Source organism: Hemiscyllium ocellatum, chromosome 32, assembly GCF_020745735.1.
Source record: "Hemiscyllium ocellatum isolate sHemOce1 chromosome 32, sHemOce1.pat.X.cur, whole genome shotgun sequence".
In the NCBI taxonomy this organism is placed as follows: domain Eukaryota; kingdom Metazoa; phylum Chordata; class Chondrichthyes; order Orectolobiformes; family Hemiscylliidae; genus Hemiscyllium; species Hemiscyllium ocellatum.
In genome coordinates, this window is record NC_083432.1 from 13,341,176 (window position 1) to 13,413,264 (window position 72,089).

Genomic DNA, 72,089 nt, shown 5'->3' on the forward strand with positions numbered 1-72,089 from the left:
GTTCCCTAAAGCGCTCTGCTAGGAGGCGCCCAGTCTCCCCAATGTAGAGGAGACCGCATCGGGAGCAGCGGATACAATAAATGATATTAGTGGATGTGCAGGTAAAACTTTGATGGATGTGGAAGGCTCCTTTAGGGCCTTGGATAGAGGTGAGGGAGGAGGTATGGGCACAGGTTTTACAGTTCCTGCGGTGGCAGGGGAAAATGCCAGGATGGGAGGGTGGGCCGTAGGGGGGCGTGGACCTGACCAGGTAGTCACGGAGGGAACGGTCTTTGCAGAAGGCGGAAAGGGGTGGGGAGGGAAATATATCCCTGGTCTTTTTGGAGGTGGCGGAAATGTCGGTGGATGATTTGGTTTATGGGGAGGTTGGTAGGGTGGAAGGTGAGCACCGGGGCGTTCTGTCCTTGTTACGGTTGGAGGGGTGTGGTCTGAGGGCGGAGGTGCGGGATGTGGACAAGATGCGTTGGAGGGCATCTTTAACCACGTGGGAAGGGAAATTGCGGTCTCTAAAGAAGGAGACCATCTGGTGTGTTCTATGGTGGAACTGGTCCTCCTGGGAGCAGATACGGCGGAGGCGGAGTAATTGGGAATACGGGATGGCATTTTTGCAAGAGAAAGGGTGGGAAGAGGTGTAATCCAGGTAGCTGTGGGAGTCGGTGGGTTTGTAAAAAATGTCCGTGTCAAGTCAGTCATCATTATTTGTGAAGCCTCATCCTCCAATGAGTTGTTTAATTGTTCACCATTATTCACAACAGGTTGTGGCATAACTGCAACTGATCAACAGATTAGATGAACAATCTCAATTTTCTCTCATTAGTGGCTTCTTCTGTTTTCACAAGCTACACCAATTTCTCTGAAAGACACCCATAAAATAATTTGCTGTTGGATTAGCTCTTCCTGCAAAAAAATTCACAATTGCCTGTGAATCACTATGACTCATTCACAAACAGGTCTAGACTTCCTTCTGGGACCTGCATGTGTCTGCCTTTAACACTAACAGTCAATCACAATACTCAGAGTAAATATCAAAGTGCTCATCAAAAGCCTTTAGTACTTGATGATATGCTGCTGAATCTTCAGTGATGACTTGTCTTGTCGATACAGCTTCACCACAATTTCCATTGAATATATAAACAGGTTGACCTGTTATCTCTCTGGCTTCTGTGATGACATTTTTATAAAATAATATTATTGCTTGAGAGCATAGGTTCTAAAGTGAAAAGCAGTGTATAGATTTAAGTGCAAATTAAAATTTTATTTCATGTGTTAAGAAAGGAAACACATGATTTTTAGTTTCATTTTTTTGCCCATGAGTTCTACTGAGTTGTCTGCAGTTTTTTTTACGTAAAATTTATATCAAGTTGTTAAATCCTTGAGGTGAATAATTCAGTACATTGGTAAATAAAGGGATCAGAGAGAAAAGAAAATACTGCTGCCAGTAATACAGAAATTCAGAATAATCCAGAGGTCAGGTAGTGTGCTGGTTCATGCAGACAGAAGAGGTCCTTAGCAGCAGAGGTTCTGAGTGGCTTAGAAGTCAGTGAGGAAAAAGCTTCCGAAATAAAAGAATGCTGTTGTATCAGAGAGACACCCTGCAAGAATTTTGAAGACATGAATAAGGAATGCATGTTAAGTAGTAAGTAATCTGAATTAGCAGCTTGTTTAAGCATCTCAGGAAGAGACATTAACTGAAGAAAATAACATTGAATGAATGCTAACTTGTGCTGAAAGTAATTACAGCTATTCCAAAAGAATAAGAAGTCTTAGTACAGGGACAGAATTGACCCTTTGCTGAGGTTTGAATGTCTGTAATGTTATTGTTGTGTTAAAAGAGGTGAATCTTTATTTCTGACATTTGTAATAAGACTGTTTCAAAGAATCTTATTAAGTGTAAGACAGTTTGTGTTTTTATTTTATTATGTAATTAAGCTGAATGTTCTTTTGTCAAAAGTGTATCGTCAGCTTCTTGTGAAAGTAAATAACAACCAACAAAAAAAAATTACAGGCTATCACACCAGATCATACGCTGTATCTGACTTAAGTCATAAAGACATAAAACATGGAAAAAGACACTTTGATCTAACTCATCCATGCTGACCAGACATCCTAAATTAGTCTAGTTCCATTTGTCAGCCTTTGGGCCATTTACCTTCAAACACTTCCCATTCACATATCCATCCAGATGCCTTTTAAACATTGTAATTGTGCCGGCCTCCGCCACTCCCTCTAGCAGTTTATCCAGTATTACCATCAGATGGGATCATGACACTTGTGAGAGAGACCTGAGGCAACACAAAAGTACTCAGTGCTACTTGTGGTTCTGTGTAGCCTGGCCAGGCCTCTCCATGTGGTGAGATGTCTTGGGGAGTAAAAGTGTCTCCTCCATCATGAGGTTATTTTGAAGGTCATTGTGGCAGGGGTCAGGGTAAACATCCCTTCTACTGCTTTATGTACTGTTTCTGCCAATTTCACTTGCTGCAGGTGTCTCCTTCTGTCAATGTTTATTCTCTGCTGTGAGTTCTTTTGGTTTTGTTTACCACTCGAATCGGGTTGGTTTGCACTTCACTTTATGCTGGGGTCCTTATGCGCCAAGTCAGCCAGTGCTGCACATCCCAGAAGTCTTTGTGGTCTGAACTCTGCCAGTCTCATGGGCTGCTCCATATTATTTAGCTATTTTTTTCTGTGTTTTGCCTATCTGGCCCATACCCTGAGACTGTCTCCTGTGATCTCTGCCGTGATCCTTTTCCCTTTAGGAGGCTGCTTTTTTGTTCCTGATCCACTTTGAAATCAGAAGATGGCTGCTGCTGTTGCTCACCATTGATTGAATGCCTGCACTAGTGTGAGATGTTACTGGGCGCCATTTCCATTATGCAGGGAGAAGGTTTTCTGATTTACTGCTGTCACCATATTGTAAATGTGCTCAAACACGGTCATCGAGCAGGTCTTGGTAGTCAGAACCTTCTCCTGAATTGACACGTGGCATAGAGCAGTTCCTGAAAGGCTATCTTGGAATAAGACCTGCTCACACATGACCTGATATAAAAACTGAAAGAACTGCAGATGCTGTAAATCAGAAACAAAAACAGAAGTTGTTGGAAAAGCTCAACAGGTCTAGCAGCAGCTGTGTAGAGAAATCAGAGTTAATGTTTTGGATCAAGTGACCCTTTCTCTGAGGAAGGGTCACTGGCCAGAAATATGAACTCTGATTTCTCTTGATGCTGCCAGGACCTAATGCCACTGCTATTAATGTCAGTAACTATTTGTTGATAACTATTTCTCTTACACCATATAGTGGAGTGATATTGGTATCAGTGCTGAGGTTTCAACCATTTACAAGCTTCATTAGATGAAGAAACAAGGTGTAAAGTCTCGAAGTTTGCTGATTTTATTGTTAGGTGGGAAGGTAAGCTGTCAAGAGTTCATAAAAATGCTGCAAAGAAATATGGAAATTAATTTGATTGTTCTGAACTTGATATTGCTGAAATAAGACATACATTGTCAAAGCCTTTTGAAATAATTGCATGGAGGACAGAATCCCATCACCAAGTCACCCTTCATTTACACATGCACAGTCCATGGACTCTGACTAGCCAGTCTCTAAATTGAGGAGAATTCTGATGAACAGCTTATGACAGAAATGTCGATTCTCCCACTCCTGGGATGCTGCCTGACCTGCTGTGCTTTTCCAGCGCCATACTTTACAACAGAATCCCTAAGAGTCCTGCTCATTTTTTTTTTCTTACCCCAGCACCCATGGTGTGTGTGTGCAGCTGTGAGACACAGTGAGAGACATAAAGTGCACAAATCTTTATTTAATTTCCACCACCAGGAAAAGTAGGAAAACACCCGAGTGGCCTGTGACGAGCAGTGCCCTTCACATCAAAGGGCAATGCTGTGTGATCAAAACAGTGAAGGGGAGGGCAGGGACTAAATCAAAATAGAGTTGGAGGGGGAAATGATGCACTCCACTCCCTGCGGCGCCCACCTCTCCCTAGAGTCCTGCTCATATCTGTCAGTCAGAGCTCCCTGATTGGGCCAGGTTAACAACCCCATGAGGGGACTTATATTCAAGAGACTCACTAGCTTACCTCATTCCAATCACTACACCTTTCCTCTCCAATTCACTTTGCAAAGTATCCTGTAGAGACACAACATGTCTTTATACAACATGTAGAGAAGCTATTTAGTGGACATGAAGGTGAAAAACTGAGTACACTCTGAAGAAGTCTGAAATTATTCAGATTTGTTCTAAGAATAGAACAAAGGTTTTTCTTAAAAGACTTTGAAAAGATGAAACTTGCAAATGTTAATGTTCTTAGTGAGTTGATGGTACTTGTAGAAGAAACAAAAATAATTAGCTTGCAGGTATAGCAAGCAAGAGGAAAGTGAATGACATGTTGGCCTTTAATGCAAGAGGTCGGAGTCCACATAAAAGGAAGCCTTGCTATAGCTGTACAAAGGTTTGGCAGGTTAAAAACAAGGACTGGAGATGCTGGAAACCAGAGTCGAGATTAGAGTGGTGCTGGAAATGCACAGCAGGTCAGGCAGCATCCGAGGAGCAGGAAATCGACGTTTCGGGCAAAAGCCCTTCATCAGGAATAGAGGCAGGGTGCCTGCAGAGTGGAGAGATAAATGAGGGGGGTGGGGTGGGGAGAAGGTAGCATAGAGTACAATAGGTGAATGAGGGTGGGGATGGAGGTGATGAGAGGAAATTCCTTCACTCAAAACGTAGTGAATCTTTTAAATTCTCTACCCTAGAGGATTTTGGGTACACCAATATTGAATATATTAAAGCCAAGGATAGACAGATATTTGGTCTCTCGCAGAATTGAGATATATGGGGAGTGAGCAGGAAAGTTGTATTGAAGCCTAAGACCAACTGCATTAGAAGGTCATTTTGGATTATGCATACAGGATAATGAAAGACACTTCCTGAGGATGTGACAGAAGGAGGTTAAATGAAGTTAGATCATTGTAATCATAAATATGATTATTTCCATACAATATGGAAACAGACCCTTCTTTTCAACCAGTCCAAGTCGACCAGCAAGTTAAGTTCATCTAGTCTTATTTGCCAGTACTTGGCCCATACCCTCTAAGTCCTTCCTATTCATGTATCCATCCAGATGCCTTTTAAATGTTGCAATTGCACCAGTCTCCACTATGACTTCTGGCAGCTCATTCCATACACAGACCACCCACTGTGTGGAAAGGTTGGATTTAAGTCCCTTTTACACCTTTCCCCTCTTACCTAAAGCTATGCCTTCTAGTTTTGGACTCCCCTATCCTGCAAAAAAGACCCTGGCTATTCACCCTATCCATGCCCCTCATGATTTTTTAACCTCTATAAGGTCAATGCTCAACCTCTGAGGCTCCAGGGAAAATAACCTCAGCCTATTCAGCCTCTGGATCAGTGGTGCTGGAAGAGCACAGCAGTTCAGGCAGCATCCAACGAGCAGCGAAAACGACGTTTCAGGCAAAAGCCCTTCATCAGGTATAAAGGCAGAGAGACTGAAGCGTGGAGAGATAAGCTAGGGAAGGGTGGGGGTGGAGAAAGAGTAGCATAGAGTACAATGGGTGAGTGGGGGAGGAGATGAAGGTGATAGGTCAGGGAGGAAAGGGTGGAGTGGAAAGGTGGAATGGGTCGGCCGGGGTGGTCAGACTTGTGGATCTTGGGAAGGAGGTAGAACCGGGCAGTGCAGGGTTCCCGGACGATGAGGTTGGAAGCTGTGGGTGGGAGATCTCCTGAGGTGATGAGGTTCTGTATGGTCTGGGAGATGATGGTTTGGTGATGGGGGGTGGGGTCATGGTCGGGGGGGCAGTAGGAAGAGGTGTCCTCGCCTGACCCCCCCCCAGCCGACCCATTGTGTCAGCATGCTCCTGCCCCACTGAACTTATCTCTACCTACTTCGACACTGTCCTATCCCCCCTAGTCCAGGAACTCCCCACATACATTCGAGACACCACCCACGCCCTCCACCTACTCCAAGACTTCCGTTTCCCCGGCCCCCAACTCCTCATCTTCACCATGGATATCCAATCCCTCTACACCTCCATTCGCCATGACCAGGGCCTCCAAGCCCTCTGTTTTTTCCTCTCCAGACGTCCCCAACAGTACTCTTCCACCGACACTCTCATTCGTTTGGCCGAACTGGTCCTCACCCTTAACAATTTCTCCTTTGAATCCTCCCACTTCCTCCAGACCAAAGGGGTAGCCATGGGCACACGTATGGGTTCCAGCTATGCCTGTCTCTTTGTTGGCTATGTAGAACAGTTGATCTTCTGTAACTACACCGGCACCACTCCCCACCTCTTCCTCCGCTACATTGATGACTGCATTGGCGCCACCTCGTGCTCCTGTGAGGAGGTTGAGAAATTCATCAACTTCACCAACACATTCCACCCTGACCTTAAATTTACCTGGACCATCTCTGACACCTCCCTCCCCTTCCTGGACCTCTCCATTTCCATTAATGACGACCGACTTGACACTGACATTTTTTACAAACCCACTGACTCCCACAGCTACCTGGATTACACCTCTTCCCACCCTATCTCTTGCAAAAATGTCATCCCGTATTCCCAATTCCTCTGCCTCTGCCGTATCTGCTCCCAGGAGGACCAGTTCCACCATAGAACACACCAGATGGCCTCCTTCTTTAGAGGCCGCAATTTCCCTTCCCACATGGTTAAAGATGCCGTCCAACGCATCTCATCCACATCCCGCAACTCCGCCCTCAGACCCCACACCTCCAACCATAACAAGGACAGAACGCCCTGGTGCTCACCTTCCACCCTACAAACCTTTGCATAAACCAAATCATCCGCCGACATTTCCGCCACCTCCAAAAAGACCCCACCACCAGGGATATACTTCCCTCCCCACCCCTTCCGCTTTCCGCAAAGACCGTTCCCTCCGTGCCTACCTGGTCAGGTCCACATCCCCCTATAACCCACCCTCCCATCCCGGCACTTCCCCTGCCACCGCAGGAACGTAAAACCTGTGCCCACACCTTCTCCCTCACCTCTATCCAAGGCCCTAAAGGAGCCTTCCACATCCATCAAAGTTTTACCTGCACATCCACTGATATCATTTATTGTATCCGTTGCTCCCGATGCAGTCTCCTCTACATTAGGGAGAGTGGATGCCTCGTAGCAGAGCGCTTTAGGGAACATCTCCGAGACACCCGCACCAATCAACCACACCGCCCCGTTGCCCAACATTTCAACTCCCCCTCCCACTCTGCCGAGGACATGGAGGTCCTGGGCCTCCTTCACCGCCGCTCCCTCACCACCAGATGCCTGGAGGAAGAACGCCTCATCTTCCGCCTCGGAACACTTCAACTCCAGGGCATCAATGTGGACTTCAACAGTTTCCTCATTTCTCCTTCCCTCACCTCATCCTAGTTTCAAACTTCCAGCTCAGCACTGTCCCCATGACTTGTCCGGACTTGCCCGACTATCTCCTTTTCCACCTTTCCACTCCACCCTCTCCTCCTTGACCTATCACCTTCATCTCCTCCCCCACTCACCCGTTGTACTCTATGCTACTCTTTCTCCACCCCCACCCTCCTCTAGCTTATCTCTCCACGCTGTGGTCTCTCTGCCTTTATTCCTGATGAAAGGCTTTTGCCTGAAACGTCGTTTTCGCTGCTCGTTGGATGCTGCCTGAACTGCTGTGCTCTTCCAGCACCACTGATCCAGAATCTGGTTTCCAGCATCTGCAGTCATTGTTTTTACCCTATTCAGCCTCTACCCATAGCTCAAACCATCCAACCCTAGTAACATGCATGTAAATCTTTTCTGAACCCTTTCAAACTTAACAACACCTTTCTTAATGCAGAGAGATCAGAATGAATGCAATATTTTAAAAGTGGCCTAACCAATATCCTGTACAGCCCAACTCCTACATTCAATGCACTATATAAAGGCAAGTGTACCAAACATTCTCTTCACTATTTTATCTCCTTGCAACTCCACTCTCAAGGAATGATGAATCCAAGGTTCCATTGTTCAGCAACACTCCCCAGAACCTTACCACAAAGTGTGTAGGCCCTGCCTGATTTGCCTTGTCAAAATGCAACACCTCCCATTTATCTAAATTAAACTCCATCTGTCACTCCTCAGACCATCTGATCAAGGTCCTATTGTACTCTGAGATAACCTACTTCACTGTCCATTGCACCACCAATTTTCGTGTCATCTGCAAATGTACTAACCATTCCTCCTTGAGCTAATTTGAGCTAATTTTATATCCAAATGACTAGCTCTCTTTGGATTCCATGTGATCTAAAAACCAAAATATGCCGTAAACCAGAAACAAAAAAATAGAAATTGCTGGAAAAGCTCAACAGGTCTGGCTGCATCCATAAAGAGAAATCAGGATATAGTTTCGGATTCATTCTGAGGAAAGGTCACTGGATCCGAAATATTAACTATGACTTATCTCCGGCTGCCTGATCTACTGAGCTTTTCTGGCAATTTCTGTTTTTTTGCCATGTGATCCAACCTTGCTAACCAGTCTACCATGCCAAAACTTGTCAAAAGCCTTGCTGAAGTCCATTACAGTAACGTCTACCGTCCTGCTTTCGTCAATCTTCTTTATCACTTCTTCAAAAAACTCGATCAAGTTAGTGAAACACTATTTTCCACACACACAAAACCATGTTAATTCTTCCTAATCAATCATAGAGTCATAAGCACAGAAACAGACCATTTGGTCCAACCAGTCTATGCCAAACATAATGCCATACTAAACTAGTTGCACCTGCCTGCTCCTGGCTGATAGGCCTCCAACCTTTCCTATTCATGCATCTATGTAAATGTCTTTTAAGCAATTAAATTGTATCCACATCCACCACTTCCTCAGGAAGTTCATTCTACACATGAACCACCCTCTGTGTAAAAAATATGCTTGGTTTTGCCCAAGGGAAATCGTGTTACACAAGCTTGACTAAGTTTTTTGAGAAAGTTATCAATAAGAGTAATGATGGCAATGTACTGGACATTGCTTACGTGAATTTTAGTTAAGCATTTGACTGGGTTCCACATGGTAGACTAATTAGTAAAGTTAAGTCACATGGGATTAAGGGTGAACTTGCCAGTTGGATACATAATTGGCTGAATGGCAGGAGACAGATAGTAATAGTGGAGGGTTGCTTTTCGGACAGGAGTACTGTGACCAGTGGTGTTCCACAGGAATTGGTTTTGGATCCTCTTTTCTTTGTCATTTATATAAATGATTTGGATTAGAATATACAAAGCATGGTTAGTATGTTTGCGATGACACCAAGATTAGTGGCATAGTAGACAGTGAAGATTACAAAGGGATTTTGATCAAAGGGGTCAATGGGCTGAAAGGTGGCAGATGGACTTCAATCTGGATAAATGCAAGATATTGCATTTTGGTACAACAAACAAGTGTAGGGCTTATGTAATTAATGGTAGGGCCTTGGGTAGTGTTGTAGAACAGAGGGACCAAGGGGATCAGGTACTTAACTTTTTGAAGTTTTTGTTATCAATAGACGGCATAATTAAAAAGGCATTTGGCACACTTGCCTTCATTGCTCAGTATAGGAGTTGGGACATCATGTTAAGGTTATACAGGACATTGGTGAGGCTTCTTCTGGAATATTGTGTCCAGTTCTGGTCACCCAACTATAGGAAGGATATTATCAATCTGGAGAGGGCTCAGAAGAAATTTAGCAGGCTGTTGCCAGGTATGGAAGTTTGAGATGTAAAGAAAGACTGGATAGGCCGGGGCTTTGTACACTGAGTGTAGAAGGTTAAGAGGCAACCGGATAGAGGTTTATAAAATAATGAGAGGTATGGATAGAGTTAATGGTAGTTGTCTTTTCCCTAAAATTGGGTATTTCAAGACTAGGGAGCACATTTTTAAGGTGAGAGGAGAGAGATTTTAAAAGTCCTTGTCTTTCCAAATATATGCAGATCCTGTCCCTCAGAATCTCCTCCAAACTCTTGTCCACCACTGATGTCAGGTTCACCAGTCTACAGTTCCCTGAGTTTTCCTTGCCATCTTTCTTAAGTAACGGCACAACATTAACCACCCTCCAGTCTTACAAATATATCAGCAAGAGGCCCAGCAATCACTTCCCTGGCTTCTCAGAAAGAATACAGCTGATCAAACCCCAGGGATTTATCCACCTTTATTAATTTTACAACATCCAGCACCTCCTCTTCTATGATATGGACTCTTTTCAAGATATCACAATTTATTTCCCCAAGTTCAAGTGTATCATTTGAAAAGGATGAATGTTCATGAATGTGGGAGAAGGTAGGAAGATGACACAAACTGAGATGTTCATTGGGAAAGCTGCTGCACAGACAACAAGCCAAATGGCTTCATTAAACACTGCAATAATTCTGTGGTTCTGCAACATTGGCTTTGAACTCATGACTTCCAGGCCCAGAGGTAAGAGAGTTGATGAAAAATTTGGTTAAAACATATAAAAACATTGCACATAAAATGCCATTTGACCTCTTAAATCTACATATCGAACAGACTGTATCAAATATAATCTGCTGTCTCATCTAACCTGTACAGGGTTTAGAATGTGGAACTGGCCAGTGCATGGAATAGTTACGCAACTCAAAAAAAAATGAAATTGGAATACAAGAAAAAATTGTAAGGAATATAAAGAAGAATAAACATTTTTACAAGTATATAAAAAGCAAAATTGTAGCTAAAATGCACTTTATACCTTTGGAAGGTATGCTCTGTGAACTGATGATGATAAACAAGAAAATGACACAGACCTTGAACATTTTCCTTGATTTGATCTTCCAGAAGAAATCACAAACAGCGTCCCAAACATAATAGAAAAGCAGAGGCAAAAGGGAGAAAGGAACTTAGAATAACCACGTACCAGAGAAAAAGAAAAGAGAACACTAATGGGACTAAACATTGGTAAGGCCTTGAATATGATGGCCAACATAGCAGGGTCATAAAATGAAGTTGTTGCAGTGATTGTGGGTGCATTGGTTGTAAACTTTCAAAATTACCTCGACTTTGAAAAGATCCCAAAGGATCATAAACATAAGACCTCTTTTAAATAAAAGAGGGAAATAGGAAGCAGGAAACTATAGGAATGTTGACCTTACAGCTGTCATTGGATAATTTTTCTCTCCTTATTTAAGAGGGATTTACTTGCATTGCTAGTCAATGAGGGAAGTTTCACCAGCCTGCCTAGTTGACAAGGTTATCAGGAGGTGGAGCAGGTTTGATCTATACTCATTGGAATTTAGAAGAATGAGATGTGATATGTTTGAAACATTTAAGATTCTGTGAGGGTTTAATAGGGTGGAAGTTTGGTGAATGTTTCCCATGTGGTGAAAACTAGAACTTAGAGTCATAGTGCTGTACAGCATGGAAACAGACCCTTCAGTCAAACTCGTCTATGCCGAACAGATATCCTAAATTAATCTAGACCCATTTGCCAGCATTTGGCCCACATCCCTCCAAACCTTTTTCTATTCATGCACCCCATCCAGATGCATTTTAAATGTTGCAATTGTACCAGCTCTGGCAGCTTGTTCCATATAGGAATCGCCCTCTGTGTGAAACAGTTGTCTTTTAGGGTAATTTTTTCTCTTTCCCCTCTCACCTTAATCCTATGCTCTCTAGTTTTGGACTCCCCTACACTGGGAAAAAGAGCTTAGCTATTGCCCCTCATGATTTGGAAACCATCCATAAGGTCACCCTTCAATCTCCTAATCTCCAGGGAAAACAGCGCCAGTCTATTCAGCCTCTCCCTATAGCTCAAACCTTCCAACACCAGCAACATCTTTGTAAATCTTTTCTACATTTTTTTAAGCTAAACAACAACGTACCTTTAGCATGGAGACCAGAATTGAACGCAATATTTCGAAAGAGCTCTAACCAATGTCCTGTACAGTCACAACATTACCTCCCAACTGCTATACATGGAGGCACAGTTTAAAAGTAAGGGGTTTTCAATTTAATGTGGAGATTGGGGGTAGGCAGTCATGTCATTACCAGACTTGTAATCCAGAACTCCAGGCTAAATTTGCAAGGGCATGACCCACATGATTTGTATTCAATAAAGTCTAGGATAAAAAAATTTACTAAATGGTGAGTATATAACCACAATCATTTGTCATGAACCCATATCTGACTCTTTAGGGAAAGGTACCTGCCATCCTTACCCATTTATGCAGATTAAACTCCATCTGCCATTTTTCAGCCCATTGACAAATTTGATCAGACTCACAGCAATGTGATTTTCTCTGAACTGCCCTCCGGGATGGACAATAAATGCTGACATCCTGTGGACAAATTAAAGTGAAAGGAAGATTTCTTTTCTCTCTCAAGAGGGATTTTAACTTCTAGAATTCTTTTTACTAGGGAGCATTGGAGAATTGGGCTAGTGGAAGTTCTTCGAGTCTGAATTAGGACATTGTTGAGACCACTTTTGGAATACTGCAAACATTTCTAATTGTCTTTCGATGGGAAGAATGGTGTCAAACTTGAGAGGGTGCAGAAAAAAAAATCTAGAAAGATGTTGCCAGTGTTGGAGGGTTTGACCTATAGGGAGAGGCTGAATAGGTTCAGGCGGTTTTCCCTGGAGTGTCAGGAATTGAGGGGTGACAATACATCTTAAAAAACCATGATGGGCATGAATAATGTGAATAACCAAGCTCTTTTTCCCACGATAGGGGAGTCAAAAACTAGCGGGCATAGGTGAGGGGGGAAAGATTTAAAAGGGACCCAAGCAGCAACTTTTCACACAGAGGATGATGCATGTATGGAACAAGCTGCCAGAGGAGGTGATGAAGGCTGGTACAATTACATTTTTTTAGATTAAAAACTGTACAGTGTGGAAACAGGCCCTTCGGCCCAACAAGTCTACACCGACCGTCCGAAGAGTAACCCACCCAGTGCCATTCCCCAACCCTATCTTTACCCCTGACTAATGCACCTAACACTATGGGCAATTTTGCATGGCCAATTCACCTCACCTGCGCATCTTTGGATTGTGGAAGGAAACTGGAGAACCCGGAGGAAACCCCCACAGACATGGGGAGAATATGCAAACTCCACACAAACAGTCACCCCAGGCTGGAATCGAAGCCAGTTCCCTGGTGCTGTGAGGCAGCAGTGCTAACCACTGTGCCGCCTTGCTGCCCCAAAGGGCATTTAAAAGGCATCTGGATGATTACATGAATAGGAAGGGTTTGAAAGGATATAGACAAGATGCTGGCAAATGGGACTAGATTAATTTTGGATATCTGGTTGAACTGAAGGGTCTGTTTCCATGCTGTATAGCTGTGTGACTCTAAGTGCTAGATTCCACCACATGGGAAACATTCTCTGAGTATTCATGTTATCAAACTCCCTCATAATTTTAAACATTTCAAACAGATCACATCTCATTCTTCTAAGTTCTGGTTGCCCTTCTACAGGAAGGTTGTTGTTAAATTTGAGAGGAAAAAGGAACCTGAAGGGCAATGTTTTTGCACAGAGGATGGTGTGTGGATAGACTAAGCTACCAAAGGAACCAACACTTAGAAGGCATCTGGATGGCAACATGAATAGGAAGGGCTTAGAGAGAGATGGGCCAAATGCTGGCAAATGGGGCTCAGTCAAATTGGTCAGTGCAGATGAGTTGTGCAGAAAGGTCTTTTTCTGTGCTGCATGACTGTATGACTCTGGTCAGCTTCTTTATCTAGAAGTGGGTTGGAATTTGGTATTGTATTAGGAAAATGAAGTTATGGCCACACTCATCAACTATGAACTTATTGACTGGTAGAGCAGACTCAATGAGCTGAATGGCGCTTTCCAAGCCTATTTCTTATGACCTTATGAACAGCATAGAAGCATTCTTGTGAAAGCTAAATTTACATAAGAAGGAATGAATGGAAAGATATATTAAAAGGGTTAGCTAGAATAAGGTAAGAGAGGCTTGTGTGGAGCATAAAAACTGACATGACCTGTTGGACCGAGTGGTCTCCTTGAATGCAATGCCATAAACAATCATACATAATGTATACTGTTGTGAACTCTTGACATAAGCAATGAGAACATTCTCTCCACAGATAAATCAAGCCAAGGTTTAGCCTCATACAGAACCCAGCCCTGAGCTGTTGCATTTCTAGGTGTGATATTTCAGTGGTCCCAGGAGTTCAGGAACTGTCATGTCTCATGTGACATTTGGCCATCTTTGGCTGTGCTTACTTTGTCACTTTCAAATCCTTTCCTAAACAGAATTCCTATCGGTTCTTCGTTTATTGGATTTGCAGAGAGTCTCTTCTCCATAATCCAAGTTCACCACAGGAGAAACAAAAAGCTCCTATTGTTAAATCTAATTTCACATTTATTGTACAAACAGAAGTTCTAGAAGTACTCAGCAGTCAATGTGGAGAGAGAATCAGAGTTAATTTTTCAGGATAATGATTTGATTCTCAAAACCGATGAAAGGTCTTTGACCTACAATGTTAACTCTATGTATTTCTCCATAGATATTGCCAAACTTGCAGCCTGCTTCCAGCAGTTCAGACCCCAGCATTTGTGCTTTTAATCTGAAGTTGCCCCCCCTACCCCGCCCCCCGCAATCTATATTATTCATTTGCTCAGAAGTTTAGAAACCTTCCTCTTATTCCAAAGGGAATTTGTACAAATGATTCCTCATTATTTACTCTGGCAACAAAGTGATAGCTCCAATAATGAAAGGGACCCATCAGATGTCCTCATCTCTCAGGAAAGCAATGCACCATGAGGGACTGAGAAATGGTGCTGCGAATTGAAGAGAAAATGAAGAGGATACACAGTAGAGAGTTGTAACTCTCTGGAATAATTTACAGACTGAAGGGTGGAATAATTCCAAAACTGAATTAATGAGAGTGAAAGCTGACTATAGCCATGAAATGCTTTAAACAGAACAGAGGCAATTGAAAATAACAAGGATTGTCTGAACGCAATAATACAGCGTGAGTATTTTTAAATGGTTTTGTCTCAGCTAGTGTTATAGTCATATATTAATCTGTGTCCAATTTAAAGATGTTCTTTTATCAAACAAGAAATAAAATTGTATCAATTAATGAATCAGTTTGAAATTAAGCCTGCACAGAGGATCGAGTTATGAGTTCGTTTATGCTGACTGCTCCCATATATATTACAGAGACATACAACACAGAAACAGACTCTTCAGGCTGAAGATTCCCAAATAGACTGGACCCACTTGCCTATGTTTGGGTCATATCCCTCTAAACATTTCTTATTCATGTATCTTACCAAATGTTTTTTAAATGTTGTAATTGTACCTGCACCTACCATTTCTTCTGGCAGATTATTCCACAAACGACCCATCCTCAGTGTGAAAAAAATTTTTTAATTCATTTTTCAAGAAAAAGCCCAGCTGATTTATTTTACTTCTATCAGGCACTACCACTTCAAGAGCAATGAAACACATCTCCACCATTTCCCAGCTTGCCTTGATTTCTCCTTGCTCAATTCCCAGAACCCGCTCCCTTAATGAGTTCCATTTTATTGTAATTTGGACTGAATACAAATCACATAAGTCGGCAGCTGGAATGAACAATTTAAGAATTGATTTTGTTATCATGAACATAAATCATTTTGATAAACATTGTGAATTAAATGGTGTTCACAAAACTAGCGCTGGATTAATACCAATTACACCAGGTTCCACCAAATCAGGAATGTTTTTAAATGTAGGGAATATTCCTCACTGCTGTTGTATAAGCTAATGGTTCTGAAAGTGTTAAATTTGGAGATGGCATTAAGCTCCACACAACCTGACAATGTCATAAGGCTTGGGTGGGGATAAGGCAGAATATATTTTGATCTCAGGGAGTGCAAACCTATATCCACAAATTGCAACACAATCTTAGTAGCAATGTTTAACAAATTACTCATGCTTGTACTTAATTGCTATCATGCAGTAGGTATTAGCTGGCTTGGATGGCTGGTCTGCAATTCATTGATGCCAACAGCATGGGTTCAACTTCTGCACTTGCTGAGGTTACCGTGATGGTCCCACCTCCTTAACCTCTCCCCTCACCTGAAGCATGGTGACTCTCGGGGTTAACTCTCTCTCTACTAAGAAAGTAGCCCTCTGGGACTATGGAGATTTTATCTGTTATTATCCAGTAAATTGCATCTTCTTGTTAAGATCACTGATGATTGTCCTCCTACCACGATATAATATGGAGGCCCTTCCACTCAGTTAAATGAAAGAGAAGTGGTGGCAACATACTGCAAACCACAAATAGCTCCATTGTTTATTTCCAGGCTGCTACAGAACTTCAAATTGCTTACTATTGTCCAAGCAACATAGTTCACTCACTTGGAAAAGTAATTACTGCTGGTAATAGTTTTTATTGATCTTCAGTTTAATGGGCTGATGTTTGTAAGCTGAGGTGTGAACACAATTAATTAAACAGCAGGAAATAAAAACATAAAACAGTCATTGGAAACGTGGAATAAATCCAGCGAGGGAACTATTTCTGCAACTCCCAGTCTTTTTGCAACTAAACTGGGTACAATGCATCTAGTTTTAGTCTATTCTTAGTATTAAGGTATTTCTGCAATTTAGGGATTGTGGAATTAATCAGCCAGCTTGCTAGCACAAATTGAGTGCCAATAAACTGACACTGGCAATGAAAATTTGAAAGAGGGTAAATTTAACTGCTGATTCAATATTACTGCTCAAGATGGATTTATACACTGAAACAGCATTGTTATCACACAACCAACACAGAAGCAGAGGTGTACCCGAAAGCAGCATTTCTGAAGTAAGATTACAGAAATACAAATGTTGGTAAAGTACTCAGCACCTTAGGCAGCATCTGAGGAAACAGAAACAAAGTTAATGTTCCAGGTCGATGAGCTTTCATCAGAACTGAAAAATGTCAAATTTTAAGCAGGTAAAGAGACACCTTTTCTTTCATTTGTGAGGCTCCACGCTCATCTCCATGACTGCTTAATGCAGGGCTTCCCAAATGTTTTCCCATTGTGAGTTTGAACTTGCAAACTTCACCAGTTCCGAGGGCATTAGTGAGTAGTGAGTGGCAGGGTTGGGATTTGGAGTGAAAGAGTTCTGAGACTGCGCAAGGCAGAGAACAGTATTCACAGTTGGGCAGGTCTGTGGGAGTTGAGAGATTGGAGGTGAGGCTGCTACTTTTGATTGTGGTGGGGGATAGTTGTGATAGTTGAGGGTGGGGGAAACAGTGGTGGAGGTGGGTGATCACGGTCACTCTCTTCTTTAACTACCCTAGTCACAGGCTCTTGCTGCCCTGAAAGGCTTGATACTGAAGATGACACAAGCACCACTGACTATGATGATGACATCTGGATGTGTTGGCAAGACTGTCTAGAATTTCAACGGGGTGACATAAAAATTGGGTCCTCCTCAGAATCTCAGTAACTGTGTCTATCCCATCACAGATCTTCAGTCAGAAAAACACCCTTCCGCCACGACTGTCCGTCATCTGTGACTATGCTAATTCTGTATCCATCTTACCAATTCATTACGGATCCTATGTGACTTCACCTTTTGTATCAGCCTGCCATGAGGGACATTGCCAAATGCCTTGCTAAACTCCATATACACATCTACCACTCTGTCATCATTAATCTTTGTCACTTCCTCAAAAGCTCAATCAAGTTTGTGAGAAATGACTTTCCCCACATAAAGCCTATGGCTAATAAATCCATATTTTTCCAAATGTGAGGAAATGCTGTTTCTAAGAATCCCTTCCAATAATTTTCCTACCATTGACGTAAGGCTCACCAGCCTGTAATTTCATGGAACATCCCCGTTGCCCTTCTTAAACAAAGGTACAGCATTGGTTATTCTCCAGTTCTCTGGGACATTGCCTGTGACTAAACAGGATACAAAGATTTTGTGCAAGGCCCCAGTACAATTTCCTCATCTGCCTCTCTCAGCATTTTGGGATAGTTTGTATCAGGTCCTGGGGACTTGTCTACCTTTTAATGTTTTTCAAAACTCCCAACATCTCCTCCATTTTATGTTGACATATCCTAGTATATCAACTTATGCCTCCCAAGACTCACCCCATGTCCTTCTCCTTTGTGAATACCAATGTAAAGTAGTCATTAAAGACTTCACTCACTTTCTCCTGCTTCATGCATAGATTCCTTTTTTTACCTTTTTGTGGGCCTACCCTTTCCCTCACTCACTACTTGCTCCTTATATATGTGCAAAATGCCTTGTGATTTTCCGTAACCCCGTTCACCAAAAAACATTTTGTGGTCCCTTTTAGATCTCCTAATTCCTTATTTGAGTATCTTTGTATTCTGTGAGCGGTCAGTCTGTCTTTGGTTGAAACATTACATATGCTTCCTTTTCCTTTTTGGTTAAGCTCTCGATTTCCCTCGTTCACACCTCCCCCTCACCTCCATCCAAGGTCCCAAAGGATCCTTCTACATCCATCAGATTTTCCTGCACCTCCATACACATCATCCACTGTTTCTGTTGCTCTCGATGGGGGGAGACAGGACATCAACTTGCAGAACAGTCAGAGAACATGTCTGGGACCCAAGCACTAAACAACCTCACCATCCAGTGGCCGAATACTTCAACTTCTCCTGCCACTCCATCAAGGACCTGCAAGTCCTGGGCATCCTCCACTGCCAAATACTAGCCACCCAACACCTGGAGGAAGAACGCCTGGAGGAAGAATACCTCATCTGATGCCTTGGGACCCTCCAACCATATGAGATCAATGTCGATTTCACCAGTTTCCACATTTCCCCTCCCACCACCTTATCCTAAATCCAACCTTCCAAATTGGCACTGCCCTCTTGAACTGTCCTACCTGTCCATCTTCCTTCCCACCTATCAACTCTACGTTCCGCTCCGACCTATCACTATCAAAACCCATCCATCACATTTCCAGCTACCTTTCCTCCAGCCCCACCCTCCTCCTATTTATCTCTCAGGTACCTTGCCCCCCCACTGCCCACATTCCCGATGAAGAGCTTATGCCTGAAACATCGACTCTCCTGCTCCTCGGATGTTGCCTGACCGGCTGTGCTATTCCAGCACCACACTTTTTGACTCTAATATCATGATAGTTAGCTTTTCCCCATTTTAATGCTTTTACTTACTTTTATCTTAATCCGTAAGTAACTTATAATTTACAGAATTATGGTTACAGTTCCCAAAATGCTCCCCCATTGCTTTCCCATATGTTTAAAAAAACTGTCCTGGAAACATTGATCAAATTCCACTCCCATCCTAGCCCCTGATGCTAAGCAAGTCTGGTCAATGTAGGAGAAGTTAAAATCACTTATCACAACAACCCTGTTGTTTTCATAATTTCCATAATCTGTCCACATATCTGTTCACCTATCTCCCACTGGCTATTGGGAGGCTTTTAACACAATCCCATCAGAATGATTGCAGCCTTCCTATTCCTGAGTTCTACTGGCCTCACTGAATGAATCCTCCAAAGTGTCCTCCCTCAGTACAGCTCTGATATTCTCTTACCAGTAACACAAATCCCCACCATTTTTACATCCTTCTCAGTCTTGTCTGAAACACCTAAATCTGGAACATTAAGCTGCCAGTTTTGTCCCAATCACTGGCATCACTGCTAACATTAAATAAAGAAAGACATCTTAAGGTACTTTTGTGAATAAACTTGGACACATTGGAGCCATAAGGCTTGCATTTATATAAAACCTTTCACTTCATGGTGCCTTCCCATAGTACTTCACAGCCGAAGATGTTCTGGCAGTGTAGTCACTGGAGAGTTTGGATTGTTACACAGTATGCAACGTGACAGAGGCAATTTCCCTAGCCCCTGAGAATCTTCTGCTCCAGGGGCTGGTGAATCAAGAAGGGAAAGAGTATTTAATTAGATAGGATGGTGGCAAATCCAAACCTCACCCCCTCCACTCGAATTAAGTGATTAACAGAAAGGCACATGGTCACACTTTGCTCCCCACCACCAATGGAGGCCTTTACGTGAGCAGTTAAAGACTATTTAAGGGCTTCAGGTCTCTGTCACTGGGATTTTAACTCAGGTGAACCTAACATCATGCTGCATTCATGATAGATGTTCCCCTTCAGGCTGCCTGTCATCTCAGTGAGGCATCCCTCAATCAAAGGTTCTCATTGCCTGACCGAGAGATGCCCTCTGCCCTTTTTTCGAATCTCCTGCCATTCTTTTCCCACTGAAGTAGGACCCCCTGCGGTCATTCCCCTCAAGAACAAGTATACCGTTTTGGATACTTGTGGGGGGGATGACTTACCAGGGGCAAGCAACGAGGTTCAGGCCTCTGGCACGGAGCCTGGCCCCGTTGCTCAGAAGGGTAGGGTGGAGAAAGGTAGAGCAATTGTTCTTGGGGACTCGATAGTGAGGGGTACAGACAGACGGTTTTGTGGGGGCGACAGGGACTCACGTTTGGTATGTTGCCTCCCAGGTGCAAGGGTACGTGATGTCGCTGATCGTGTTTTCCGGGTCCTTAAGGAGGAGGGGGAGCAGCCCCAGATCGTGGTCCACGTTGGCACCAACGATATAGGTAGGAAGAAGGGTGAGGATGTCAGACAGGCTTTCAGGGAGCTAGGTTGGAAGCTCCGAGTTAGAACGAACAGAGTTGTAGTCTCTGGTTTGTTACCCGTGCCACGTGATAGAGAGTCGAGGAATAGGGAGAGAGAGCAGTTAAATGCGTGGCTACAGGGATGGTGCAGGAGGGAGGGATTCCGGTTTCTGGACAACTGGGGTCCTTTCTGGGGAAGGTGGGACCTCTATAAAAAGGATGGGCTACACCTGAACCTGAGGGGCACCAGTATCCTTGGGGGGAGGTTTGCTCGTGCTCTTTGGGAGGGTTTAAACTAACTCCGCGGGGGCATGGGAACCAGGACTGTAGCTTTAGGGTACAGGACCTTGAGTGTAGGGAGGTTAGGAATAATGCAGCGATCTCTAAGGAGGGTGCCTGTAACCAGAAAGGTGGATTGAAGTGTGTATACTTCAATGCCAGAAGTATAAGGAATAAGGTAGGTGAACTTGCAGCGTGGGTTGGTACCTGGGACTTCGATGTTGTGGCCATTACAGAGACATGGGTAGAACAGGGACAAGAATGGCTGTTGCACGTTCCAGGGTTCAAATGTTTTAGTAGGATCAGACATGGGGGTAAAAAAGGGGGAGGCATGGCATTACTTGTCAAAGACAGTATCACAGCAGTGGAATGGACGATGGAAGAGGACTTGCCATCTGAGGTAGTTTGGGCTGAGGTTAGAAATAGGAAAGGTGAGGTCACCCTGTTAGGTGTTTTCTACAGGCCTCCTAATAGTCCTAGAGAAGTAGAGGATAATATTGCGGGATGATTCAGGAAAAGAGTGAAGGTAGCAGGGTGGTTGTTATAGGGGACTTTAACTTCCCAGATATTGACTGGGAGAGCTATAGCTCGAGTTCATTAGATGGGTCGGTGTTTGTACAATGTGTGCAGGAGGGTTTCCTGACACAATATGTCGACAGGCCAACAAGAGGGGAGGCTATATTGGATTTGGTTCTAGGTAATGAACCAGGCCAGGTGTTAGACTTGGAGGTAGGTGAGCACTTCGGGGACAGTGACCACAACTTTTACTTTAGTGATGGAGAGGGATAATCGTGCGCCGCAGGGCAAGAGCTATAGCTGGGGGCAGGGAAATTATGATGCAGTGAGGCATGACTTAGGATGTGTGGATTGGAAAAACAGGCTTCAAGGGAAGAACACTAATGAGATGTGGGGATTGTTCAAGGAGCAGCTACTGCGTGTCCTCGATAAGTATGTACCAGTCAGGCATGGTGTAAAGGGCCTTGTGAGGCAGCCGTGGTTTAGTAAGGAATTGGAGTCCCTAGTGAAAGGGAAGAAGGCGGCATATGTAAAGATGAGACGTGAAGGTTCAGTTGGGGCGATTGAGAGTTATAAGGTAGCCAGGAAGGAGCTAAAGAGGGAGCTAAGAGAAGCGAGAAGGGGACATGAAAAGTCTTTAGCTGGTAGGATTAGGGAAAACCCAAAGGCTTTCTATAGGTATGTCAAGAATAAAAGGATGACTAGGGTAGGTATCGGTCCAGTCAAGGATAGTAGTGGGAAGTTGTGTGTGGAGGCGGAGGAGATTGGAGAGACATTAAATCAGTACTTTTCATCAGTATTCACTCAGGAACAGGACACTGTTGCTGATGTGAATATGGAATCACAAATAATTAGAATGGATGCCCTGGAAATATGCAGGGAAGAGGTTTTGGGAATATTGGAAAGGATGAATATAGATAAGTCTCCTGGGCCTGATGGCATTTACCCCAGGATCCTATGGGAAGCTAGGGAGGAGATAGCAGAGCCATTGGCCTGGATTTTTATGTCGTCATTGTCAACGGGAATAGTACCAGAGGACTGGAGGATAGCGAATGTGGTCCCATTGTTCAAGAAAGGGAGTAGGGATAGCCCTAGTAACTATAGGCCAGTGAGTCTGACTTCAGTGGTGGGCAAAGTCTTAGAGAGAATGGTAAGGGATAAGATTTATGAACATCTGGGTAGGAATAACGTGATCAGGGATAGCCAGCATGGTTTTGTGAAGGGCAGGTCGTGCCTCACAAACCTTATTGAGTTCTTTGAGAAGGTGACTAAGGAAGTGGATGAGGGTAAAGCAGTAGATGTTGTGTATATGGATTTTAGTAAGGCGTTCGATAAGGTTCCCCATGGTAGGCTAATGCTAAAACTTCGGAGGTATGGCATTGAAGATACATTAGAGGTTTGGATTAGGAATTGGCTGGCTGGAAGGAGACAGAGGGTAGTAGTTGATGGATTATGTTCATCTTGGAGCGCAGTTACTAGCGGTGTACCACAAGGATCTGTTTTGGGACCATTGCTTTTTGTTATCTTTATAAATGATCTAGAGGAAGGACTTGAAAGCTGGGTAAGCAAGTTTGCGGATGACACAAAAGTCGGTGGAGTTGTGGATAGTGAGGAAGGAAGTGGTAGGTTACAGCGGGATATAGATAAGTTGCAGAGCTGGGCGGAAATGTGGCAAATGGAATTCAATGTAGCTAAGTGCGAAGTCGTTCACTTTGGTAGGAATAACAAGATGATGGATTACTGGGCTAATGGTAGGCTACTTGGTAGTGTGGATGAGCAGAGGGATCTTGGTGTCTATGTACACAGATCTCTGAAAGTTGCCACCCAGGTAAATAGTGCTGTGAGGAAGGCATATGGTGTACTGGGCTTTATTGGCAGAGGAATTGAGTTCCGGAGTCCTGAGGTCATGTTGCAGTTGTATAAGACTCTGGTGAGGCCTCATCTGGAGTATTGTGTGCAGTTTTGGTCGCCATACTATAGGAAGGATGTGGAAGCTTTAGAACGAGTGCAGAGGAGGTTTACCAGGATGTTGCCTGGAATGGTAGGAAAATCTTATGAGGAAAGGCTGAGGCACTTGGGGCTGTTCTCATTGGAGAAGAGAAGGTTTAGGGGAGATCTGATAGAAGTGTATAAGATGATTAGGGGTTTAGATAGGGTAGATACTAAGAACCTTTTACCGCTAATGGAGTCAGGTGTTACTAGGGGACATAGCTTTAAATTAAGGGGTGGTAGGTATAGGACAGATGTTAGGGGTAGATTCTTCACACAGCGGGTTGTGAGTTCATGGAATGCCCTGCCCGTATCAGTGGTGAACTCTCCTTCTTTATGGTCATTTAAGCGGGCATTGGATAGGCATTTGGAAGTTATTGGGCTAGTATAGGTTAGGTAGGATTCGGTCGGCGCAACATCGAGGGCCGAAGGGCCTGTACTGCGCTGTATCCTTCTATGTTCTATGTTCTATGAAGTAACTCCACAGAGGCCAATATCCCATCACCAAATCATCCTTTATTTAAACATGGAGAGTCCTTGACACTGATCCAGCTCCCTCAGAGCCAGCTCTCAGAGAGAACAGAACCTCTGACTCTCCTGTTTATCTGTTTTTTGTTGTCTGTATGTGAAATAGTTGCAGAGAGTCCAATATCCCATCACCAAGTCATCCTTTATTTACTTGTACACAGTACACTGGCTGTGGCCAGCCAGCTCACAGTCAGTCCCCTGAACTGAGGAGATTCTAAATCTCCTGGTTATATGTTTTTATCTTTTTTAAAAATTTTCTTCTTAATCTACCCCTCTACTATTGCCTAATAGCAGCAACCATGCCATGTATGTGTAGGTGTCAGGACACAGTGAAAAGCAACAAGTGTGTAAATCTTTATTTGCTGAAAATGTGTTGCTGGTTAAAGCACAGCAGGTCAGGCAGCATCCAAAGAACAGGAAATTCGACGTTTCGGGCCAGAGCCCTTCATCAGGAATGAGGAGAGGGTGCCAGGCAGGCTAAGATAAAAGGTAGGGAGGAGGGACTTGGGGGAGGGGCGATGGAGATGTGATAGGTGGAAGGAGGTCAAGGTGAGGGTGATAGGCCGGAGTGGGGTGGGGGCGGTGAGGTCAGGAAGAAGATTGCAGGTTAGGAAGGCGGTGCTGAGTTCAAGGGAATCGACTGAGACAAGATGGGGGGAGGGGAAATGAGGAAACTGGAGAAATCCGAGTTCATCCCTTGTGTCTGGAGGGTTCCCAGGCGGAAGAAGAGGCGCTCTTCCTCCAACCGTCGTGTTGTTATGTTCTGGCGATGGAGGAGTCCAAGGACCTGCATGTTTTCGGTGGAGTGGGAGGAAGAGTTAAAGTGTTGAGCCACGGGGTGGTTGGGTTGGTTGGTTCGGGCGTCCCAGAGGTATTCCCTGAAGCGTTCTGCAAGTAGGCGGCCTGTCTCCCCAATATAGAGGAGGCCACATCGGGTGCAACGGATGCAATAGATGATGTGTGTGGAGGTGCAGGTGAATTTGTGGCCGATATGGAAGGATCCCTTGGGGCCTTGGAGAGAAGTAAGGGAGGAGGTGTGGGCGCAAGTTTTGCATTTCCTGCAGTTGCAGGGGAAGGTGCCGGGAGTGGAGGTTGGGTTGATGGGGGGTGTGGACCTGACGAGGGAGTCACGAAGGGAGTGGTCTTTGCGGAACGCTGATAGGGGAGGGGAGGGAAATATATCCCTGGTGGTGGGGTCCGTTTGGAGTTGGCGGAAATGACGGCGGATGATATGCTGTATACGGAGGTTGGTGGGGTGGTAGGTGAGAACCAGTGGGGTTCTGTCTTGGTTGGAGGAAGAGCGCCTCATCTTCCACCTGGGAACCCTCCAGCCACAAGGGGTGACCTCGGATTTCTCCAGTTTCCTCATTTCCCCTCCTCCCACCTTGCCTCAGTCGATTCATTTGAACTCAGCACCGCCCTCCTAACCTGCAATCCTCTTCCTGACCTCTCCGCCCCCACCCCACTCCAACCTATCACCCTCACCTTGACCTCCTTCCACCTATCACATCTCCATCGCCCCTCCCCCAAGTCCCTCCTCCCTACCTTTTATCTTAGCCTGCCTGGCACCCTCTACTGAACAGCTTGAGGGTGTTTGTGGACCTGCGCGCTCCCTTTCCAGGACCTAACCGCAGAAGAGGGGCAGGCAATCAGCCATACCAACTCCCTCCATGGCCCGCTGCCTGGAGCTGTTTATGGCCAGGAGAAAGTGAGGACTGCAGATGCTGGAGATCAGAGCTGAAAAATGTGTTGCTGGAAAAGCGCAGCAGGTCAGGCAGCATCCAAGGAGCAGGAGAATCGACGCTTCGGGCATAAGCCCTTCTTCAGGAATGTGGAGGGTGCGCCAAGCAGGCTAAGATAAAAGGTAGGGAGGAGGGACGTGGGGGAGGGGCGTTAGGAATGCAATAGGCGGAAGGAGGTTAAGCTGAGGGTGATAGGCTGGAGAGGGGGTGGGGGCGGAGAGGTCAGGAAGAAGATTGCAGGTCAAGAAGGCAGTGCTGAATCTGCGGGTTGGGACTGAGATAAGGTGGGGTGAGAGGAAATGAGGAAGCTGGAGAAATCCTGCTGGTGGATTGGGTGGATTTTCCTGACTCCAAATATGACCACTAAACCTTCCTTCACTACCTGAGCACATTTACGCTCTGTATGCATACACTATTGGGCATTCCTCTCCATTGGGCCACCTAAGGGTGAATACTATCCTGATGCGCTACAGGGAGGCATTGCATGTCAATACCAGATCTTGCTTGGGATCATTGCATACCAATATTTTAGAGGATGAGGGCAGCATGGTAGCACTGTTGCCTCACAGCGCCAGGGGCCAGGTTCAATTCCAGCCACGGGTGACTGTCTGGGTGGAGTTTGCACATTCTGCCCCTATCTGCGTAGGTTTCCTCCAGATTCTCTGGTTTCCTCCTACAATCCAAAGATATGCAGGTTAGGTGAATTGGCCATGCTAAGTTGCCCATAGAGTTCAGGGATATGTAGGTTAGGTGCATTAATCAGAGATAAGGTAAAGTAATGGGGATTGGGTTCGGGTGAGATATTCTTCAGAGGTTCATTGTGGAGTTGTTGGGCCAAAGGGCCTGGTTCCACACTGTAAGGATTCTAAGGATATTTCTCCACTTCCCTGAATGTTATGGCTTGTCTACCCAACCATTTCCAAGGCAGATTCTTTTGTTTAAGAGTTGACGCAAAGGTGCCAGGATGGAAGCCAGGTTATGGATGAATTTTCCGTGGTAATTCACCAGCCCAAGGAAAGACAAGCATGGGAGCTAGGGCACCTTTGATCACCATCACTTTATCTTCCAATGGGTGTAATCCAGTCTTGTCAACTCTGTAGCCCAAGTAGGTCACTTGGGGGGCCTGGATCACACAGTTTTTCATTCTAAGGCAGATGTCTGCCTGGATTAAATGCCTACGGACTATGTCTAATTCCTTTATGTCCTCCTTTATAGTCTTCCACGGTATGCATAGCTCACGTCCAGCGTTATGAAGGACAGTACCATCCCCCGCCTGCCTGCCAGTTTTGCAGAAGAATCCTTTATGAGTAGGATTGTATATTTATGCAGCTGCAAAAAACAGCTTACTGTTTTTCTAATCAAAAAATGTTGGGTTAATCCAGGTGAATCTTTCTCAACCAATTTTGCCCCATTATGTTTGGGCCCAAGCCTTTTACAACAATCAGTGGCAATTGAACCAGTTGCTTCTCTTAAGAAATTGGAACCAAAGTTGCACCCTTTATCTGTCAGGGTTCCCTGGTATAGGTTCTTGGTCTAGCAAAGGTCTTGCACAAACGTAAGAGTTGGAGTCAAGAGCAAATTTTGTTTAAGACTGCTTCTGCGATCACTGATACAGCCACACTGATAGAACCAGGTGACTATTTATCCAGATGTATATTTTGATTGGTTTGGATTTGGATGTTGCTTAGCAATTTAACTGTTCCAAACCAGATGCAGGTGGACTTTCCAGGGTGTGTACTCTCCTGGATATCAGTCTATGAGTTATTTTACTCAATTTAGGTCGATTGAGACATTTTTGTTGTCTTGTGACCATAGATTGGCAGCAACTACAATGGCTTGCCGGCCCGGATTTTGAAGAAAATGTTAACCTTTTGACCAAAGCTTGGTTTGTTTTGGGATTTTACTGTGGGCTGACCTGGAGTCTCCCTGTTCAGGATTGTTCTGACTGAGGCTGTGCACCACTCAAGTAGTGTTCTCCAAGCTCAATCAGACTGGCGAGGCTGTCCACTTCCATTGACATACCCGGAACCTAAATGTTCCACGTGCTGTATTTTCCTACAATAAAGCCAATTGTAGTGCTGGTATGAAATCCAGATCGGCTTCAGCTAGCAGGCCCTTTTGTATAGTTACAGTATTAATCCCACACGCCAAACGGTCTCTCAGCATCTCATTAAGGGTTAAACAAAAGTCACATGCTTCCACCAGTTGTCTTAACCTAGTCAAAAATCCTGATATGGATTCCCCTGGTTCTTGAACTGCTGAGCATAACCGCTAGTATCTCTGACTTAGAGGAGGCTTGGGGTTGCATATTCCTTAACTAAATCTGTCAATTCTAGAAAGATTTTAGTATCTGGTGCCTCAGGGATAGTTAGGCTTCTAATAACCAAAAAAGCTACGGGTCCACAGGCTGTCAGGAAATTTACTCATTGGTATTCATCTGCTCTACTGTCATTTGCCTAGGGAGAAATAATGCATTCTTTCCACCTACTAGACCCAGTCTTTGATGGCAGAATCAAATGAACCAGCCTTCCCAAATAATGACATGATACAGGAAATGCTTACCCCAATTCAAAGATAACTGTTGCGAACAAATTTATTGAGGAGCATGCTTTTCTCGCATCGCCACTGAAATAACTCTTAGATGCCAGTATCCCTTAATCAGGTCACCTTTTATTTACACGTGGAGAGGCCTTGACACTGGTCTAACTTCCTCAGTGCCAGCTCTCGGCATGAACAGAACGTCTGACCCTCCTGTTTATATCTGTCAGCCAGGGCTCCCTGATTGGACCAGATTATCAGCTCCAATCAGGGAACTCATATTCTATAAGGTCTACCTGACTAACACCATTACAATCACTATACTATTCCCACAATATTCAAGATCCCTTTTACTCCCACATCACTTATCCTGAGACCTCTGCAAACCTGGGACTAGGGCCTATGCTGGGACATATCAGGACCCAACAACTGGGACTCAAGGAGCATGTGACACTCAGGGCAGGGTTGAGGCTGCTGTGTTTGACTTGAAGGGAGGGATGATGTGGCCCCAGGCCCAGGAATAGCACTGTTACCTGTGATTCCAGGGCTGGTCTTCCACCTGCAACCATGAACACCTCCGTGCTGCCACTAAGCTCAAAACCACTGACTGGTGCAGAGTCTTGATTCTGGGGATGGTCTAATGGTGGCCTTGCCAATGCCTGTTAAAAATGTAGTTTGATGGAACATCTCTGGAAAATGAAGTTCAACTCTCTCACTGGCAGTCAATGGGGTGAGTAAGAGCATTAGCAACTAAAAAATAAAGTCTGAATTAATGCATGAAAGTTAGACAACATTAACCTAGACAATCAACCAAATCACAAGCAATATATGGCCTGGGTGAAGTTGCATTCAGCTGTTGGTTGATTGATAGATCTCAACATGATTCTTAGTGTCAAAGAAATTATTTACAAATACAAAGGCACTGCTTTTTGGATGAAATGTTAAGGTGAGGCCTTGTTTACTGTCCCAGCTGGATTGAAAAGATCCCATGGCCAAAGAACAGCAGTAGTGCTATCCCTGAGGTGTACTATCCCTGAGGTGCTATTCAGTAAGTATCCCTTAACAAAGTTCATGAACAATCGATTACTTGTTTACGGTTACATTGTTGCTTGTGAGATCTTTCTGTGCACAAATTATTTTCTTTCTTAAGGCTTTTTTCATTTTACTGAGGTGACAGAGTGGACATGTCATTGAACTTGATATTCAGAACCTTCAGCTAATGTTCTGGTCGTGTGGGCTCGAATCTAATCTTGATAGATGGCGAAGTTTGACTTTAACAAAATATCTGGAATCTAATGATGTCACTTGCCATTTCTGGGTCACTAACGTTGTTCAGGCAGGAAAATCTGCCATCCTTATCTGACCTGTCCACATGTGAGTACACAACCTACAGAAATATGTTTTACTCTTAATTGCCTCCTGGTTAATTAGAGATCATCAATACATACTGGCTGAGCCAGCAACACTTTTAACGAACCTCAATGAAATTCAAAAGAAATTGGCTTTGCTATAGTGCTGGTTCATCTTCACCCCTCCGCCCCTCCACAAACCCGGCCATCCCCTTCCTTGAGTCACTCGTCCTCTTCCAATTCCACTGTGTTTAGGTGTCTCACCACTACATCTTTCCATCTGACCTGGGACCTTCCCCTTCACCTTCATTCTGGTAGTCCCAGCTCCATCCCCCAGTTCACCATGTCTCCTTTCTTTCTCCAGGTTTCAATCTCATAACTGCTCTGGAAGAAGAGGTGCTCAGTTGCCTTCTTGCTGTCCAGGGAGTGTAAACACAACTATTATAATACTGTTGAGGAGGAAAGTTCCAGATTTCACCTGGCGAAAACAAAAGAACAGTGATATAGTTCCAAGTCAGGATAGTGTGTGTTCGGAGAGAATCGTGCAGATGGTGATATTCCTATGCTTCTTCTGTCATTGTCCTTCTAGGTGGTGGATGTTGCAGATTTGAAGGTGTGTCGAAGGATCTTTAGCAAATTGTTGTCCTTTATTCGAGAGTTAAGGTGGGGGGGGAGGGAAACTGATGAAACTAGTGAAATCCACATTGATGCCGTGGGGTTCGATGGTCCCAAGGCGGATGATGATGCTTTCTTCCTCCGATCATTTACTGTATCTGTTGCTCCCAATGTGGTCTCCTCTACATTGGGGAGACAGGATGCCTACTTGCAGAGCACTTCAGAAACATCTCTGGGACACCCACAAAAACCAACCCCACTGCCCATGGGGTCCAAACATTTCAATTCCCACTTCCAATCTGCCAAGGACATGCAGGTCTTGGGCCACCTCCATCGCTACTCCCTATCTACCCGACACCTGGAGGAGAACGCCTCATCTTCCGTCTTGGGACCCTCCAACCTCAGGGCATCAATGTGGATTTCACCAGTTTCCTCGTTTCCCCTTCCTCCACTTTATCTCAGATCCAACCTCCCAACATGGCACTGCCCTCATGACCTGCCCTTCCTGTCCATCTTCCTTCCATCTATCCGCTCCACCCTCCTCTCCAACCTATCACTGTTACCCCCACTTCCATCTACCTGTCACACTATCTACCTTCCCCCCAGCTCCACCCCCCTCCCATTTAACTCTCAGCCCCTCAACCCACAAGCCTCATTCCTGAAGAAGGGCTCTTGCCCAAAACATTGCTTCTCCTGCTCCTTGGATGCTGCCTGACCTGCTGTGCTTTTCCAGCACCACACTATCGACTCTGATCTCTAGCATCTGCAGTCCTCACTTTCTCACTTTCAGCATGCTCCACTTTCATGCTAATTCAATATCTGCGCTCAAACTTCTGTCTGCATCCTGAATGTGACTTTTTTTCTGGTCCTTTGCCAACATACCAATTGTTATGTGCTCCATTTTTGGAAATGGGGCAAGAAATTCCTCCTCATCTCAGTCCAAAATGAGCTACTGTTTTTTGCTGAGTCTATATTTCCTGCTTCTTGTCCTGCTTCTTGTACTCGCCACCCTCATAGAATCACCCCAACACAGTTCATGTGTACACCTCTAGATAGAGAGGGAAAAGTTAATGAATTATTTAACTCCCTGGCTAAGGGATTCAGAATTAAATAATTCAATGGATTACGCAATGGTTCAGTGGTTAGTACTGCTGCCTCACAGCGCTGGGAACCTGGGCTCTGTTCCAACCTCAGGTGACTGTCTGTGTGGAGTTTGCACATTCTCCTGGTGTCTGCATGGGCTTCGTCCCACTGTCCAAAGATGTGTAGGTTAGGTGGTTTGGCCATGTTAGTTTGCGCATTGTGTCCAAGATGTGCAGGCTAAGTGAGTTAGCCATGGGAAATGCAGAGGGATGGGGTAGGATCCTCTTCAGAGGGGTCAGTGTGGGCTGAATGACCTCCTTCCACACTGCAACCATTCTATGATTTTTATTGTTATTCTGAGATAAGGAAGAAGAAAGAGAGGACTCAGGACACCAACCCCATGTAACTCTGTCAATAATTATAAATTACTGTTTCTTCTATATTCATTAAATATATCCCATGTAATAGAAATATAGAAATTAGAAGCAGATGTAGTCATTTCACCCCCCTTCCCCCGCCCCACCCAACAATGCTGCATGATTTAACCAGGTCATATATGATTTCCTCCCTCAAGGTGTTTTCCCTGCACGGTCCCCATATCCTTTCAATATCAATAAATCAGTTGATCCCTGTCCTGAATATAATCAATGACTGGGCATCCATAACCTCTGGGTTAAGAAATTCCTCCTCATCTCAATCAAAATGGGCTACCCTTTATTCTGAGACTGGACTTTGTGTTTCTCGTACAGCCAGCAAGGGGACCATTACCACCCTCATGGAATCATCCCAACACAGTTCATGTGTATACCCATAGAATGATGAGTTGATGAATTATTTAACTTCCTGGCTAAGTGAATTGGAATTGAATTATCCCTTGAAATACATGTGGAGCAGTGATAATTTACGAATTGGCTTGAATACACATTGTCAATGCCTGCAGTCTATGTAATTGAATTTACAATCTTTAGAGGTTAATTTTGTTTCATATAATGAACCATCACTAAAATCCTAACTCATTTTGACAAAGAAAAGAATGATCAGAAATCGCAAAGGATAACAGAGGATCCAAAAGGTACTGGTGGCATCAAACATAAATGGCGGGCAATCATCTTTCTTGCTGCACTTCATTGGTATTGTCTGATACTTGAAGCTCTTGAATAGAACATAGAATACAGAACATGGAAAAGTACAGCACAGAACAAGCCTTTTGGCCCATGATGTTGTGCTGAGATTTATAATCCTAATGTAAAATATAGTAATTTAACCTATGCTCCCCTCAACTCACTGCTATCCATGTGCATGTCCAGCAGTCGCTTTAATGTCCCCAATGACCCGACTTCCACCACCACGGCTGGCAATGCATTCCATGCACTCACAACTCTGTGTAAAGGACCTACCTCTGTCAGCTCCTTTATACCTTCCTCCTAATATCTTCAAATTATGATTTCTCGTGCCATTCAATCCTGCCCTGGGGAAAAGTCTCTGGCGATTGACTCTATCTATTCCTCTCATTATTTTGTACACCTCGATCAGATCTCCTCTCTTCCTCCTTCTCTCCAGAGAGAAAAGTCCAAGCTTATTTAACCTTTCTTCATAAGACAAGCCCTCCTGTCCAAGCAGCATCCTGGTAAACCTTCTTTGCACCCTCTCCAAAGCCTCTGTATCTTTCCTATAGTAGGGCAACCAGAACTGGACACAATATTCCAAGTGTGGTTTCACCAGGAACTTGTAGAGCTGCAGCAAAACCTCAAGGCTCTTAAACTCAATCCTCCTGTTAATGAAAGGTGAAACACCATATGCTTTCTTAACAACTTATCCACTTGGGTGGCAACTTTGAGGGATCTATGTACTTGCACACTCAGATCCCTTTGTTCCTCCACACTATCAAGAATCCTGTCTTTAATCCTATATTCAACATTCGAGTTCGACCTTCCAAAATGCATCACTTCGCATTTATCCAGGTTGAACTCCATCTGCCATTTCTCAGCCCAGCTCTGCATCCTGTCTATGTTGCGCTGCAGCCTACAGTAGCCCTCTATACTATTGACGACATCTCCAACCTTTGTGTCATCTGCAAATTTACTAACTCACCCCTCAAACTCCTCGTCCAAGTCATTTATAAAAATGACAAAGAGCAGAGACCCAAGAGCAGAGCTCTGCGGGACCCCACACAATACTGCCCTCCAGGCAGAAAACCTTCCATCTATAACCACTCTCTGCCTTCTGTCAGCTAGCCAATTCTGAATCCAGATAGCCAAATCTCCCTGTATCCCATACTTCCTGACTTTATGAATGACCCTACCCTGGGGAATCCTATCAAATGCCTTGCTGAAGTCCACATACACCACATCCACTGCTCGACCGTCGTCGACCTATCTTGACACCTCCTCAAAGAACTCAATAAGATTTGTGAGGCATGACCTGCCCCTCACAAAGCCATGCTGACTGCCTTTAATCACACTATGCTTTGCCAAATAGTCATAAATCCTATTCCTCAAAATTCTTTCCAAAACTTTGCTGACCACAGACGTAAAACTGACTGGTCTGTAATTTCCAGGGATTTCCCTATTATCCTTCTTGAAAAGAGGAACAACATTCACCTCCTTCCAATCCTCCAGTATGATTCCTGTGGAGAGTGAAGAGGCAAATCTCCTCGCCAGCAGCTGAGCAACTTCCTTTCCCGCTTCCCGGAGCAGCGTAGGATAAATCTGGTCTGGCCCTGGGGACTTATCAATCTTAATGTTTTCCAAAATTTCTGGCATATCAACTTCCATCAATCTTGATCTGGTCAAGACTGTATCCCAGCTCCTCTAATTTTTCATTTACAACACGTTCCCTTTCCTCGGTGAAAACCGAAGCAAAAAACCCATTTAGGGCTTTCCCTATCTGCTCTGACTCCACGCACAAGTTCCCTCCGCTCTCCCTGATCGGCCCTACCTTCTCCCTGATCATTCTCTTATTCCTCACATATGAGTAAAACGCCTTTGGGTTCTCCCTATTCCTTCTTGCCAAGCCTTTTTCGTGCCCCCTCCTGGCTCTCCTCAGTCCATTTCTGAGCTCCTTTCTAGCAAGTCTGTAATCCTCTAAAGCTGTGCTAGATCCTTGCTTCCTCCACCTTACGTAAGCTGCCTTCTTCCTTTTGATGAGAAGTTCCTCTGCTCCTGTCATCCAAGGTCCCTTAATCTTACCCCTTCTTACCTGTCTCAGGAAGGAAGAAGAGCTTATGCCTGAAATGTCGAATTTCCTGTTCCTTGGATGCTGCCTGACCTGCTGCACTTTTCCAGCAACACATTTTCAGCTCTGATCTCCAGCATCTGCAGACCTCACTTTCTCCAAACTTTAACCAATCCCTTTGTTTCATCGCATGAGAAACCTTTCTGATAGAATCAATATATCCTGTCACTGTCCCATCTGCAACTGACCCCCTCTCAGACATGTGGCTCTGATTCCCACCCCCTTGCCAAACTAGTTTAAACCTAGTATAAGCCAATCAATTAATCACATGACCTTTGTGGATAAAATTAAATCTCAGTGACTGCACAATAATTTAATAAAAAACATATATGGTTCCTCAGATCTGCATGAATCAATAGTTACTAACCATTTTGAAGTAAGCAATAACTGACACTTTTGGACTTAAATTACCTCCGATCCAATGCTGATTGAAGAATGACTTACAATTTTATAATTCCTTGTCTGTCAATAAAATGAACATTCCCTCCTGAATTTCCTTAACCTGTACTAAACTTGCATTGGAGAACTGGAAAATAATACTTTCTGTGTCTCAAAATGGAGAACTGTAAGAACTTGGACCAGAAGAAAGCTTCCCAGCGTGAACATTCTGAAAAGAGCTGGAATAAAATGTTGCTCATGTGTGAACAGTATTGAAACATCCATCAGGAGCTGAAAGCTGGTTTCCACCTCGAATTCAAAAGGTTTGGCAACACTTTGCCATGTTTCACGCTAATTGAAGCCAGCTGCTCTTCCCACTGTCATAGAGAAAGAAAAATGATTCAAGAAAAATCTTCGGCTTGAACCATGGCAAGCCCATTAACTGGCTCAGTCAGGGTTCTGCTGATTAGCAGCTTGCAACGTCTGCAGACTGAACATAATTGCTGAGTATGTTTTTCCCACAGTTAATGGTTTAATCTGTACTGTTTCGGAATATCAGAACTCTCTCCATTTGATTATTTACTGATTACAATGCGTTCTTTAATAATACATTTTTGAAATGCATAATCTTCAAAGATTCAGTTTCTTTTTGTGCCTGTCCTTTAGGAAGCTATGCATTTGCTATTCTCTGTAACGAGGTCTCTTGTCTATCCTTGCTGTGTAGTTTATCTGTCAGTCAGGAAATCACGGTACTGGTCCGGGGCAAAAGTTTCAAAATCCAGGCTGATGCTCCAGTGTGGTACTGAGAGGTGCAGCACTGACAGAATTAGGTTGATTTGCTTTGATTGGATTATTATTTTCAGACGTACCTAGATTAGATTACTTACAGTGTGGAAACAGGCCCTTCGGCCCAACAAGTCCACACTTACCCGCCGAAGCACAACCCACCCATACCCCTAACCTAACACTACGGGCAATTTAGCATGGCCAATTCACCTGACCCGCACATCTTTGGACTGTGGGAGGAAACCGGAGCACCCGGAGGAAACCCACGCAGACACGGGGAGAACGTGCAAACTCCACACAGTCAGTCGCCTGAGTCGGGAATTGAACCCGGGTCTCAGGCGCTGTGAGGCAGCAGTGCTAACCACTGTGCCACCGTGCCACCCTAGGTTTAAAGTTTTTTTGATGCAGTACAAGCAGATAATAATGTACAAAGTGAATAAGAGTATTAGAACAGCGCAATGTTATCAGTGCAGGGAAGGTGCACACAGAGCAAAATCAATATTAAATTTAAAATTTGAGAGGTCCATTCAGAAGTCTAATAACAGCAGGGAACAAGCTGTACTTAAATCTGTTGGTACATATGTTTGAGCTTTTGTATCTTCTGCCCAATGGAAGAGGTTGGAAGAGACTATAATCGGGGTGGAAGGGGTCTTTGATTATGTTATCTGCCTTCCCGAGGCAACGAGAAATATAGATGGAGTCAACAGATGGAAAGTTAGCTTGTGTGATGGACTGGGCTATGTTCACAACTCCCTGTCATTTTTTTTTATTATTCTGGACAGAATAGTTGCCAGACAACACATCTGGGTAGACACTGGATAGGTGCAGAGTATTCTAAGTATGATGTTAAACTGCAGGCATCTATGTCCTTGCCAAATGGATGCAAAAGATCCGACAACATGTTTTTGAAGAGGAGTAAGGAGGTGGGTGCCATTGTTCTGGCCAGTAATTATTCTTCAAGCAATATCACTGAGTTGGTTATTATTACATTGTTGTTTATTGGACCTGTTGTACTCAAATTGGTTGGGATGTCTTCTACATTGCACAACAACATGCTTTGAGAGTCACAAAGTAGCAAGGCACTGACTGTAGCCAATCCACTCACACTTGCAAAACTCACAACTTAATGTCTACGATAGATGTGATCGTGCAATTAGGCAACATTTGCTGGAGAGTGCCAAATGTTAGAGGAATGACGCTGACAAACAATTGCATATTTTGTTGTATTTCAACAATATACTTATACACACACACACACACACACACACACACACACACACACACACATACAGACAGACACAAGTGCATAGTCACTAAAACTGTGTGATTCTGTACAGAGATATATGACGAAAACAAGCAGACATTGGAGTTTGGCTCTATCCAACAAACAACCCTAAGGCATTTCTTATGTGTGCAGGGTTATATTTACATATAAGACCATAAGACCATAAGACATAGGAGTGGAAGTAAGGCCATTCGGCCCATCGAGTCCACTCCGCTATTCAATCATGGCTGATGGGCATTTCAACTCCAATTACCGTCATTCTCCCCGTAGCCCTTAATTCCTCGTGACATCAAGAATTTATCAATCTCTGCCTTGAAGACATTTAGCGTGCCGGCCTCCACTGCACTCTGCGGCAATGAATTCCACAGGCCCACCACTATCTGGCTGAAGAAATGTCTCCGCATTTCTGTTCTGAATTTACCCCCTCTAATTCTAAGGCTGTGTCCACGGGTCCTAGTCTCCTCGCCTAACGGAAATAATTTCCTAGTGTCCACCCTTTCCAAGCCATGTATTATCTTGTAAGTTTCTATTAAGTCTCCCCTTAATCTTCTAAACTCCAATGAATTATATCCCAGGATCCTCAGCCGTTCCTCATATGTTAGACCAACCATTCCAAGGATTATCCGTGTGAATCTACGCTGGACATGTTCCAGTGCCAGTATGTCCTTCCTGAGGTGTGGGTACCAAAACTGGACACAGTACTCCAAATGGGGCCTAACCAGAGCTTTATAAAGTCTCAGTAGTACAACGATGCTTTTATATTCCAATCCTCTTGAGATAAATGACAACATTGCATTCGCTTTCTTAGTCACGGACTCAACCTGCATGGTTACCTTTAGAGAATCCTCGACTAGCACTCCCAGATCCCTTTGTACTTTGGTTTTACGAATTTTCTCACCATTTAGATAGTAGTCTATGCTTTTATTCTTTTTTCCAAAGTGCAAGACCTCGCATTTGCTCACGTTGAATTCCATCAGCCATTTCCTGGACCACTCTCCCAAACTGTCTAGATCCTTCTGCAGCCTCCCCACTTCCTCAGTACTACCTGCCTGTCCACATAACTTCGTATCATCTGCAAACTTCACTAGAATGCCTCCAGTCCCTTCATCCAGATCATTAATATATAATGTGACCAGCTGCAGCCACAACACTGAACCCTGCGAGACACCGCTTGTCACTGGTTGCCATTCTGAAAAAGAACCTTTTATCCCAACTCTCTGCCTTCTGTCAGACAGCCAATCCTCAATCCATACCAGTAGCTCACCTCGAACACCATGGGCTCTCACCTTGCTCAGCAGCCTCCCATGTGGCATCTTATCAAAGGCCTTTTGGAAGTCTAGATAGACCACATCCACTGGGTTTTCCTGGTCTAACCTACTTGTCACCTTTTCAAAGAATTCTAACAGGTTTGTCAGACATGACCTCCTCTTACTAAATCCATGTTGACTTGTTCTATTCAGACTCTGCTCTTCCAAGAATTTAGAAACCTCATCCTTAATGATGGATTCTAGAATTTTACCAACAACCGAGGTTAGGCTAATTGGCCTATAATTTTCCATCTTTTGTCTTGATCCTTTCTTGAACAAGGGGGTTACAACAGCAATCTTCCAATCATCCGGGACTTTCCCTGACTCCAGTGACTTTTGAAAGATCTCAACCAATGCCTCTGCTATTTCCTCAGCCACCTCTCTCAGAACTCTAGAGGCACCTGGAAGATTAATGGGCAAACAATCGAAGATTGCCAATATTGCCTGTAAATGTTATATTAAATTACTACACAAGGCCATGTACTTTGCAGACAGTAAGAACATGTGTACACTGTGCCTGTTTCAACTCAACAAAAGAAATGACAGCAATGCATTGGTCAACTTGTCAGGGTAATTCCCTGACTAGTCTAAAATTTAAAGCCTGGTTTTTAATAGTCAATCAGCATTCTTGGGTTCATTCTCCATGGAAACATTTCTACCAATCAGAGTCCACTTACCAACCAATCAGCAAGGTGAGTCAATCAGTTGAACTGTTGATTCTCCTGTTGAATTGGTATTCTTGCAAGATGTCCTGACAAGCAAACAGCGTAAACAATCTGTGACTTTTTTCTGCAATACTGAAAGTAATTTATTGGCTGTGAAATGTTTTAGGAAATTGAGATGTGCAAAGCACCGTATGAGAGCAAATCTATCATCCTTTTAAAATCTAACAAGCTTCTGCGTAATTTATATATGATGGAGGTTTATTTATAGCTAAATAGTTGATCCACTTCCTTCTACTGAGGGAATGCTACTTATACAGGCATCTGTACAGCTCAGGAAAGACTGATAACTCCATGCAGAATCTCAACAGAAAATGACCGTCTTACCCATTGTATTAGCCATGAGACACACAATAAAACAAAGCTACTGCATAAATCGCTGGATCTAAATAATCATTCTCAGATTCAATAGTAATTGTCTAGAGATATCTACTTTTCTCATAACATCAACAGGAAAGGCCCTAGAAACCTACCTAATGTAATTTCTGCTCACTTTCACTTCTCTTTCACCAACGTATAAGGAAACAAGTCGGAAAAACCAGATAGAGATTTCCTCCTTATGCTTATGCATCATCTCATTACATTGATCAGAAATGTCCCTACTTTTAAGGACTCACCCACTATGTGCCACCCTCACCCCACCTTCCCCATGCAACAACACCTGTCCCCTCCTAGGTGGGTTCATGTGCCCTGTCACTATGCTTAGCAAGGTACTCTGAACATTTACAATCCCTAAATCTAACAGAACTCCTTATATTTGTTCAAGCTTAACCCAACATAGTGAGGCCATAGTAAGAGCAATTCATCTTATATCCTAGAGGGGCAAAAGCTTGACCAAGTTATTTACCCTGTTCACAAATGTGAATGTGCTTGATAAATCATTTGGATGATAAATCAAAATTATTAAGGTCTTTCATTATCCATGAGGAAGATAATTGTTCACCTTTCAGTGTGCTATAAGCACAGGAATTTTCCAAAGCAACAAACATTCTGCATGTTGTTAAAGGTGTGCCAAGTCATCTGGACAATATCTTAGCCCATGAAGAAACTGTGGAAGAACAGGATCTGAAGGCTGAGGTGGCTTTAAGTCATCTCCAAGATGATGCACACAACGTGGACAATCATGGCAGCCATGTTATACATAAACTGAAAGGAACATTTGGAGCTAGCTGACTATTATGAGCAAGTTAACATTCATTAGGTTAGGATAATCGAGATCTAATCAATTATTTTCTATGTGTCACAAGCACAGAACATAAACCCAGGTTATCTACAGTCAAATTGACCTTTTAAGTTTAATATGTCTTTTTATTTTAAGAGAGGACTGCTACAACCAAACAAATGGCTGCCAGATGTACATTTAGTGGCTGTCTGGAGATAAACCCTGAAATGGTAAAGCTGATGAGGAGTCAAGGAAGCATCAAAGGAATGTGTTTAAAAAAAGGAAAAATGCATTACATTAGAATTTCTTAAGAGCCACCTCAGACTGTGAACATGATGGGAGAGAGGTCAGGACTCTGGGTGAGAGACGTGTTTTGTGTTTTCCCATTCAAGAATATACAAGAACAGGGGTTAAAATATGGTGCAACATTGATCGAAATGTGCTATGGGTAGAAAATATGCTAGAGAGCTATAGTTTTCATGTGGATTAGCCAGGGTTCAAGCACTGGTGTGCCATGCAATTCACAATCAAAGAATCACCTGCTAGTCACCCTTGCATTGCAGGTAATTTATACCATCACTCTGAGTGCTAGAAACTAGCTATCCAGCAAGGCAGTCAAAAGGACATGAGACAAAACAACTTCAATCAACCTGCAAAGCAGAAAATTTCAAAACAGCCATTCAACCGTCAAGGTTCCACTATCTTATCCTCAACAGTCGCCTCGAACTTAGATCTTTTAACTTCATCTTTGTTTAGACTCATGTAACATCTCTAATCGGAGATCATGTGTTGTGTTATTATTTCATCCATGTTTAGTAATTAATAAACATACTCTTTTGTTAACCTAGGAAATTGATTAAATTGGCTCCTTTGCAAATTCATTTCATAGAATTCTAGAACCCTGCCTTGTGGAAGTTTTGGCCCACTGAATCTGCATCAACCTTCCAAAGGGCATCCCACCTAGACCCACCCTATCCCTGTAACTCTGCATTTCCGATGTCTAACCCACCTACCCTACACTCTATGGGCAATTTAGCATGGCCAATCCAACTAACCTGCACATCTTTGGACTGTGGGAGGAAAACGGAGCACCTGCAACTAATCCATATAGACTTGGGGGGAATGTGCAAACTCCAGACAGACAATCGACCAAGGCTGCAATCAAAAATGGGTCCCTGGCTCTGTGAGGCAACAGTGTAACCACGGTGCTACAGCCATTTAGAAGAAAGGTATCCATAAAATGGTGAATTCTTTGTAACTCTATTTTTATTTTAAAATTATACTTTAGTCATAAAAAATCTTTTCATGCATAGATAATCACTACAGTAGTTCGATTCCATACAGTCTTTACATGTGTAAAGCAAACAAACTTAGCATTTCTTTCTTATACAAGATTGTATTTGCATGCATTTGAGGTAACTGAAGTTTGATAACTGAACAGACCTCCATTTAACTTCACAAGAAGACCTCAGACTTTCCCGACTCCACCCTGGCTGCAGATTCCCCAAGCTTTAGTTCATCTCTCAACACATACTCCTGGATCTTAGAATGTGCCAGTCTGCAACATTTAATCGGGGTCAACTCCTTCTTCTGGAATCCATGATGTGGAACTGCTGGTGTTGGACTGAGGTGGACAAAGTCAGAAGTCACACAACACCAGGTTATAGTCCAAAAGGTTTATTTGATATCACAGACTTTTGAAGGACCTGACAAAGGAGCAGCATTCCAAAGACTCATGATTTCAAATAAACCTGTTGGACTATAACCTGGTGTCATGTGGATTCTGACCCTGCTCCAGAAGACCAACAAGTTTCGGGTAGACCAAAGAATATCTGTCATTGAGTTGATGATCCTCCAGGCACAGTCAATATTTGTCTCAGTGTGCCTCCCAGGGACTAGACTGCAGAACATGGAGTCCTGCATCATGGAGCTGCTCGGGACAGACCTCAACAAAAACCACCAGACTTACTGTTCTGCAACCAACTGAGGGAGCAGGTCAATAATGAAGGAGAACCAAAGTATCCTTCCTCACCCCAGAGTTTGACAATGCGAGATATATTTTCTGGCACCATAATAACTTGACAGGCGTTCAAAGTTTGTGAGAAGATTTGTAGCTCAGGTGCTCATTGTTGTGGTTCTGTTCGCTGAGCTGGGAATTTGTGTTACAGACGTTTCGTCCCCCGTCTTGGACCCAATACACCAGCCACTGCAGCGGACAGCTGGAACTGACAACCAGAAGCGGCAGAGACAAACCCCTATAAATGGCAGAGGAAACAGCACAGAAGCGCTTCACAGGAGGCTTGCAAGCACTGAGGATGTCACCTAGACAGGGAACGAAACGTCTGCAACACAAATTCCCAGCTGGGCGAACAGAACCACAACAACTTGACTGGGGGCTTGTTGCATCATAGCCTTAAGAAACATTTTAATGTTTAGTTCTCCAAATGGTGAGCTTCACAGCCCTGCAGGCACAACTGTATGAAAGAAAATGCAAGAAGATGATAGTAATCATCAGTTCCTATTAATAACATTTAGCACTTTTCATGTATCAGATGAAGGTTGTTTTTGCTTTGTTAGTCAGTCAACATTTAACCAAATCTATTAGAATAAAAGCAGGACCATTTAACTCCTCAACCCTGTATTAATATTCAATTAAATCTGGTATCTCTTCTTGGTTCCATAGTTCCACACACTCTCACTTAACGAAAAGTCAGATCTCAAATTTTTTATTGGCCTCAAGTTGCCATTTGTGTTTTGAGGAGACATTTTCAGGTTATTGTAACCTATTTTTGTATACAGATACTTTGTGACACACCTCCTCAACAGGTCTCTTGTCCTGAATTCTCCGACTGGAGGAAGTTTTTTTTTATCTATGAAAACTGATAAATTTTGAACCATCTTAAACATATCAATGAAGTAAACCCTGAATTATTCTAATAAATTTGGTATGGTTAAGCCAGCTCTTGGGTTTGGTTAGCTCATCTGGCTGGTCAGCTACTTTGTGATACAAATTGACACCAACAACAATTCCCACCTCCAGCTGAGGTTACCACGAAGGACTTTCTTTCTCTCTGCTGCTCTGCAGTGGCACAATGGCTCAGTGATTAGCTCTGCTGCCTCACAGCAATGGGAACCTGGGTTTGATTCCACCTCCAGGTGACTGTGTGGAGTAAACATATTCTCCCTGTGCCTGCCCTGGTTTTCTCTCACAGTCTAAAATGTGCAGGTTAGTTGGACTGGCAATGCTAAATTGTCCATAGTGTCCAGGGGAGTGTAACTAGACGGATTAGCCATGCAGGGTTACAGAGATGGGGTGGGTCTGGGTGGAGTGCTCTTCAGAGAGTTGGTGTGGACTTAATGGGCCAAATGGCCTGCTTCCACCTTGTAAGAATTCTATGATTCTCAGCCTTCCCCCTTTATTTGAATTGTGGTGACTCTCAGATTAAACCCCTACCAGTCGCCTCTGTCTAATAAGAGAGCAGCCTATGATCTGATAAGACTGACAACTTTCCCTTTATATTGAATCTAGCCACATAAATGAATTCTGTGAGTTCCAGTACTATATTTGTTAGTGAACAAACACACAAGTTCTCGGCTCCCTCTGAGTGGTTAATCTGTATAATCTCCTCTCTGTGGCTCCATGCTACAGCTTTCCAAAACTAGGTTACCCTTTCTGAGCAGCAATGGTCAGAAGACAAACACAATACTCTGACGAGGCTCAAACTACTGCAGCAGTTACTTTCCAAGAAGGCAATCAAATTTATAAAATTTCAAGGTAATGAATGGCAAGTCAGCTGTGAAACCTAGTCTGTGAGCTCAGGATAATGAGGGCAAACAGATAGCTACTGGCTTTGGCATTCAGCATGAATTCCACCTAATGGCAAACACATGCATTTAAAAGGATTCTGGTTGAAACAGGCTCTTCACAACGGTTCAAGATTTGACTTCAGGTACATTCTATGTATCACAGAATTGTCACAGCAAAGAACAAAGCCATTTGGCCCATTGTTCTATGCCAGTTAGCTAAAGAAGTAATTCACCATTCCTGCCTTCTCTCTGGAACCCTGCATAATCTTCTTTTACAGATAATCTAAATCCTTCTTCAAAACCTCAATTGAACCTGCTTCCATTATACTTGCAGGCAGTGCATTCCAAACATTAATCACTCATTGTGCAAAAAACAAATTTTCCTCATGTCACCATCATTTCTTCTACTAATTATTTTAAAATTCTCCTACAGCAATTGAAAAATTAAAGAATAATCTTCCTCTTAATATTAAAGTGGCAAATTATTCCAACGGGCTTCAGGAAGGTAATTGTTATGGGAGCATCAGGTTTACATCAGTGTAAAACAACTGAGATCAAGATCTCCATGCAAATGTGATGTTAACCATTTGAACTTTTTTACTTTCAAAAGTAGTTGCATTGGGAATCAACACTGAGGTGAAAATGAAAATTGGTTATTTAAAATTCTTAAAGTATTTAAAGTGATGGATCTATATATTTGAGTGCAGGTCATGGTTGTGGTGTTCAGGATTTGACTGCTAAATAAGGTAGTCCACATCTCCAGTATAAGAATAGCAGACGGTATAATCTGTGTGACAAATTATACAAGGCATATGGAATTAAGACTGATGAGCTGACTTTCCATTACTCAATCTCTGCTGCTTTCTGTTATATCACATTTAGTTCCACATTGAGAGTTTCCAAATCGTAAGAGCAGGTTTTATAGAGCATTATCTTTGTGCTTTGAGGGTTGGGAGCAGAGTCTGGGAGAGAAATTACGGCCTCAGTGTTTCCATTGTTTCTGGTACCTTTAAATCGCCTCCTCCCCTTCAAATCTCTCCCACCAATTTCTCAAGTTTAGCAAAATCTTCATCAAATGGACATCAAATAACAATAGGCAACACAGTTTCATCCAGTACTTACATCCCCCAACATTAGATTAGACTTACAGTGTGGAAACAGGCCCAACAAGTCCACACCGACCCACCACCCACCCATACCCCTACATATACCCCTTACCTAACACTACAGGCAATTTAGCACGGCCAATTCACCTGACCCGCACATCTTTGGACTGTGGGAGGAAACCGGAGCACCCGGAGGAAACCCACGCAGACACGGGGAGAATGTGCAAACTCCACACAGTCAGTCACCTGAGGCGGGAATTGAACCCAGGTCCCTGGCGCTGTGAGGCAGCAGTGCTAACCACTGTGCCACCGTGCTGCCCTTAAAATCCCACTCAGGGATTTCAGGTAATCAGACAGACTCCAAAATGTCAATTTTAATTTTATTTAAATATAAATGAGATAAATAGATACACATGCCACTTTTAAAAGGGACAGCCTCTTTTCATTTGCTTCCAACGTGTTAACTGACCTGAATGGCTGGCACAGGAACAGATCCAATCACCTCAGCCCCACTTTGGTCTCTGGGAGGTTGGCAGAAGTGAGGACAAATTTTATCCAAGTCAGAGCAAATAAGCTGTGCGGAAAGTTTAGAAAAAGATTATGATTTAGAGTCTAGTAAGAAAAATCTAAAAGAAATGCTTCATTTCGCTATGTAAATTATTAATTCCTGTAGATAGAGTCGATGCAGATTGTTATTACAATGCATGATGAGAAAGATTGTGCACTATAAATAGTGTGCTATAAAATAGAAATGAACTAGAAGTGAAACTAAATAAAATACACATTTAAATCACATTTCTTGAGGGGTGATTAATGGAATGGTCTACCAAACAGGATAATAGAGGCTAAAGCATTTGGACTTTTCAAAATTCAATGAGATGTTCTACTGGGAGATCTTTTTGTAGTTATAGATTCCCGACAGTGCAGAAAGAGACCATCTGGCCCATTGAACCTTACTGACCCTTTGAAGAGCATACCACCACCCCATCCACACATGGAGTTTTTAGCATTGGCCAATCTGCACATCTTTGGACTGTGGGAGGAAACTGGAGCACCTGGAGAAAACTTATGGGAAGAATGTGCAAACTCCAAGCAGACCGTCACCTGAGGGTGGAATCGAACCCAGGTCTTTGGTCCTGCTAACCACTGTACCACCATGCCATGGTAGGGGAGATTAACTATTTTGTCCAATTTAACCTGGGCTGTTTGACTCAATTAAACCAAGAGTTTTTAAAGTAACCAGTTTAAAACCAGATCCTTGGCATAACATTGTTAAAATGTTTTACTGTTATTTTAGCTGCCTTTGTGTTACAGGCTCAACAGTAAACAACAGCTGAATGAATGGAAGCAGCCTGGCCTGAATTGTACTGCAGCTCAGAAATGGCTTCACATCTCTCGGTAGTTTGGATCGCTGAGTACATTGGATCCATTATGCTGACAATGTAATCTGTGCCAGACAGAATTTGCTTGGAAAGATAGCGATAAATAACAATAGACTGGTTGTTACTTGATTTTGTGAACGTGTGGTAAGATTATCATCAGTACAGTACAGTAAGTTGTCACAAAACTTAATTACATAAATTACATTAGAAAAGAGACAAAGTTAAAATAAATACCGTTTTTTATTCATTCCATGGCCTCTTGGTTTCATGAACCACCAGTGCCAAGGACTCAGGGCCTCTCATACTTGCCAAGAATTGGGACTATTGAAACTGCTGAGGACCTCAGGCGTACTGAAATCACTGAGTACCGGGGCTTGTCAAAACTCCCATGGACCAGGGCCTGTAGAAATGCCTAGGAATAGGGGTAGGCTATTCAGCCTAATCCACCACACAACCAGATCTTGCCCAATCTTCCACCTCAACACACTTTTCATAGGGCAGTAAATCTTTGGAATTCTTGACATCAGAACGCTCAGTCATTGAGTATAATGAAGATGGAGATTGATGCATTTAATATCAATGTCTTTAACATCCAGAAATGCATCAATCTCCATCTTCATTATACTCAATGACTGAGCATTCTGATGTCAAGAATTCCAAAGATTCACTGCCCTCTGAATAAAGAAATTCTTTTTGTTCTCGGTTTTGAATGGCTAATGCCCGAATCTGAGACTGTGTCCTCGGTTCTAAAACTCTCAGTCAGGGGAAACATCTTTCCTGTACCTACCTTGTTCAACCCTGGAACAATTTTGTATGCTTCAATAAGCTCATTCTCACTCTTCCAAATTCCAAACAATGTGGGCTCAGTCTGCACAATGTTGCCTGTCCAGACAAACCTGCCATCCTAAGAATCAGTCTGTTGTACTTTCATTGCACTATCTCAGATACTTCTGAGTCAATGCAAAAATTGTTGAAGTTAGCTGACAATTAGTAGCTACCTAACCTTGTTAGTGTGTTTATTAAAATAAAATGGAGCTCTAGGAATATATATACTGAATGTGGTTCTTGTTAAAAGTTATATATAGCACAATTATAAGTCAAATATGCTTTCATTGTGGTTGACATACTCAACAAGCTTGACTCCATCCAGGATAAAGCAATCAGTTTAATCAAAGCTCATCCATCACCTTAAGAATTCTCTCATTCCAGTACTGCAAACAATGGTGCAGTGTGTATTATCTATCTGCTGCAAATAGCACATTATCAAAGTTCCTACAACAGATTCTTCCATCAGGGAGGTAAAAACATTAACAGCCCATCTCCTGTTGGAAATGCACAAATTAGAACGTAGAACATAGAACAGTACAGCTCAGTTTAGGCCCTAACATATAACCTAACATACAGAACCCTCAATTTACTGCTGCCTATGTACTTTTCCAGCAGTCACTTAAATATCCCTAATGGTTCTGACTTTATTATCACTGTTGGCAGTGCATTCCATGCACTCTCTGCATAAGGAACCTATCTTTGACATCACCCTTGTACCTTCCTCCAATTACCTTAAAATTATGACCCCTCGTGATGGCCATTTCTGCCCTGAGGAAAGGTCTCTGGCTAGCTACTCTATCTGTAGTAAAAAGTGAGGTCTGCAGATGCTGGAGATCAGAGCTGAAAATGTGTTGCTGGTTAGCATAGAATCCCTACAGTTGCTGGTTAAAGCACAGCAGGTCAGGCAGCATCCAAGGAACAGGAAATTCGACGTTTCGGGCCAGAGCCCTTCATCAGCTACTCTATCTATGCCTCTTGTACACCTCTATCACATCACCTCTCTTCCTTCTTCTCTCCAGTATGAAAAGCCCTAGCTCAATCAACTTCTCTTCATAAGACAAGTTCCAATTCAGGCAGCATCCTGGTAAATCTCCTCTGCATCCTTCTTATCATGATGCTACTAGAGCTAGACACAATAGTCCAAGTGTGGTCGAACCAGGGTTTTATAGAGCTGCAGCAAAACCTTGTGGCTCTTAAACTCAATCCCCTATTAATGAAAGCCAAAACACCATATGTCTTCTGAAGAACCCTGTCAGCTTGGGTGGCAACTTTGAGGGATCTATTTACGTGGACCCCAAGATTCCGCTGTTCCTCCACATTGCCAAGAATTCTGACTTTAACCCTGTATTCAGCATTCAATTTCGACCTTCAAAATGAATCACTTTACATTTATCCAGGTTGAACTCCATTTCTCACTTCTCAGCCCAGCTCTGCATCCTATCAATGTCTTGTTGTAGTCTGCAACAACTCTTGACACTACCTACAACACTACTGACTTTTTGTCATTGGCAAACCTACTACCCATCCTTCCACTTCTTCATCCAAGTCATTTATAAAAACTACAAAGAGCAGAGGCCCAAGTTGTGGCATATTCATCTATCCCTTCTTTCACCATTGCCAGTGATTTTTTAGAAATGCTCTTGTGTTATTTTGCTTAGTCCTATGTGTCTCTCAAGAAATGTAGACTATTATCCACCATAAAGGATTCATCTTAGAAACTTTCACTTAATCAATTTTAATGAACCTTTTATCTCACGACCATAATTCAGTTTGAATGGATTAAGACCAGTAGATCCACTTAGAGAATTTCTGCTTGCAAATATTAAGAAATCTAATCTTTTGTCCGAAGGCTTTTGTGACAATATGAAGATATTTTCCTTGTGAAGTCTCTTTTCTGACTTAATCTTACAAATCCTACATACTTTCCATGCACCCTCCAGTTTTCCGCACAAAGGTGCCTATCTTTATTGGAGTGGAATCACTTAGGCCTTAGATTTTCGCCTTTCCCTCAACACTTTGTTTTGTGATCTGAGGGAAATGGAGAGGAGGGGGGGAGGGGGGCAGACTGTGCTGACCTCTTTTTCAACTCAAGCTTCCTTTCACTCTCTCACCCTCTCTCCTTCTTGGCCAGTTTATGGATCAGTTCACTATTTTTAGTCATCACTCTGACCTGTCCAGCAGTTGTCACACTGTAGTCTTCAATATGAGTTCCAGTTACTAAGGTAGTGATGTGTTTTTATTTCAAGAATTTATTTTTCTGGGAACTCCAAGAGTAGCATTAATCCTAATGCCCACTCATCTCTCTCAATATTAATTTTGCTTTTCTTCTTCAAATTCAATGTAGGATTATCATAGAATCCCTTCAGTGTGGAAACAGGCTATTTGGCCCAAAGATTAACCCACCCAGACACTATCCTATTACTCTACATTTACCCCTAACTTGCACACCCCTGAACACTATGGGCAATTCAGCATAGCCAAATCACCTAAGATGTGCTTCTCTGAATTGTGGGCGAAAACCAGAGCACCCTAAGGGAATCCACGCAGACGCAGGGAGAATGTGCAAACTCCACAGTCACCCAAGGCTGGAATCAAACCTAAGTCCTTGGCACTGTGGTACTAACCACTGAGCTACTTTTCTGGATTGTGTAACAAAGTCAGCCAGGTGGACCTTATAGAATATTAGTTCCCCAAATGGGTTTATTAATCTGATCTAATCAGGGAATTTTGGATGACAGATATAAACAGGAGTGTCAAAGGTTCTGTTCATGCTGAGAGTTGGCTCTGAAGAAGCCAAACCAGTGTCAACGACTATGCATGTGGAAATAAAGGATGGCTTGGTAACAAAACACCGACCTCTGTGAAGCTATTTCAGATCACCAAGGCTGTTTCCTCAAACTTAGAAATGGTTGCCTGTATGCCCCAGGAACCAACAAATACCCAAGCAGAATAACCTTTTCTACCATATCATAATACACAGGCTGCATGGTGGCACAGTGGTTAGCACTGCTGCCTCACAGCGCCAGAGACCTGGGTTCAATTCCCACCTTGGGTAACTGACTGTATGGAGTTTGCACGTTCTCCCCGTGTCTGCGTGGGTTTCCTCCGGGTGCTCCGGTTTCCTCCCACAGTCCAAAAATGTGCGGGTTAGGTGAATTGGCTATGCTAAATTGCCCATAATGTTCGGTGAAAGGGTAAATGTAGGGGAATGGTCTGGGTAGGTTGCACTTCAGCGGGTCAGTGTGGACTTGTTGGGCCGAAGGGCCTGTTTCCACACTGTAAGTAATCTAATCTAATAATACATAGAAATCTCCTCCAATAGTGATGCATAAATTTTATGTCCTGTACGTGTCAACTTGTTTTGCAGGGATATTGTCCAGCTTTCCTTTGGCCAAATCATTCGTCTTGCTATTTCTCAAATGCCATGATGATTGCCTCCACATCCTTTTCTTCAAATTTTGGTAGGGCGTGCATGGAATTTAAAATGTCCTTATTTGAGATTGTCAATATTTCAATTGCCTCTACATTCTTTGCTATGGCAGGTAATTCCATCTGTAAGTTATTAGTTGCTACATCTGATGAGATTCTTTAGCACTCTCTGTTTTTACTTCAGATCTTAACATCTACAATATTCTGCTTTTATTTGACATAGGCATTTTTTTCTTTGTTTTAACCTTTGTTGGCTTTTTCTTAGGAAGACAGAGAGGGAGAGAGGGAGAACTTTCAGTCTGCACACTATGGATGTTTCTCTCTGCTGCCTTGGTACTGACAGCTTTCTTCCTCTTTGCTGCTCTGGTCAATCAGAGAGTTGTCAGGCAGAATATCCTTAACCATTAGTAAGTTATTATTTATCTATTAATTAGTTAAGAAAGCATTTAGCATAGAATCCCTACAGTGTGGAAACCAGCCATTTGGCCTAACAACTCCACACTGACCCTCCAAAGAGTAACACATCAAGACACTATCCCATTCCTTTACCCTATTACTCTATATTTACCCCTGACTAATGCACCTAACCTACATATTCCTGCACATTATGGGCAACTTAGCATGGACAATTCACCTAAACTGCACATCTTTGGACTGTGGGAGGAAATCTACACAGACAAGGGAGAGTGTGCAAACTCCACACAACCGTCCAAGGCAGAAATTGAACCCCGGTGCTTGGCATTGTGAGACAGCTGTGCTAACAACCATGCTACCACATGATCCATCTTGCTTGCATTCATTGCTCAGACCTTTGATTGGAGAATTGGGACATTATGTTGAAGTTGTACAGTACATTGGTAAGGCCTCTTCTGGAGTACTGTGTACAGTTCTGGTCACCTTTTATGGGAAGGATATTATTCAGCTGGAGAGGGCTCAGAAGAGATTTTCCTAGATGCTGGTGGGAATGGAGGGTTTGAGTTATAAGGAGAGGTTGGATAGGCTGTGACTTTTTTCACTGGAGTGTTGGAGGTTGAGTGGTAGCTTATAGAGGTTTGTACAATCATGAGGGTACAGATAAGGGGAATGGCAGGTGCCATTCCCTAGGATGGAGGGGGATTTCAAGACTACGGTGCATATTTCAAAGTGACAGGAGAAAAGGTTTTTAAAAGACACAAGGAGCAATTTTGTTTTGGCAGAGCGTGGTTAATGTGTGGAATGAACTTCCAGAGAAGATGACAGATGCAAGTAAAGCTACAGTATTTTAAAGACATTTGGATGTGTACACGAATACGAAAGTTTCGGAGGGATATGGGCCAAACGCAGTCGGTTGGGACTAGTTTAGTTTGAGATTATGGTTGGCTGGTTGGACTGATGAGTCTGTTTCCAAGCTGTGTGACTCTACTGACTCTATGATTCAAATGATTCTCTGTGCTGCTCAGTCTCAAATTGTCTCTCACTGTTTCGAAATGCAATGTTGTTCATCACAACTAAAAGCATGGAGCATTTAGATTTCAAGTTGCAAATATCTCCTGGCATTCCAGTTGAAGAAGCCCTCTATTTAATACCTAATCATATTTATTTTATAGCTAGATTAGCCATTATACTCCTCACCCATTCACATCTCTCTCCTCCATGTTTAAATCCCACCAATTTTACAAAATTTATTTTACTTCTTGTACATTTGTACTCCACTTATTTTATGCTTCCCCTGACTAACACTCTCCATTTTACACCCCACCTATTTCCACTCTCCCTGCTTACTTGCCTTTAGTGAAGAGTAAAGTCAGGCTGGTTGTATAACAGATGGCTGAACCAACGTTCAGCCCCATGGGCCCTAAGGGGCAAAATCATAGCTTTGCTCACCAGCATCAAGAGCTTTTTGTGGAGAGCCAAGGACGAGAACAGATGGGTAGAGGAAGTGTGAAAGGAGGCCGCAGGGTAGGCAATGCCAAGCAGTCGATGAAATGTATCCTGTTAAAGTGCATAATCCTCCAGGAGTTCTTGATCTGAGTGCAGCAATCTTTTCAATGCCAGACACACAAGAGTTAGAGGACCCTCTCAGTTATTGCTCAGGATGAAAATGGCATAATTTCAGTAGAGTAAAGCAGTCAGTGTTTATGTTATAAATGCAATTTAACAGCTTCCTCATTAATTAACTGCATTTCTCCTTTAAGTGTGATAGGTAGCTATTTTAACCTATAACTTATTGAGGACTGTGTTGTGCTGTGGATTAGCTCTCTCTCTTTCTCGCTCTCTTTCTCACTCACTCACTCTCTTACCACTCTCATTCCCTCTCGGTCTCTTCAGCTTTTTGATGAATAGAATCAATGACGTTTGTTCAATTATGTTTACATTCTCACATTAATTCCTCTATGTCAGTAAAGTCAGCAAATGGCAAAATGAAAGAACTTTCATTTTCATAACAACTTTCACATCCTCAGAACAACCCAAATAGTATTAGTGACAATGGAGGATGACATAACTTCACAGGGGCCATTATCAGGATGTCTGACACTCTGTTTGTATTTGACAGCCAGGGGTCCCTGATTGGATCAGGTTAACAGCCTCAGTTAGGGAATTCATTTTCTATAAGATCCATCTGGCTGACCTTTTTACAATCACTACAAAACTTCCACAAAGATCAGTGAGTGGACAAAATGTTTGATTAGTAATAGTTGAGAAATAAGTGACACAATGGATAATTCCCCTGCTCTTCTTTGAAAAGTGCCAGTTTTTTTCCTGCTGAGGCAGCAGAATATGCTATCCACCTTTGATAAGCGAAGTTATCTCACACTGAGGTCCCAGAGGGTAAAAAAACATAGCAATACTTAGAAATTAATGTTCTGGTTGTACTGGTGTTTCGCTTTGAAACATGCAAGGGGAGGATGCTGGGTAATCCAAGATGGAGGACGGGAAAAATTTCTGGCTGTAAGAACTGCTCCTTTTTTGGAGGTATTTTAGGTGCTGGAGGTGATTTCCTTGAATTCCAGGAGCAGCAATTACTGTTTCATATGCTATTGCATTGTTTTGGAACTTTGGGAAAAAAAGTCAAAACAACAGCAGTTTTAAAAGGGAGAAGAGCAAACAAAGGAAGCACATGGTGAGGACAGTGCAGGGGAGAGAGAACTGACACAGTTACTGCCTTTGCTGTTTGAATTCATGTATCACTGGACATGGGAGTGCATCTGGGAAAATTAACAAACAGTGAATTTCACAACTAATCTTAGAGAAACTGTTGGGCGAAGTTCACAGCACAGAATCAGATAAGTTACTTGTTTCAATTCTGTTCAAGAGAAGGGCTGCAGTAGTGAGTATAGTGGATTCTTTCTTGATTATGTTTTTGGAGATAAGTCTCTTAATTAAACTTAAAATATAAGCCATAGCTATTAATTTAACCTGGGGCAGTATTTGTAGAGGAATAAGACAGTGTTATTTTCTGGGTCTGTAGATTGTGAAGGAGCAAAAATGGCCTTTGCAGTGATATGTACTTCTTGTCAGATGTGGGAGTTTAAAGAGAGTTTAAGAGTTACTGCGGATTATATCTGCCATAAATGCTGTTGGATGCGAATCTTATCAGTTTGAGTGGATCGGTTGGAGAGGCAGATAGAAGCAATTAGGAATTTGCAACAGCAACAGTATGTGATGGATGGCAAGTTTTAGGAAGGGGGGAAAGTCTCAGATACAGTCATATAGATGGGTTAACTTCAGGAAGGGTAAGACAGGTAGGCAGCTAGTGCAGGAGTCTTTTGTGGATATACTCATTTCAAACAGGTATGCTGTTTTGGAAAATGTAGGGGGCAATGGATTCTCAGGGGAACGTAGCACGAACAGCCAAGTTTCTGGTATTGAGACTGGCTCTAATGCAACGAGGGGTACGTCAGCTTCCAAGAGATCAATTGTGTTAGGGGATTCTGTAGTCAGAGGTACAGACAGACGTTTCTGTGGCCAGCAGAGGAAAAGCAGAAGGTGTGTTGTTTCCCTGGTGCCATGATCAAGGATGTCTCAGAGAGGGTGCAGAATGTTCTCATGGGGAAGAGGAGCCAGCAGGAGGTCATTGTCCACATTGGAACCAATGACATTGGAAGGGAAAAAGTTAAGACTCTGAAGGGAGATGAGAGAGTTAGGCAGAAATTTAAAAAGGAGGTCCTCAAGGTAGGAATATCTGGATTACTCCCAGTGATATGAGCTAGTGAGGGGAGGACTAGGAGTATAGAGCAGATGAATGCATGGCTGAGGAGCTGGTGTATGGGAGAAGGATTCACATTTTTAGATCATTGGAATCTCTTTTGGGGTAGAAGTGACCTGTACAAGAAGGACGGATTGCACCTAAATTGGAAGGGGACTAATATACCAGCAGGGAAATTTGCTAGAACTGCTTGGGAGGATTTAAACTAGTAAGGTGGGGGTGTGGGACCCAGGGAGATAGTGAGGAAACGGATCAATCTGAGACGGGTACAGCTGAGAACAGAAGTGAGTCAAACAGTCAGGGCAGACAGGGACAAGGTAGGACTAATAAATTAAACTGCATTTATTTCAATGCAAGGGGCCTAACAGGGAAGGCAGATGAACTCAGGGCATGGTTAGGAACATGGGACTGAGATATCATAGCAATTACAGAAACATGGCTCAGGGATGGGCAGGACTGGCAGCTTAATGTTCCAGGATACAAATGCTACAGGAAGGATAGAAAGGGAGGCAAGAGAGGAGGGGGAGTAGCATTTTTGATAAGGGATAGCATTACATCTGTGCTAAGGGAAAATATTCCCGAAAATACATCCAGGGAAGTTATTTGGGTGGAACTGAGAAATAAGAAAGAGATGATCACTTTATTGGGGTCGTATTATAGACCCCCCAATAGTCAGAGGGAAATTGAGAAACAAACTTGTAAGGAGATCTCAGCTGTCTGTAAGAATAATAGGGTAGTTATGGTAGGGAATTTTAACTTTCCAGACATCGACTGGGACTGCCATAGTGTTAAAGGTTTAGATGGAGAAGAATTTCTTAAGTGTGTATAAGACAATTTTCTGATTCAGTATTTCAATGTACCCACTAGAGAAGGTGCAAAACTTGACCTTGTTATGTTATTCAGGTGGATATCCTCAATAGGTATGGGTTACTACCGGATTAAACTACAGTACCTCGGGCATATACCTGAGGCCGTTACCTGTCAAGTTTACCAGTGGTCCCTATTGACTGTATGGTCCTGATAGCTACAAACTCGGCTGGGTTTATCGCAGGTCTCTAGGTCCCTTCAGTTTATCCTTTCACCTAGGAGTGAGAGGGATTCACTTTAAGTCAATCCTAATGCCTTCTCAGCTAAGTTCTAGACTTAACATACCAACACAATGGTAAACATATCTTATCAAATAAAGGTTCGGCGAATACGAAGTGTGTGGTGTAAAATATAATAGAAATTTATCAATATAATAAGTTGAATACTCACAATCAGATGTTTTCAGTTAATCACAATCGTTACAGCCTTTTTGAATGTTCTTAAAAGATACCTAGGATAAAAGCAGAGCTTAATACCTGAGTGTCCCAAATGGGATCTTCATAGACTAGCGTGTATCAGCTAGTTGGTTCAGATTGTATCTTCTTCAGGCTAGAATGCAGTGCCTCAACCGAGAATCTTTTAGGCAGGCGTATTTCAGCAAGCTCTTAGCCGTCCGTATGTTTCATCCGATCGGTCCGTATTTTGCACAAATGTGTCTTTTCTGCAAGCCTGGTGGTTCAGAGGATGGTTGGGTGACTCATTGTCTATGTTTCAAGACAAGAGTGAGTTCTGTCTGTTTTAGCTCTGCTTTTATATCCCTTATAGTCTAAGTTAAGCAATTACATCATTTGTTTAAAGAACTGGAATCTCAAACTGTGCCTCGGTCAGCATTGTTTAAAGGTCGCGTTAAACACTTAATTAGCTGAGAAAACAATAAGTAGCTGATAAGTAGCTGGTAGAGAGCAGTTGCCACATAGTCATAGTTATACTTAATTGTTGCTAGGCTAAAATACAATAAAGAGTTAATAGTATCATTGTTGCTACAATCTAATATAATCAGGTAAAATTCCACAGAAGAATTGAGTCTTTTCATGAAGAAGTAGACAGATCCCATGACACTTAACGAGTTAATAGCATCATTGCTGTTAAGCTTAATCTTATACAATATAATATAATCAGGTAAAATTCCACAGAAGAATTGAGTCTTTTCATGAAGAAGTAGACAGATCCCATGACACTTAACGAGTTAATAGCATCATTGCTGTTAAGCTTAATCTTATACAATATAATATAATCAGGTAAAATTCCACAGAGGAATCGAGTCTTTTCATGAAGAAGTAGACGGATCCCATGACACTTAACGAGTTAATAGCATCATTGTTGTTAAGATTAGATTTAGATTAGATTTACAGTGTGGAAACAGGCCCTTCGGCCCAACAAGTCCACACCGACCCGCCGAAGCGAAACCCACCCATACCCCTACATTTACCCCTTACCTAACACTACGGGCAATTTAGCATGGCCAATTCACCTGACCCGCACATCTTTGTGACTGTGGGAGGAAACCGGAGCACCCGGAGGAAACCCACGCTGGCACGGGGAGAACGTGCAAACTCCACACAGTCAGTCGCCTGAGTCGGGAGTTGAACCCGGGTCTTCAAGCGCTGTGAGGCAGCAGTGCTAACCACTGTGCCACCGTGCCGCCCACAAGCTTAATCTTATACAATATAATATAATCAGGTAAAATTCCACAGAGGAATCGAGTCTTTTCATGAAGAAGTAATGGATCCCGTGACATCCCCCTCTTGAAAAGCGAGATTTCCCCATGTGTCTTTAAAAAGTTCAAATGATAGCTGAACAGAGTTCTACAATGATTGTTGTACCAATAGCAGCATGTATCAGGAGTTTTTCGTTTTTCTGCGCTCCATTATTATTATCTTCACTTTATTCATCAGCGGTGTAGTTTGTTGCAGTTGACGCTCTTATTATGAGAGCTATTGTGAGTAAAGCGGAAAAGGCAACATTAAATCAACGCATACATTTCATTTAATTATGCGAAATTATTCTGAGTCAGACTTCCCATGGCGGGTTTCATGATCAGATTCAGTTGTTGGGGTTCCGACGAATTTCATCAGTGGATTTCGTTTCCAATCATGTTGGTGGTCAAAGAGCCGGACCTCTGGTTTCCATGTTGGTTTTGGTTCGGGGCCTTGACAGCCATCGTGTTTCCAACTGTACCATGAAGTTTGTTGGACCATCCGTTTTGGTCTTTCATTCAGAATCCTCATTTTGTACTCATGGTAGTCTTTGAGATCCTGTTTGCGGTCTCTTTCGCATGCCATGTAGGGGGATATTTTGTGTTTTCTCCGGAGTTCCCTCAGGAGGCAGTCATTGTATCCAGGTGGGTTCTTATATTCTCTTTCCGTCCATTTCCAATCATGGGTCGGTGATGTATAAGTTACCACCGTTTCTATGGCTTTAGGTGACCATGTCCATTTTGACCATTCGGTTATCATATCGATTTGTGGATGAGGTAACGGTCTGTTGGCTTCTCTGGTTACGTAATTAAACTCGTCTTGTTTTATGTTGGATCGGAGCATGTTTAGGTCAGTTAGGTTTTCTTCATTCCGCTTTTGTAGTTTTGCAACATAGTTCAGACAGTCCACAAAGGTATATTTTCCTTTGGAGAGTATCATTAAGTGTTCAGCCAGGTTATGGCCTCTTCTACGGTCATACTGTACCATATATTCTTTTGAAAGGGGTGTTTGTCGAATGCGTTCCCCTTTGATCAAATCTGGGTCTGGCAACATCTTTGTTGGTTTGCATACAGAAAGTAATATGTTCATATTCAATTCTTCGAATAGCATTGAGCAAAATGTGCATATTAGTCTCTGTGCCTTTTTACGTCCATTACAATTTAAACATTGTCCAATGTTGTGTTCTTTTAGAACTGTTCTTGGCTCAGTCCACCATCCGTATTCCGTGTGGTGTTGGTTTCCTTCTTTCTAGTTACCCATTCTTTAATTTTTGGATATTGATAAAGGAATATTGAGGTTTTTTTTTCCGCATAGATGCAGAGGGTTTGTTGAGTTCCAGTAATGTAAGTTTTTGGTTCCATTTTGGTACGCAGGTTTTCTGTGGTTTTGGTTTCTTCCAAGGTGGTAGTTGCTTGGACTTATTTTGTTTTTCTGATTTAGCGTCACCCAAAGACGGGTCGCGTCTGTGTTTCAAAGGTTTGGTTTGGTTTTTGGTTTGGACAAACGAAGGTTTATCCTGGTTTGAGGTCTGTGTTAAGACCGAATGACAGACAATTAATGTCTTTAGAATCAAGTGAATGGTAGCACAAGAAATGGCCCATTCTGGTTCGTAATTAAAAGATATGATTATGGTTGAGGAGATCAGTGTTAAAAACGATCCCCATTCTCCCTTAGTAATTTCAAATTTTCTTCGTTTAAATTCAAAGCCAATCATAATTGTGAGAATTAGTCCTATACCTAGGGTCAAATGGACCCATTTATATTCTACCAAGCCCCAAAGGAGCTGGAGTCCTTTCAGAATGTTTCCTCCTATAATGGGTAGGTGGTGGCAGTAGGCGTCCCATAGACTTACGGGCATGACTACAGGGCTAAATTGTTCTTTCATGTGGGAGAAAATATCACATTGGTTCGAGAAATTCCCGTTCCTTCACAATAGTTCAGAGTCCCAAGTAAGTCTTGGTTTTGTTTTCCCAGGAAGTCTAGGACTTCTTGGTATTTGGTTGTGGTTTCATCCATGCTTGCCGGTCGAGGAAGCAGAATGTGGTTTATTTTCGTTCTGGAATCAATCCCTTGATTAATGGCTTGAGAAATGGCCAAATTACGACCACAAACACCCAGAGTAGGATAAGTCTCACTAAGAGCGGTGTATGTTGTTCTAGGCCAAGCCATGATAGAATCCAATAAATCCAATCATAGATTTGCACCCAAATGTTTGCAGTAGTTTGTAATGCTGACATAGTCCCTGCATTAATATGCAAGTTATCATACCAATTTTTTCTTGATTCTTCTACACATATTTTTATCTCTTCCTGTAGAGTTTTTTGGTCAGCCTTCCTTTCTTTTGATATTAGGTTCTGGAGGGTCTTTAGCTTCTCGTCATCCGTTGGGCCCGAGAAGGTTATCTCCATCCATTGCTTTTCTGAATAGATGGTTAGCATTCTTTCAAAATGTTCTAGGTCAGGTTTGGGTTTTTCTATTTTTAGATTAATGTTTTTCTGCCGGGTTCTTATAAGTTTCTCTGTTTTGTCTCATAATTTTGTCATTACATCCGACATGTCCTGTCGTAACATTAAATTCTCCTGACTGGTTTGTTAGCCAGGTATTTCCAGATGGAAGTACTCTATCTGGCAATCTTTTTTAACATATTGAACCTTGTTATTATCACAGGGTTTTAATAGGATTAAATTAGAGAATTCGATCAGTTGAGGCTGATTGTTAATTTGAATACATTTTTCCTTTTTTAGCCACCCATTTTTTAGGCTTTGCCAAATTGGTTGTTTTATTTTAGTTTCGTAATTTTCGTTTGTGAGAATGGATTTGATCTCTACTAGTGAGATCTTTAGTTGTTGATCTTTGTTTTCCACGTGGGATCTGTATACCCTTGAGGTTAAGTCAGCTATTGTCCTGTTTTCTGTTCTTACGGTGTTATGCAACCATCGTCTAGTTATTACATTTAATTGATTTCTAAGGTCATTAAAGGCAATTTGCCAGGCTTGGTCTTTTTTGATTGTTATCACTTCTATTATTAGGTTTTTTGAGTTTTCCCATTGTATTTTCTGATTTTTGAATAAATCCTTAATATATGCTTCTGCCTGTTGTTGTCTATTATTATTATTATTATTATCATTATCGTTGCTGTTACTGCTTTTTTTGATTTGTGGTTATCACCAGCCATCTATCAGGAGAAGATTGTTCCCAAAAGGTGGCATTCTGCTTTGTTTTGTAGCAGTACATCCTGCCCCAATGGTAGCAGTACAGAGTTGTATTTTCTACTTTTATTTCAGTTCCCTGTCTTTGTGGGTCTTTTAAGAAGTATTTTAATTTTTTCCAGTCTTGATATACTGATTTCCATTTAGATGTTTGATTTCCATCTGGGTTTTCTGCCTCAGTGTTATACTGTTTGGTATTATTTTCATAGTAATTATCCTAAGGAACTTCATAAGTGTATCCACATTTAAATCTACCGTGTTCTATATATACTACTTTTCCTGAGTTGGGAATTTTGCAGGACCATGGTCCATGGGTTTCATTTCTTTTTGCTCTATTATCATTTGGGCAGTTTTGGAGGAGAGCGGTATTGTATCCTGATGGACTATAACATTGTGTGGCTTTATCGGTGCATCCAATTATATGAGTGTTATTTTTATAATAATAGTAACAGGATTCATTTGTTTGTCTCTTGTGGTTTACATCTTCCCATTCTTTCCCTTGGTCTCTTTAGGTAAGGATAATTCTGCTTCATACCCTAAGGCAAAGTGGTTACAGACATCTATATCTTGTCTGAATAACTTCGTAAAGTTTACTGGTTTCTTTAGTAATTCTCCTATTTGTTCTCTGGACTTGGATTGGTTAAAGATGGTAGGATCGCATATTATCAGTGTTTCATTTTCTTTAAACATTTTCTTAAGGTAATAAGTTCCTAATCCTTGAACTTGCGTATCATCTTGTCTTAGTAGGGTGAGGTAAGCCTGATCCGTGTCACCACTGGCATTTCATCTTTGTCCTTGGTCACCTCCTTCTTGGTAGTGCCAAGTAGAGTTTGCATATAGTATTATCGGTTGGTGAGTGTTCATATTAGTTAGGGGGTTGCCAATATGTGGATAGGAGCAGTTATAGTGGTTTTTCGATCCTGGACTCTGATAGTCTGAACAGTTATACGTTTTGTATAAACAGTAGAGCCATCTATCTCTCTCTGAGGTTTCTTCATTTGTTGTAACATTTTGTATACTATAAGATAGTAATTTGTCTATCCAATTTTGTATAAGATTATCTATTCTTTGATCTTGTTCTTGGTTTTCATTCCCAAGCTCCTGTTTTAAGCCTATTATGTCTAAGGTGTATGTGTGTCCTATAATTTCTTCTCCTATTATTTCTGCTGAGGGTCTTGGATCTGTCCAAGTTTCATATTTTTGAGCTTGCGCAATTAGTCCTAACATTACTAGGGCCATGTTAGATAGGGTTAATCCTCCTATTATTAGAGGCATTCCTGCTGAATTTGTCGAGTTACTGTTGCTGTCGGGGTTATTACCTGTGTTACATTCCAGGCTGCGCTTTATTACTGCCTGAAGTATCCATCCTTTAGTTAGAAAGGCTAATACTATAAATAGTAGGGTGTGTTGAACTATATTACACTTAGAGCAGTGTTCTGCCGTGAGCTTCTTTTGTTTAATCGTCTTAGTCTCTTCTTTCTTGGTTTTTTTTTTGTTTTTTTGATTTAAGTTTAGGAGGGTTTCTTTACTTTTGGTATCCTTTTGCCTTTCCCTAATTGTCCTAACTCCATATTGTTCTGTTTTTGTTTTTTTTTTCTTTAAATATTTGTTTCCAATTTTTTTTCATTTCTGCTGTTTACATCTCTCTTGGAGGTTAAAAATCCCTCCATTTGTTCCCTGTGTTTCTCTTCTTCTCCTAAATATACAGCCATCCAATCTGCCATGTTCTTAGTCTTTGTTAACTGGTCTTATATTATCTACAGATAAAGTCCTTTCCTTGCCTTCCTTCCCGACTGTCACTGTCCTATTTCCTACTTGGATTATCTGTTGAGGCAAATGATAGCGGGCTTTAAAGGCTCTTCCTGATTTATTTTGTTTTTTCTCTTGTACCCAATCTCCTACTTTAGGTTGCCAAAATTTTCTGTCTTCTTGAATTTTCTGTTCCCTTTGTTGTCTTAATTCTTCTTTTTTAGTTTTTAGGAGATCTATCCATTCTTTTTTAAGTTTAGTTTGGGTTTCTATTTCAGGCTTATTTTCTGTATTCATTTGTACTCCATATCTCAAATAGTGCGGAGTTATATGGTTCTCTGCTCCTAAGAGATCTATGGGTGTATTATTGATGGCCAGCTGCACCTCCTTCAACCATTGACTCCAACTACCACCGCGAGTGCACAATAATTTTGCCAAGGCTAGTTTGACATCTTGGTTTCTCCGTTCTACCTTTCCTGCCGATTCAGGATGGTAAGGTGTGCTAAACTCAAGCTGTATCCCATGAGCGGTACACCACATGTTAAAGTCCTGGTTTTTAAAGCCAGGTCCTTGGTCTGTATGAATTACTCTGGGAGGTGACTGAGGTTTCAGTGGGAGAGCACTTTGGGGTCAATGACCATAATTCTATTTGTTTTGAAATAGTGATGGAAAAGGATAGACCAGATCTAAAAGTTGAATTTCTAAATTGGAGGAAGGTCAATTTTGACGGTACTAGGCAAGAACTTTCGAAAGCTGATTGGAGGCAGATTTTCGCAGGTAAAGGGATGGCTGGAAAATGGGAAGCCTTCAGAAATGAGATAACAAGAATCCAGAGAAAAGTATATTCATGTCAGGGTGAAAGGGAAGGCAGGTAGGTATAGGGAACGCTGGATGACTAAAGAAATTGAGGGTTTGGTTAAGAAAAGGAAGGAAGCATATGTCAGGTATAGATAGGATAGATCAAGTGAATCCTTAGAAGGATATAAAGAAAGTAAGAGTATACTTAAGCGGGAAATTAGGAGGGCAAAATGGGGACATGAGATAGCTTTGGCAAATATGAGGATCCAAAGGGTTTTTACAAATATATTAAGGACAAAAGAGTAACTAGGGAGAGAATAGGGCCCCACAATGATCAGCAAGGTGGCCTTTGTGTGGAGACACAGAAAATGGGGGAGCTACTAAATGAATATTTTGCATCAGTATTTACTGTGGAAAAAGATATGGCAGATATAGTCTGTAGGGAAATAGATGGTGACATCTTGCAAAATGTCCAGATTACAGAGGAGGAAGTGCTCGATGTCTTGAAAAGGTTAAAGGTGGATAAATCCCTAGGACCTAATCAGGTGTAAGTGCAGCAGGTCAGGCAGCATCCAAGGAATAGGAAATTCGACATTTCAGGCCAGAGCAATTCCTGATGAAGGGCTCTGGCCCGAAACGTCGAATTTCCTGTTCCTTGGATGCTGCCTGACCTGCTGCGCTTTAACCAGCAACACATTTTCAGCTCTGATCTCCAGCATCTGCAGACCTCACTTTTTACCTAATCAGGTGTACCCGAGAACTCTGTGGGAAGCTAGAGAAGTGATTGCTGGGCCTCTTACTGAGATATTTGTATCATCGATAGTCACAGGTGAGGTGACGGAAGACTGGAGGTTGGCAAACGTGGTGCCACTGTTTAAGAAGAGCAGTAAAGACAAGCCAGGGAACTATAGACCGGTGAGCCTGACCTCGGTGATGGGCAAGTTGTTGGAGGGAATCCTAAGGGACAGGATATGCATGTATTTGGAAAGGCAAAGACTGATTTGGGATAGTCAACATGGCTTTGTGCGTGGGAAATCATGTCTCATAAACTTGATTGAGTTTTTTGAAGAAGTAACAAAGAAGATTGATGAGGGCAGAGCAGTAGATGTGATCTATATGAACTTCAGTAAGACATTCGACAACGTTCCCCATCGGAGACTGATTAGCAAGGTTGGATCTCATGGAATACAGGGAGAACCAGCCATTTGGATACAGAATTAGCTCAAAGGTAGAAGACAGAAGGTGGTGGTGGAGGGTTGTTTTTCAGACTGGAGGCCTGTGACCAGTGGAGTGCCACAACGATTGGTGCTGGGCCTTCTACTTTTTGTCATTTACATAAATGATTTGGATGCGAGCATAAGAGGTACAGTTAGTAAGTTTGCAGATGACACCAAAATTGGAGGTGTAGTGGACAGCGAAGAGGGATACCTCAGATTACAACAGGATCTGGACCAGATGGGCCAATGGGCTGAGAAGTGGCAGATGGAGTTTAATTCAGATAAATGCGAGGTGCTACATTTTGGGAAAGCAAATCTTAGCAAGACATAGACAGTTAATGGTAAGGTCCTAGGGAGTGTTGCTGAACAAAGAGACCTTGGAGTGCAGATTCATAGTTTCTTGAAAGTGGAGTCGCAGGTAGATAGGATAATGAAGAAGGCATTTGGTATGCTTTTCTTTATTGGTCAGAGTATTGAGTACAGGAGTTGGGAGGTCATGTTGCGGCTGTACAGGACATTGGTTAGGCCACTGTTGGAATATTGCGTGCAAGTCTGGTCTCCTTCCTATCGGAAACTTGTTGTGAAACTTGAAAGGGTTCAGAAAAGATTTACAAGGATGTTGCCAGGGTTGGAGGATTTGAGATACAGGGAGAGACTGAACAGGCTGGGGCTGTTCTCCCTGGAGCATCAGAGGCTGAGGGGTGACCTTATAGAGATTTACAAAATTATGAGGGGCATGGATAGGATAAATAGACAAAGTCTTTTCTCTGGGGTGGGGGAGTCCAGAACTAGAGGGCATTGGTTTAGGATGAGAGGGGAAAGATATAAAAGAGACCTAAGGGGCAACTTTTTCACGCAGAGGGTGGTACGTGTATGGAATGAGCTGCCAGAAGATGTGGTGGAGGCTGATACAATTGCAACATTTAAGGGGCATTTGGATGGGTATATGAATAAGAAGGGTTTGGAGGGATATGGGCCATGTGGGACTAAATTGGGTTGGGCTATCTGGTCGGCATGGACGGGTTGGACCGAAGGGTCTGTTTCAATGCTGTATATCTCTATGACTCTAAGTCAGACAAATATGCTTCATTAACCAGTTTTACTGATTTTCTTTCTACTGGGGTGTCAGCTAAGATTTGAGCCTTTAGAACCAGAAACAGAAATTACTGAAAATGCTCAGCAGGTCTGGCAACATCTGTGGAGATAAATCCAAGTAAATGCTTTGGATCCAGCGACCCTTCCTCAGAACTTCACAGAGGCCAGTATCCCATTACCAAGTCATCCTTTAGTTACACATGAGCAGTCCTTAACTTTAGCACTGCTTCTTCAGAGTCAGCTCTCAGAGAATCAGCATCTGTGACACTCCTCTTTTCATCCGTCAGCCAGAGCTCCCTGATTGGACTAAATTAACATCCCCTCGATCCAACTCCTATTTCTCTCTACAGATGCTGCCAGACCTGCTGAGCTTTTCCAGCAGTTTCTATTGTGTTACTGATTTGAAACATCCACAGTACTCGATTTTTATTCAAGCCTTTGGAGTTGAGCTTAACTAAGAGGTGAATGTACAACATGGTGAGACCTAGTCCACACCAGAAGCAAAGTATATCTCGTCTCACCATGTTTGACAAACCTAGAGTAACTTCAAAAAACTTGTGTATGAATACAAATTCCTAGCATAAAACTTTCTATCATTCAGAACAAACCAATAATAAATTAAAAATGGAAAGAAGAATTATCTAGCATCTCTTTAGGATATCTTAACAGTGTCTCACAGATGACAATAAACTTTTAAAAGTGTACTTCCCTGGTTAAGCGAACACTATAAGAAGTTTAGATCTCATCAGGCAGCTGGTCATGATTTGGAATGGCCAAATTTGATCTCCCAGACTGCTTTGCAAAGCCACCAAATCATACAGTCATACAGCATGTAAACAGAACCTTTGGTCCAACCAGTCCACACTGATCATGTTCCCAAACTAAACTAGTCCCACCTGCCTGTGCTTGGCCTATCTCCCTCCAAACTTTTCCTATTCATGAACTTATCCAAATGTCTTTTAAATGCTGTAACTGTAGCTGCATCCACTGTAGCTGGCAGCTCATTCCACACTCAAAACACTGTCTGTTTAAAAAAGTTGTCCCTCATGTCCTTTTTAAAATTTTTTCCTCTCACCTTCAAAATATACCCACTAGTTTTGAACCCCCCTATCCTATGGAAATGACCCCTGTAATTCATCTTATCTATGCCCCTCATGAATTTATAAATCTCAATAATGTCACCCTTCAGCCTCTTATGTTCCAGTGAGAAAAGCCCCTTTCCAATTTAGTTTGATACCTCAAATCCTCCGTTCCTGGCAACATCCTGGTAAATCTTTTCTGGACCCTTTCCAGCTTAATAATATACTTCCTATAACAGGACAACCAGAACTGGATACAGTATTCTAGAAGAAACCTCATCAACATCCTGTTTAATTTCAACATGACATCTCAACACCAACACTGAAAGGTCTGAGCAATGAAGGCAAGCATGCTAAATGTCTTCTTAACTATCCTGTCTCCCTGTGATACAAATGTCAAAGAATTATGTACCTGAACCCCTAGGGGTCTCATTCTACAACATGACTCAGAGCCCTAATGAAGGACTTATGCTCAAAACGTCGACTTTCCTGCTCCTCAGATGCTGCCTGACCGGCTGTGCTTTTCCAGCACCACACTGTTTGACTCTAATCTCCAGCATCTGCAGTCCTCACTTTCTCCCATTAATTGTATAAGCCCTGCCCTTGTTTGTTTTACCAAAATGCAATACAGGGGAACCTTGATTGTCTGAATATCAATTATCCCAAAATTGGATTATCCAAAGAAGATCTTGAGGTCCCCACAGAAAGATTACATCAAAGATGTGTGTCCAATACTGATCACGTCTTTTGTTTACACTGATTGAAAATGCTGCCGAGAACAGTCCTGGACTGATGGGAGCGCAGGCACCATCTCTAAATGACTGACCTCCCACCCTCTCTCTCTGTTCCCACACTTTCCCTGGAGTTCTACACAGGTGCGAACCCTAAACCCCCCTTCCCCAAATAATGTCTTTAACCTTGTTCTGTACAGGGCAGAGGTGGAACCTGTCAAAAAACGGTGCAGAAAAAAGTTGTGTGTGCGTGTGTGTCTGCGCGCGTGCTATTTGGAGACTCAAACCCCAAAAGACAGTAGCAGCAGTCTTGTTGTTGATGTCCAGTCCATCTGCCCCAGAGAGGGGAGGTGGGGGCAGGGGGTGACGGGGGGGGAAATGGGGGTTGGTGTTGGATGGGGTTTGTGGGGTGGATGGGGTTTGTGGTGGATGGGGTTTGTGGATTGGACAGGGGGTGCGGGGGGGCACTGTTGGATAGGGTTTGTGGGGTGGATGGGGTGAAGGGGGCAGTGTTGGATAGGGTTTGTGGGGTGGGCGAGGGTGCGGGGGGGCAGTGTTGGATAGAGTTTGTGGGGTGGATGAGGGGTTGCGGGGGGCAGTGTTGGATATGATTTTGGGGTTGGCGAGGGGTGCATGGGGGCTGTGTTGGATAGGGTTTGAGAGGTGGGTGAGGGTGCGGGCAGGGGGGCAGTATTAGAAGGGGTTTGAGGCGGCCTGGGGGGGCGCTGTTGGACAGGGTTTGGAGGTTTGCAGGGGGCAGTGTTGGGCAGTGTTTGAAGGCGGGAGCGGTGTTGGATGGGGTTTGGGGGTTTGCAGGGTTGGTGTTGGATGGGTTTTGGGGTGGGTAGGGTGGCAGTGTTGGACAGATTTTGGGGTGGGCGGGCGCGGTGTTGGACGGGTTTGGGAGTTTGCGGGGGGCGGTGTTGGACGGGGTTTGAGGTGGACGGACAGAGGGCTGGTGTTGGGGTTGGCGGGGACCGTGTTGGATGGGGTTGTGGGGTGTGGACAGAGGCCGGTGTTGGATGGGGTTTGAGGTGGGCGGGGGCAGTGTTTATTCAGGGTTTGGGGTGAGCGGGGGCGGTGTTGGATGGGATTTGGGGAGGGTGGGGGGGTCGGTGTTGGATGGGATTTGGGGTGGGTGGAGCTGGTGTTGGACAGGGTTTGGGGTGGGCGTGGGCGGTGTTGGATGGGATTTGGGGTGGGCAAGGGTGGTGTTAGACAGGGTTTGGGGTGGGCGTGGGCGGTGTTGGATGGGATTTGGGGTGGGCAGGGAGGGCAGTGTTGGGCAGGTTTTGGGGTGGGCCGGGGTCGGTGTTGGTCAGTGTTTAGGGCAGTGTTGGACAGGGTTTGGGGTGGGTGGTGGCAGTGTTGGACAGGGTTTGGGGTGGGCGGTGGCAGTGTTGGACAGGGTTTGGGGTGGGCGGGGGCAGTGTTGGACAGGGTTTGGGGTGGGCGGGAGGGCAGTGTTGGATGGGATTTGGGATGGACAGGGGCGGTGTTGGACAGGGTTTGGGGTGGGCGTGGGCGGTGTTGGATGGGATTTGGGGTAGACGGGGAGGGCAGTGTTGGGCAGGTTTTGAGGTGGGCGGGGGCGGTGTTGGACAGGGTTTGTGTTGGGCGGGGGTGGTATTGGACAGGGTTTGGGGTGGGCAGGGGCGTGATGTTGGGCAGGGTTTGGGGTGGGCAGGGGCGTGATGTTGGGCAGGGTTTGGGGTGGGCAGGGGTGGTGTTGGACACGGTTTGTGGTGGGCGGGGGCGGTGTTGGATGGGATTTGGGGTGGACGGTGTTGGGCAGGTTTTGGGGTGGGCCGGGGCAGTGTTAGACTGGGTTTGGGGTGGGCGGGGGGGCAGTGTTGGATGGGATTAGGGGTGGGCGGGGGCAGTGTTGGACAGTGTTTAGGGTGGGTTGGGGGGCAGTGTTGGACGAGGTTTGGGGTGGGCGGGGGCAGTGTTAGACAGGGTTTGGGGTGGGCGGGGGGCAGTGTTGGACGGGATTAGGGGTGGGCGGGGGCAGTGTTGGACAGTGTTTAGGGTGGGTTGGGGGGCAATGTTGGACGAGGTTTGGGGTGGGCGGGGGGCAGTGTTGGACGGGATTTGGGGTGGACAGGGGCGGTGTTGGACAGGGTTTGGGGTGGGCAGCGGGGGCAGTGTTGGACGGGGCTTGGGGTGGGCGGGGGGCGGTGTTGGACATGGTTTGGGGTGGGCGGAGGTGGCAGTGTTGGACAGGGTTTGGGGTGGGCGGGGCCGGTGTTGGATGGGATTCGGGGGGCAGTGTTGGACGGGGTTGGGCGGGGGTGGACAGAGGGCCGGTGTTGGATGGGATTTGGTGGCAGGCAGAGGCCAGTGTTGGACAGGGCTTGGGGTGGGCGGGGGCGGTGTTGGACACGGTTTGTGGTGGGCGGGGGCGGTGTTGGATGGGATTTGGGGTGGGCGGTGTTGGGCAGGTTTTGGGGTGGGCCGGGGCAGTGTTAGACTGGGTTTGGGATGGGCGGGGGCACAGTGTTGGATGGGGTTTGGGGTGTGCGGGGGCAGTGTTGGACGGGGTTTGGGGTTGCGGGGCAGTGTTGGACAGGGCTTGAGGCGTGCGGGGGGGCAGCATTGGACAGGGTTTATGGTGGGTGGGGGGTGGTGTTGGACAGGGTTTGGGGTGGGCAGGGGCGGTGTTGGACAGGGTATGGGGTGGGCAGGGGCGGTGTTCGACAGGGGTCTTGGGTGGGCAGGGGTTGCAGTGTTGGACAAGGTTTGAGGTGGGTAGGGGGGCAGTGTTGGACGGGGTTTGGGGGAGCGAACAGAGTGCAGTGTTGGACGGAGTTTGGGGTGGGCGGGGGGGGCAATGTTGGGGTGAGCTGTGGAGGAGGTGCGGTGTTGGATAGGGTTTGGGGTGGGCAGAGGCGGTGTTGGACGCGGTTTGGGATGGGCGGGGTGCAGTGGGGGCAGTGTTGGATGGGGTTTGTGGGTTGGGTGATGGTTGTGGAATGGCAGTGTAGGATAGGGTTTGTGGGATGAGCGAGGAGTGCGGGGGCAGTGTTGGATAGGGCTTGTGGAGTGGACGGGGTGCAGGGGGGCAGTATTGGATAGGGTTTGTGGGGTGGATGGCAGTGCGGGGGCGCAGTGTTGGATGGGGTTTGTGTGGTGGACGAGGGTGTGGGAGGGCGGTGTTGGATAGGGCTTGTGGGGTGGAAGGGGTGCAGCGGGGCAGTGTTGGATAGGGTTTGTAGAGTGGGCGGGTGTGCAGCAGGGGCAGTGTTGGATAGGGTTTGTGGGGTGGATGGCAGTGCAGGGGCGCAGTGTTGGATGGGGTTTGTGGGGTGGATGGCAGTGCGGGGGCGCAGTGTTGGATGGGGTTTGTGTGGTGGACGAGGGTGTGGGAGGGCGGTGTTGGATAGGGCTTGTGGGGTGGAAGGGGTGCAGGGGGGCAGTGTTGGATAGGGTTTGTGGGGTGGGTGGAGATGCGGGGGGTCAGTGTTGGATAGGGTTTGTGGGGTGGATGGGGAGTGCGGGGGGGGCAGTGTTGGATAGGGTTCGTGGGGTGGACGGGGTTGCCGGGGGGGGTCAGTATTGGATAGGATTAGTGGGGTGGATGGGGTGCAGGGGGCAGTGTTGGATAGGGTTTGTGGGTCGGACATGGGTGCAGGGCGGGCAGTGTTGGATAGGGTTTGTGGGAGGACAGGGGTGGGGTGCAATGTTGGATAAGGCTTGTGGGGTGGGCAGGGTTGCAGAGTTGGATAGGGTTTGTGGGGTGGATGGGATTGCAGGGGACAGTTTTGGATGGGGTTTGTGGGGTAGAGGGGGTTGCGGGGGGGTGGTGTTGGATAGGGTTTGTGATTTGGAACGGGGTACAGCGCGGGCAGTGTTGGATGGGGCTTGTGGGGTGGGCGGGAGTGCAGGGGGGCAGTGTTGGATGGGGTTTGTGGGGTGGGCGGGAGTGCAGGGGGGCAGTGTTGGATGGGGTTTGTGGGGTGGACGGGGTGCAGGGGGGCAGTGTTGGATGGGGTTTGTGGGGTGGGCGGGGTGCAGGGGGGCAATGTTGGATGGGGTTTGTGGGGTGGACGTGGTTGCGGGGGGGAGTAGTATTGGATAGGGTTTGAGGAGTGGGTGAGGGGTGCGAGGACAGTGTAGGATAGGGTTTGTGGGGTGGATGGAGGTGCGGGGGGACGGTGTTGGATCGGGTTTGTGGGAAAGGGCGAAGGTGCGGGCGGGAGGCGGTGTTGGACGGGGTTTGGGGGTTTGTAGTGGGCGGTGTTGGACGCTGTTTGAATGTGGGAGCAGTGTTGGATGGGGTTTGGAGTGGGCGGGGGACAGTTTTGGACAGGTTTTGGGGTGGACGGGGGTGGTGTTGGACGGGGTTTGGGGCTTTGCGGGGGGCGGTGTTGGATGGTGTTTGAAGGCGGGAGCAGTGTTGGATGGGGTTTGGGGGTTTGCAGGAGCTGGTGTTGGATGGGGTTTGGAGTGGGTGGGGGGCAGTGTTGGACAGGTTTTGGGGTGGGCGGGGGTGGTGTTGGACAGGGTTTAGGGTGGGCAGTGGTTGCAGTGTTGGACAGGGTGGGCAGGGGGGCGGTGTTGGATACGGTTTGGGGTGGGCGGGTGTAGGTGTTGGTCGAGGTTTGGGGGAGCAGACAGAGGCCAATGTTGGCCAGGGTATGGGGTGGGCGGGGGGGCAATGTTGGATGGGTTTGGGATGGTCAGGGGGGCAATGTTGAACGGGGTTTGGGGTGGACCAGCGGCGATGTTGGACAGGTTTTGGGGTGAGCCGTGGCAGGGTTGGACGGAGGCCGGGTTGGACAGGGTCTGGGGTGGGCATGGGGGCGGCGGTGTTGGACAGGGTTT